Genomic DNA, 72,089 nt, shown 5'->3' on the forward strand with positions numbered 1-72,089 from the left:
GATGGAGGTCAGTATAGATGGACTAATACAACAAGTCCCACACACAGCTAGAAGCCCAAATATTTTTTCAGAGGTACTGTAGATGCAGATAAAAATTATTTTGAATTTGCAACCTGATGGAGGTCAGTATAGATGGACTAATACAACAAGTCCCACACACAGCTAGAAGCCCAAATATTTTTTCAGAGGTACTGTAGATGCAGATAAAAATTATTTTGAATTTGCAACCTGATGGAGGTCAGTATAGATGGACTAATAGAGAAAGTCCGACACACTGCTAGAAGGCCAAATATTTTTTCAGAGCTAGATGCAGAAAAAAATTATATTCAGTTTGCAACCTGATGGAGGTCTGTATAGATGGATTAATAGAACAAGACCCACACACAGCTAGAAGCCCAATATTTTTTCAGAGGTAGATGCAGAAAAAAATATATTCAGTTTGCAACCTGATGGAGGTCAGTATAGATGGACTAATACAACAAGTCCCACACACAGCTAGAAGCCCAAATATTTTTTCAGAGGTACTGTAGATGCAGATAAAAATTATTTTTAATTTGCAACCTGATGGAGGTCAGTATAGATGGACTAATAGAGAAAGTCCGACACACTGCTAGAAGGCCAAATATTTTTTCAGAGGTACTGTAGATGCAGATAAAAATTATTTTTAATTTGCAACCTGATGGAGGTCAGTATAGATGGACTAATAGAGAAAGTCCGACACACTACTAGAAGGCCAAATATTTTTTCAGAGCTAGATGCAGAAAAAAATTATATTCAGTTTGCAACCTGATGGAGGTCAGTATAGATGGACTAATACAACAAGTCCCACACACAGCTAGAAGCCCAATATTTTTTCAGAGGTAGATGCAGAAAAAAATATATTCAGTTTGCAACCTGATGGAGGTCAGTATAGATGGACTAATACAACAAGTCCCACACACAGCTAGAAGCCCAATATTTTTTCAGAGGTAGATGCAGAAAAAATTATATTCAGTTTGCAACCTGATGGAGGTCAGTATAGATGGACTAATACAACAAGTCCCACACACAGCTAGAAGCCCAAATATTTTTTCAGAGGTACTGTAGATGCAGATAAAAATTATTTTGAATTTGCAACCTGATGGAGGTCAGTATAGATGGACTAATAGAGAAAGTCCGACACACTGCTAGAAGGCCAAATATTTTTTCAGAGCTAGATGCAGAAAAAAATTAGATTCAGTTTGCAACCTGATGGAGGTCAGTATAGATGGACTAATAGAATGATGCTATGTCCGAAAGATTTTACTTCACTAGGTGCAGTAAAAAAATTGGTATTCTATACACAGGTGGTATATCTTGCAACACAGATACTCCACTGACTAACACACTCTGCAATAGGCCAAAAAGGATTAGCTTTGCTAGATTCAGCCAAATGCTGTGAAAAAAACTTGCACAGCACTGGCACAGACCTGCCTGGCAAAAACTGATAGGAACTGATGTAACCTAGTCCTGAAAAGGACTCCAATTACAATTAGTCTTTACTCCCACAACCTATCTATTTAAGAGCACAGACCTGCCTGATAAAAGTCGTAGGAAATGCTGTAACCTAGTCCTTAAAAGGACTGCAATCACAACTATTCCCTACTCCCAAGCTATCTGTATATTTGTGCGAAAATTGGCTTGAAATTAACAAGGTATAGCGCACACAGCAACAACGGTGCCGTCTAACACGCAGCTGCAGCAGTGAGAAAATGGTGGCGACGGGGAAAATGGCTTGGTCTTATAGGGCAAGGACATGTGACATACACTGCCAATGACACATGCCCTTGCTTGTGTGAAAAAAAGCACTTCGCTCCGTGTGTACGCTGCTGATAGGCTGACAGATTGCACCTCCCCACTGTAAATGCGAGAAAGAGAAAAAAAAATGGAGATCTTCATTGTTCCTGCAGAGATCCATCCCCTGCCCCTCCCCCCACCACGCTGTACACTCAAACTGTGTATTAACATTAATTTTCATCATTACTGAGAAAAAATCCAGTTATGATTTTGGTGCACGAACAGTTATCGAACATAACCTCGAACAGCCGAATTTTTCTCAAATTGTTCGTGTTCGCCGAACGGCTCGAACACCGCATAAAACAGCTCGAATTTGAGATTGGCGAACAGTTCGAGTAGAACAACGCTCATCTCTACGTGGGATGGCAAAACCACAGTTATTGTTTACTGGGGTATACCAGACTTTTTTAAATAGATATAATTGCGGCTGAACAGTGAGCGACACACTCAAACTGTGTTTTTTTAGATACCAAAGGCCCAAAACTGGATAGTACAGAGATTTGACCCGTTGAACTGCAAAACCACACTGGGATTTGTCAGACCTACACCAGACTATTTTCAACAGATATATTTTTGTGTCACAACAGTCAGGAGACACTACTGATTTTCTTTACGGAAAATATACCAAAACCTGAATAATTGAGATTTTTTACCATGGGATGGCAAAACCACAGTTATTGTTTACTGGGGTATACCAGCCTTTTTTAAACAGATATAATTGCGGCTGAACAGTGAGCGACACACTCAAACTGCGTTTTTTTAGATACCAAAGGCCCAAAAATGGATAGTACAGAGATATGACCCGTTGAACTGCAAAACCACACTGGGATTTGTCGGGCCTACACCAGACTATTTTCAACAGATATATTTTTGTGTCACAACAGTCAGGAGACACTACTGTTTTTCTTTAGGGAAAATATACCAAAACCTGAATAATAGAGATTTTTTACTGTGTGATGGCAAAACCACAGTTATTGCTTACTGGGGTATACCAGACTTTTTTAAATAGATATAATTGGGGCTGAACAGTGAGCGACGCACTCAAACTGTGTTTTTTTAGATACCAAAGGCTCAAAACTGGATAGTACAGAGATTTGACCCGTTGAACTGCAAAAACACACTGGGATTTGTCGGGCCTACACCAAACTTTTTTCAACAGATATATTTTTGTGTCACAACAGTCAGGAGACACTATTGATTTTCTTTATGGAAAATATACCAAAACCTGAATAATTGAGATTTTTTACCGTGGGATGGCAAAATCACAGTTATTGTTTACTGGGGTATACCAGACTTTTTTAAATAGATATAATTGCGGCTGAACAGTGAGCGACACACTCAAACTGTATTTTTTTAGATACCAAAGGCCCAAAACTGGATAGTACAGAGATTTGACCCGTTGAACTGCAAAACCACACTGGGATTTGTCAGACCTACACCAGACTATTTTCAACAGATATATTTTTGTGTCACAACAGTCAGGAGACACTACTGATTTTCTTTACGGAAAATATGCCAAAACCTGAATAATTGAGAATTTTTACCGTGGGATGGCAAAACCACAGTTATTGTTTACTGGGGTATACCAGCCTTTTTTAAATAGATATAATTGCGGCTGAACAGTGTGCGACACACTCAAACTGTGTTTTTTTAGATACCAAAGGCCCAAAAATGGATAGTACAGAGATATGACCCGTTGAACTGCAAAACCACACTGGGATTTGTTGGGCCTACACCAGACTATTTTCAACAGATATATTTTTGTGTCACAACAGTCAGGAGACACTACTGTTTTTCTTTACGGAAAATATACTAAAACCTGAATAATAGAGATTTTTTACCATGTGATGGCAAAACCACAGTTATTGTTTACTGGGGTATACCAGACTTTTTTAAATAGATATAATTGGGGCTGAACAGTGAGCGACGCACTCAAACTGTGTTTTTTTAGATACCAAAGGCTCAAAACTGGATAGTACAGAGATTTGACCCGTTGAACTGCAAAAACACACTGGGATTTGTCGGGCCTACACCAAACTTTTTTCAACAGATATATTTTTGTGTCACAACAGTCAGGAGACACTATTGATTTTCTTTATGGAAAATATACCAAAACCTGAATAATTGAGATTTTTTACCGTGGGATGGCAAAATCACAGTTATTGTTTACTGGGGTATACCAGACTTTTTTAAATAGATATAATTGCGGCTGAACAGTGAGCGACACACTCAAACTGTATTTTTTTAGATACCAAAGGCCCAAAACTGGATAGTACAGAGATTTGACCCGTTGAACTGCAAAACCACACTGGGATTTGTCAGACCTACACCAGACTATTTTCAACAGATATATTTTTGTGTCACAACAGTCAGGAGACACTACTGATTTTCTTTACGGAAAATATACCAAAACCTGAATAATTGAGATTTTTTACCGTGGGATGGCAAAACCACAGTTATTGTTTACTGGGGTATACCAGCCTTTTTTAAATAGATATAATTGCGGCTGAACAGTGTGCGACACACTCAAATTGTGTTTTTTTAGATACCAAAGGCCCAAACCTGGATAGTACAGAGATTTGACCCGTTGAACTGCAAAACCACACTGGGATTTGTCAGACCTACACCAGACTATTTTCAACAGATATATTTTTGTGTCACAACAGTCAGGAGACACTACTGATTTTCTTTACGGAAAATATACCAAAACCTGAATAATTGAGATTTTTTACCATGGGATGGCAAAACCACAGTTATTGTTTACTGGGGTATACCAGCCTTTTTTAAACAGATATAATTGCGGCTGAACAGTGAGCGACACACTCAAACTGCGTTTTTTTAGATACCAAAGGCCCAAAAATGGATAGTACAGAGATATGACCCGTTGAACTGCAAAACCACACTGGGATTTGTCGGGCCTACACCAGACTATTTTCAACAGATATATTTTTGTGTCACAACAGTCAGGAGACACTACTGATTTTCTTTACGGAAAATATACCAAAACCTGAATAATTGAGATTTTTTACCATGGGATGGCAAAACCACAGTTATTGTTTACTGGGGTATACCAGCCTTTTTTAAACAGATATAATTGCGGCTGAACAGTGAGCGACACACTCAAACTGTGTTTTTTTAGATACCAAAGGCCCAAAAATGGATAGTACAGAGATATGACCCGTTGAACTGCAAAACCACACTGGGATTTGTTGGGCCTACACCAGACTATTTTCAACAGATATATTTTTGTGTCACAACAGTCAGGAGACACTACTGTTTTTCTTTACGGAAAATATACCAAAACCTGAATAATAGAGATTTTTTACCGTGTGATGGCAAAACCACAGTTATTGCTTACTGGGGTATACCAGACTTTTTTAAATAGATATAATTGCGGCTGAACAGTGAGCGACGCACTCAAACTGTGTTTTTTTAGATACCAAAGGCTCAAAACTGGATAGTACAGAGATTTGACCCGTTGAACTGCAAAAACACACTGGGATTTGTCGGGCCTACACCAAACTTTTTTCAACAGATATATTTTTGTGTCACAACAGTCAGGAGACACTATTGATTTTCTTTATGGAAAATATACCAAAACCTGAATAATTGAGATTTTTTACCGTGGGATGGCAAAATCACAGTTATTGTTTACTGGGGTATACCAGACTTTTTTAAATAGATATAATTGCGGCTGAACAGTGAGCGACACACTCAAACTGTATTTTTTTAGATACCAAAGGCCCAAAACTGGATAGTACAGAGATTTGACCCGTTGAACTGCAAAACCACACTGGGATTTGTCAGACCTACACCAGACTATTTTCAACAGATATATTTTTGTGTCACAACAGTCAGGAGACACTACTGATTTTCTTTACGGAAAATATACCAAAACCTGAATAATTGAGATTTTTTACCGTGGGATGGCAAAACCACAGTTATTGTTTACTGGGGTATACCAGCCTTTTTTAAATAGATATAATTGCGGCTGAACAGTGTGCGACACACTCAAACTGTGTTTTTTTAGATACCAAAGGCCCAAAAATGGATAGTACAGAGATATGACCCGTTGAACTGCAAAACCACACTGGGATTTGTTGGGCCTACACCAGACTATTTTCAACAGATATATTTTTGTGTCACAACAGTCAGGAGACACTACTGTTTTTCTTTACGGAAAATATACCAAAACCTGAATAATAGAGATTTTTTACCATGTGATGGCAAAACCACAGTTATTGTTTACTGGGGTATACCAGACTTTTTTAAATAGATATAATTGGGGCTGAACAGTGAGCGACGCACTCAAACTGTGTTTTTTTAGATACCAAAGGCTCAAAACTGGATAGTACAGAGATTTGACCCGTTGAACTGCAAAAACACACTGGGATTTGTCGGGCCTACACCAAACTTTTTTCAACAGATATATTTTTGTGTCACAACAGTCAGGAGACACTATTGATTTTCTTTATGGAAAATATACCAAAACCTGAATAATTGAGATTTTTTACCGTGGGATGGCAAAACCACAGTTATTGTTTACTGGGGTATACGAGCCTTTTTTAAATAGATATAATTGCGGCTGAACAGTGTGCGACACACTCAAACTGTGTTTTTTTAGATACCAAAGGCCCAAACCTGGATAGTACAGAGATTTGACCCGTTGAACTGCAAAACCACACTGGGATTTGTCGGGCCTACACCAGACTATTTTCAACAGATATATTTTTGTGTCACAACAGTCAGGAGACACTACTGGTTTTCTTTACGGAAAATATACCAAAACCTGAATAATAGAGATTTTTTACCATGCGATGGCAAAACCACAGTTATTGTTTACTGGGGTATACCAGACTTTTTTAAATAGATATAATTGCGGCTGAACAGTGAGCAACACACTCAAACTGTGTTTTTTTAGATACCAAAGGCCCAAAACTGGATAGTACAGAGATTTGACCCGTTGAACTGCAAAACCACACTGGGATTTGTCGGGCCTACACCAGACTATTTTCAACAGATATATTTTTGTGTCACAACAGTCAGGAGACACTACTGTTTTTCTTTACGGAAAATATACCAAAACCTGAATAATAGAGATATTTTATCGTGGGATGGCAAAACCACAGTTATTGTTTACTGGGGTATACCAGACTTTTTTAAATAGATATAATTGCGGCTGAACAGTGAGCGACACACTCAAACTGTGTTTTTTTAGATACCAAAGGCCCAAAACTGGATAGTACAGAGATTTGACCCGTTGAACTGCAAAACCACACTGGGATTAGTCGGGCCTACACCAGACTATTTTCAACAGATATATTTTTGTGTCACAACAGTCAGGAGACACTACTGTTTTTCTTTACGGAAAATATACCAAAACCTGAATAATAGAGATCTTTTACCGTGGGATGGCAAAACCACAGTTATTGTTTACTGGGGTATACCAGACTTTTTTAAATAGATATAGTTGCGGCTGAACAGTGAGCGACACACTCAAACTGTGTTTTTTTAGATACCAAAGGCCCAAAACTGGATAGTACAGAGATTTGACCCATTGAACTGCAAAACCACACTGGGATTTGACGGGCCTACACCAGACTATTTTCAACAGATATATTTTTGTGTCACAACAGTCAGGAGACACTACTGTTTTTCTTTACGGATAATATACCAAAACCTGAATAATAGAGATTTTTTTACCGTCGGATGGCAAAACCACAGTTATTGTTTACTGGGGTATACCAGACTTTTTTAAATAGATATAATTGCAGCTGAACAGTGAGCGACACACTCAAACTGTGTTTTTTTAGATACCAAAGGCCCAAAACTGGATAGTACAGAGATTTGACCCGTTGAACTGCAAAACCACACTGGGATTTGTCGGGCCTACACCAGAATATTTTCAACAGATATATTTTTGTGTCACAACAGTCAGGAGACACTACTGATTTTCTTTACGGAAAATATACCAAAACCTGAATAATAGAGATCTTTTACCATGGGATGGCAAAACCACAGTTATTGTTTACTGGGGTATACCAGACTTTTTTAAATAGATATAATTGCGGCTGAACAGTGAGCGACACACTCAAACTGTGTTTTTTTAGATACCAAAGGCCCAAAACTGGATAGTACAGATATTTGACCCGTTGAACTGCAAAACCACACTGGGATTTGTCGGGCCTACACCAGAATATTTTCAACAGATATATTTTTGTATCACAACAGTCAGGAGACACTACTGTTTTTCTTTACGGAAAATATACCAAAACCTGAATAATAGAGATTTTTTACCGTGTGATGGCAAAACCACAGTTATTGTTTACTGGGGTATACCAGACTTTTTTAAATAGATATAATTGGGGCTGAACAGTGAGCGACGCACTCAAACTGTGTTTTTTTAGATACCAAATGCCCAAAACTGGATAGTACAGAGATTTGACCCGTTGAACTGCAAAACCACACTGGGATTTGTCGGGCCTACACCAAACTTTTTTCAACAGATATATTTTTGTGTCACAACAGTCAGGAGACACTATTGATTTTCTTTACGGAAAATATACCAAAACCTGAATAATTGAGATTTTTTACCGTGGGATGGCAAAACCACAGTTATTGTTTACTGGGGTATACCAAACTTTTTTAAATAGATATAATTGCGGCTGAACAGTGAGCGACACACTCAAACTGTGTTTTTTTAGATACCAAAGGCCCAAAACTGGATAGTACAGAGATTTGACCCGTTGAACTGCAAAACCACACTGGGATTTGTCAGACCTACACCAGACTATTTTCAACAGATATATTTTTGTGTCACAACAGTCAGGAGACACTACTGATTTTCTTTACGGAAAATATACCAAAACCTGAATAATTGAGATTTTTTACCGTGGGATGGCAAAACCACAGTTATTGTTTACTGGGGTATACCAGCCTTTTTTAAATAGATATAATTGCGGCTGAACAGTGTGCAACACACTCAAACTGTGTTTTTTTAGATACCAAAGGCCCAAAACTGGATAGTACAGAGATTTGACCCGTTGAACTGCAAAACCACACTGGGATTTGTCGGGCCTACACCAGACTATTTTCAACAGATATATTTTTGTGTCACAACAGTCAGGAGACACTACTGTTTTTCTTTACGGATAATATACCAAAACCTGAATAATAGAGATTTTTTTACCGTCGGAGGGCAAAACCACAGTTATTGTTTACTGGGGTATACCAGACTTTTTTAAATAGATATAATTGCGGCTGAACAGTGAGCGACACACTCAAACTGTGTTTTTTTAGATACCAAAAGCCCAAAACTGGATAGTACAGAGATTTGACCCGTTGAACTGCAAAACCACACTGGGATTTGTCGGGCCTACACCAGACTATTTTCAACAGATATATTTTTATGTCACAACAGTCAGGAGACAACAGTCAGGAGACACTCCTGATTTTCTTTACGGAAAATATACCAAAACCTGAATAATAGAGATTTTTTACCGTGGGATGGCAAAACCTCAGTTATTGTTTACTGGGGTATACCAGACTTTTTTAAATAGATATAGTTGCGGCTGAACAGTGAGCGACACACTCAAACTGTGTTTTTTTAGATACCAAAGGCCCAAAACTGGATAGTACAGAGATTTGACCCATTGAACTGCAAAACCACACTGGGATTTGACGGGCCTACACCAGACTATTTTCAACAGATATATTTTTGTGTCACAACAGTCAGGAGACACTACTGTTTTTCTTTACGGATAATATACCAAAACCTGAATAATAGAGATTTTTTTACCGTCGGATGGCAAAACCACAGTTATTGTTTACTGGGGTATACCAGACTTTTTTAAATAGATATAATTGCGGCTGAACAGTGAGCGACACACTCAAACTGTGTTTTTTTAGATACCAAAGGCCCAAAACTGGATAGTACAGAGATTTGACCCGTTGAACTGCAAAACCACACTGGGATTTGTCGGGCCTACACCAGAATATTTTCAACAGATATATTTTTGTGTCACAACAGTCAGGAGACACTACTGATTTTCTTTACGGAAAATATACCAAAACCTGAATAATAGAGATCTTTTACCATGGGATGGCAAAACCACAGTTATTGTTTACTGGGGTATACCAGACTTTTTTAAATAGATATAATTGCGGCTGAACAGTGAGCGACACACTCAAACTGTGTTTTTTTAGATACCAAAGGCCCAAAACTGGATAGTACAGATATTTGACCCGTTGAACTGCAAAACCACACTGGGATTTGTCGGGCCTACACCAGAATATTTTCAACAGATATATTTTTGTATCACAACAGTCAGGAGACACTACTGTTTTTCTTTACGGAAAATATACCAAAACCTGAATAATAGAGATTTTTTACCGTGTGATGGCAAAACCACAGTTATTGTTTACTGGGGTATACCAGACTTTTTTAAATAGATATAATTGGGGCTGAACAGTGAGCGACGCACTCAAACTGTGTTTTTTTAGATACCAAATGCCCAAAACTGGATAGTACAGAGATTTGACCCGTTGAACTGCAAAACCACACTGGGATTTGTCGGGCCTACACCAAACTTTTTTCAACAGATATATTTTTGTGTCACAACAGTCAGGAGACACTATTGATTTTCTTTACGGAAAATATACCAAAACCTGAATAATTGAGATTTTTTACCGTGGGATGGCAAAACCACAGTTATTGTTTACTGGGGTATACCAAACTTTTTTAAATAGATATAATTGCGGCTGAACAGTGAGCGACACACTCAAACTGTGTTTTTTAAGATACCAAAGGCCCAAAACTGGATAGTACAGAGATTTGACCCGTTGAACTGCAAAACCACACTGGGATTTGTCAGACCTACACCAGACTATTTTCAACAGATATATTTTTGTGTCACAACAGTCAGGAGACACTACTGATTTTCTTTACGGAAAATATACCAAAACCTGAATAATTGAGATTTTTTACCGTGGGATGGCAAAACCACAGTTATTGTTTACTGGGGTATACCAGCCTTTTTTAAATAGATATAATTGCGGCTGAACAGTGTGCAACACACTCAAACTGTGTTTTTTTAGATACCAAAGGCCCAAAACTGGATAGTACAGAGATTTGACCCGTTGAACTGCAAAACCACACTGGGATTTGTCGGGTCTACACCAGACTATTTTCAACAGATATATTTTTGTGTCACAACAGTCAGGAGACACTACTGTTTTTCTTTACGGATAATATACCAAAACCTGAATAATAGAGATTTTTTTACCGTCGGAGGGCAAAACCACAGTTATTGTTTACTGGGGTATACCAGACTTTTTTAAATAGATATAATTGCGGCTGAACAGTGAGCGACACACTCAAACTGTGTTTTTTTAGATACCAAAAGCCCAAAACTGGATAGTACAGAGATTTGACCCGTTGAACTGCAAAACCACACTGGGATTTGTCGGGCCTACACCAGACTATTTTCAACAGATATATTTTTATGTCACAACAGTCAGGAGACAACAGTCAGGAGACACTCCTGATTTTCTTTACGGAAAATATACCAAAACCTGAATAATAGAGATTTTTTACCGTGGGATGGCAAAACCTCAGTTATTGTTTACTGGGGTATACCAGACTTTTTTAAACAGATATAATTGTGGCTGAACAGTGAGCGACACACTCAAACTGTGTTTTTTTAGATACCAAAGGCCCAAAACTGGATAGTACAGAGATTTGACCCGTTGAACTGCAAAACAACACTGGGATTTGTCGGGCCTACACCAGACTATTTTCAACAGATATATTTTTGTGTCACAACAGTCAGGAGACACTACTGTTTTTCTTTACGGATAATATACCAAAACCTGAATAATAGAGATTTTTTTACCGTCGGATGGCAAAACCACAGTTATTGTTTACTGGGGTATACCAGACTTTTTTAAATAGATATAATTGCGGCTGAACAGTGAGCGACACACTCAAACTGTGTTTTTTTAGATACCAATGGCCCAAAACTGGATAGTACAGAGATTTGACCCGTTGAACTGCAAAACCACACTGGGATTTGTCGGGCCTACACCAGAATATTTTCAACAGATATATTTTTGTGTCACAACAGTCAGGAGACACTACTGATTTTCTTTACGGAAAATATACCAAAACCTGAATAATAGAGATCTTTTACCGTGGGATGGCAAAACCACAGTTATTGTTTACTGGGGTATACCAGACTTTTTTAAATAGATATAATTGCGGCTGAACAGTGAGCGACACACTCAAACTGTGTTTTTTTAGATACCAAAGGCCCAAAACTGGATAGTACAGATATTTGACCCGTTGAACTGCAAAACCACACTGGGATTTGTCGGGCCTACACCAGACTATTTTCAACAGATATATTTTTATGTTACAACAGTCAGGAGACACTCCTGATTTTCTTTACGGAAAATATACCAAAACCTGAATAATTGAGATTTTTTACCGTGGGATGGCAAAACCACAGTTATTGTTTACTGGGGTATACCAGACTTTTTTAAACAGATATAATTGCGGCTGAACAGTGAGCGACACACTCAAACTGTGTTTTTTTAGATACCAAAGGCCCAAAAATGAATAGTACAGAGATTTGACCCGTTGAACTGCAAAACCACACTGGGATTTGTCGGGCCTACACCAGACTATTTTCAACAGATATATTTTTGTATCACAACAGTCAGGAGACACTCCTGATTTTCTTTACGGAAAATATACCAAAACCTGAATAATAGAGATTTTTTACCGTGTGATGGCAAAACCACAGTTATTGTTTACTGGGGTATACCAGACTTTTTTAAATAGATATAATTGGGGCTGAACAGTGAGCGACGCACTCAAACTGTGTTTTTTTAGATACCAAAGGCCCAAAACTGGATAGTACAGAGATTTGACCCGTTGAACTGCAAAACCACACTGGGATTTGTCGGGCCTACACCAAACTTTTTTCAACAGATATATTTTTGTGTCACAACAGTCAGGAGACACTATTGATTTTCTTTATGGAAAATATACCAAAACCTGAATAATTGAGATTTTTTACCGTGGGATGGCAAAACCACAATTATTGTTTACTGGGGTATACCAAACTTTTTTAAATAGATATAATTGCGGCTGAACAGTGAGCGACACACTCAAACTGTGTTTTTTTAGATAAAAAGGCCCAAAACTGGATAATACAGAGATTTGACCCGTTGAACTGCAAAACCACACTGGGATTTGTCAGACCTACACCAGACTATTTTCAACAGATATATTTTTGTGTCCCAACAGTCAGGAGACACTACTGATTTTCTTTACGGAAAATATACCAAAACCTGAATAATTGAGATTTTTTACCGTGGGACGGCAAAACCACAGTTATTGTTTACTGGGGTATACCAGCCTTTTTTAAATAGATATAATTGCGGCTGAACAGTGTGCGACACACTCAAACTGTGTTTTTTTAGATACCAAAGGCCCAAAACTGGATAGTACAGAGATTTGACCCGTTGAACTGCAAAACCACACTGGGATTTGTCGGGCCTACACCAGACTATTTTCAACAGATATATTTTTGTGTCACAACAGTCAGGATACACTACTGTTTTTCTTTACGGATAATATACCAAAACCTGAATAATAGAGATTTTTTTACCGTCGGAGGGCAAAACCACAGTTATTGTTTACTGGGGTATACCAGACTTTTTTAAATAGATATAATTGCGGCTGAACAGTGAGCGACACACTCAAACTGTGTTTTTTTAGATACCAAAAGCCCAAAACTGGATAGTACAGAGATTTGACCCGTTGAACTGCAAAACCACACTGGGATTTGTCGGGCCTACACCAGACTATTTTCAACAGATATATTTTTATGTCACAACAGTCAGGAGACAACAGTCAGGAGACACTCCTGATTTTCTTTACGGAAAATATACCAAAACCTGAATAATAGAGATTTTTTACCGTGGGATGGCAAAACCTCAGTTATTGTTTACTGGGGTATACCAGACTTTTTTAAACAGATATAATTGTGGCTGAACAGTGAGCGACACACTCAAACTGTGTTTTTTTAGATACCAAAGGCCCAAAACTGGATAGTACAGAGATTTGACCCGTTGAACTGCAAAACAACACTGGGATTTGTCGGGCCTACACCAGACTATTTTCAACAGATATATTTTTGTGTCACAACAGTCAGGAGACACTACTGTTTTTCTTTACGGATAATATACCAAAACCTGAATAATAGAGATTTTTTTACCGTCGGATGGCAAAACCACAGTTATTGTTTACTGGGGTATACCAGACTTTTTTAAATAGATATAATTGCGGCTGAACAGTGAGCGACACACTCAAACTGTGTTTTTTTAGATACCAATGGCCCAAAACTGGATAGTACAGAGATTTGACCCGTTGAACTGCAAAACCACACTGGGATTTGTCGGGCCTACACCAGAATATTTTCAACAGATATATTTTTGTGTCACAACAGTCAGGAGACACTACTGATTTTCTTTACGGAAAATATACCAAAACCTGAATAATAGAGATCTTTTACCGTGGGATGGCAAAACCACAGTTATTGTTTACTGGGGTATACCAGACTTTTTTAAATAGATATAATTGCGGCTGAACAGTGAGCGACACACTCAAACTGTGTTTTTTTAGATACCAAAGGCCCAAAACTGGATAGTACAGATATTTGACCCGTTGAACTGCAAAACCACACTGGGATTTGTCGGGCCTACACCAGACTATTTTCAACAGATATATTTTTATGTTACAACAGTCAGGAGACACTCCTGATTTTCTTTACGGAAAATATACCAAAACCTGAATAATTGAGATTTTTTACCGTGGGATGGCAAAACCACAGTTATTGTTTACTGGGGTATACCAGACTTTTTTAAACAGATATAATTGCGGCTGAACAGTGAGCGACACACTCAAACTGTGTTTTTTTAGATACCAAAGGCCCAAAAATGAATAGTACAGAGATTTGACCCGTTGAACTGCAAAACCACACTGGGATTTGTCGGGCCTACACCAGACTATTTTCAACAGATATATTTTTGTATCACAACAGTCAGGAGACACTCCTGATTTTCTTTACGGAAAATATACCAAAACCTGAATAATAGAGATTTTTTACCGTGTGATGGCAAAACCACAGTTATTGTTTACTGGGGTATACCAGACTTTTTTAAATAGATATAATTGGGGCTGAACAGTGAGCGACGCACTCAAACTGTGTTTTTTTAGATACCAAAGGCCCAAAACTGGATAGTACAGAGATTTGACCCGTTGAACTGCAAAACCACACTGGGATTTGTCGGGCCTACACCAAACTTTTTTCAACAGATATATTTTTGTGTCACAACAGTCAGGAGACACTATTGATTTTCTTTATGGAAAATATACCAAAACCTGAATAATTGAGATTTTTTACCGTGGGATGGCAAAACCACAATTATTGTTTACTGGGGTATACCAAACTTTTTTAAATAGATATAATTGCGGCTGAACAGTGAGCGACACACTCAAACTGTGTTTTTTTAGATAAAAAGGCCCAAAACTGGATAATACAGAGATTTGACCCGTTGAACTGCAAAACCACACTGGGATTTGTCAGACCTACACCAGACTATTTTCAACAGATATATTTTTGTGTCCCAACAGTCAGGAGACACTACTGATTTTCTTTACGGAAAATATACCAAAACCTGAATAATTGAGATTTTTTACCGTGGGACGGCAAAACCACAGTTATTGTTTACTGGGGTATACCAGCCTTTTTTAAATAGATATAATTGCGGCTGAACAGTGTGCGACACACTCAAACTGTGTTTTTTTAGATACCAAAGGCCCAAAACTGGATAGTACAGAGATTTGACCCGTTGAACTGCAAAACCACACTGGGATTTGTCGGGCCTACACCAGACTATTTTCAACAGATATATTTTTGTGTCACAACAGTCAGGATACACTACTGTTTTTCTTTACGGATAATATACCAAAACCTGAATAATAGAGATTTTTTTACCGTCGGAGGGCAAAACCACAGTTATTGTTTACTGGGGTATACCAGACTTTTTTAAATAGATATAATTGCGGCTGAACAGTGAGCGACACACTCAAACTGTGTTTTTTTAGATACCAAAAGCCCAAAACTGGATAGTACAGAGATTTGACCCGTTGAACTGCAAAACCACACTGGGATTTGTCGGGCCTACACCAGACTATTTTCAACAGATATATTTTTATGTCACAACAGTCAGGAGACAACAGTCAGGAGACACTCCTGATTTTCTTTACGGAAAATATACCAAAACCTGAATAATAGAGATTTTTTACCGTGGGATGGCAAAACCTCAGTTATTGTTTACTGGGGTATACCAGACTTTTTTAAACAGATATAATTGTGGCTGAACAGTGAGCGACACACTCAAACTGTGTTTTTTTAGATACCAAAGGCCCAAAACTGGATAGTACAGAGATTTGACCCGTTGAACTGCAAAACAACACTGGGATTTGTCAGGCCTACACCAGACTATTTTCAACAGATATATTTTTGTGTCACAACAGTCAGGAGACACTACTGTTTTTCTTTACGGAAAATATACCAAAACCTGAATAATAGAGATTTTTTTACCGTGGGATGTCAAAACCACAGTTATTGTTTACTGGGGTATACCAGACTTTTTTAAATAGATATAATTGCGGCTGAACAGTGTGCGACACACTCAAACTGTGTTTTTTTTAGATACCAAAGGCCCAAAACTGGATAGTACAGAGACTTGACCTGTTGAACTGCAAAACCACACTGGGATTTGTCGGGCCTACACCAGACTATTTTCAACAGATATATTTTTGTGTCACAACAGTCAGGAGACACTACTGTTTTTCTTTACGGAAAATATACCAAAACCTGAATAATAGAGATGTTTTTACCGTGGGATGGCAAAACCACAGTTATTGTTTACTGGGGTATACCAGACTTTTTTAAATAGTTATAATTGCGGCTGAACAGTGAGCGACACACTCAAACTGTGTTTTTTAGATACTAAAGGCCCAAAACTGGATAGTACAGAGATTTTCCCCATTGAACTGCAAAACCACACTGGGATTTGTCGGGCCTATACCAGACTGTTTTCAACAGATATATTTTTGTGTCATAACAGTCAGGAGACACTACTGTTTTTCTTTACGAAAAATATACCAAAACCTGAATAATAGAGATCTTTTACCGTGGGATGGCAAAACCACAGTTATTGTTTACTGGGGTATACCAGACTTTTTTAAATAGATATAATTGCGGCTGAACAGAGAGCGACACACTCAAACTGTGTTTTTTTAGATACCAAAGGCCCAAAACTGGATAGTACAGATATTTGACCCGTTGAACTGCAAAACCACACTGGGATTTGTCGGGCCTACACCAAACTTTTTTCAACAGATATATTTTTGTGTCACAACAGTCAGGAGACACTATTGATTTTCTTTACGGAAAATATACCAAAACCTGAATAATTGAGATTTTTTACCGTGGGATGGCAAAACCACAGTTATTGTTTACTGGGGTATACCAAACTTTTTTAAATAGATATAATTGCGGCTGAACAGTGAGCGACACACTCAAACTGTGTTTTTTTAGATACCAAAGGCCCAAAACTGGATAGTACAGAGATTTGACCCGTTGAACTGCAAAACCACACTGGGATTTGTCAGACCTACACCAGACTATTTTCAACAGATATATTTTTGTGTCACAACAGTCAGGAGACACTACTGATTTTCTTTACGGAAAATATACCAAAACCTGAATAATTGAGATTTTTTACCGTGGGATGGCAAAACCACAGTTATTGTTTACTGGGGTATACCAGCCTTTTTTAAATAGATATAATTGCGGCTGAACAGTGTGCAACACACTCAAACTGTGTTTTTTTAGATACCAAAGGCCCAAAACTGGATAGTACAGAGATTTGACCCGTTGAACTGCAAAACCACACTGGGATTTGTCGGGTCTACACCAGACTATTTTCAACAGATATATTTTTGTGTCACAACAGTCAGGAGACACTACTGTTTTTCTTTACGGATAATATACCAAAACCTGAATAATAGAGATTTTTTTACCGTCGGAGGGCAAAACCACAGTTATTGTTTACTGGGGTATACCAGACTTTTTTAAATAGATATAATTGCGGCTGAACAGTGAGCGACACACTCAAACTGTGTTTTTTTAGATACCAAAAGCCCAAAACTGGATAGTACAGAGATTTGACCCGTTGAACTGCAAAACCACACTGGGATTTGTCGGGCCTACACCAGACTATTTTCAACAGATATATTTTTATGTCACAACAGTCAGGAGACAACAGTCAGGAGACACTCCTGATTTTCTTTACGGAAAATATACCAAAACCTGAATAATAGAGATTTTTTACCGTGGGATGGCAAAACCTCAGTTATTGTTTACTGGGGTATACCAGACTTTTTTAAACAGATATAATTGTGGCTGAACAGTGAGCGACACACTCAAACTGTGTTTTTTTAGATACCAAAGGCCCAAAACTGGATAGTACAGAGATTTGACCCGTTGAACTGCAAAACAACACTGGGATTTGTCGGGCCTACACCAGACTATTTTCAACAGATATATTTTTGTGTCACAACAGTCAGGAGACACTACTGTTTTTCTTTACGGATAATATACCAAAACCTGAATAATAGAGATTTTTTTACCGTCGGATGGCAAAACCACAGTTATTGTTTACTGGGGTATACCAGACTTTTTTAAATAGATATAATTGCGGCTGAACAGTGAGCGACACACTCAAACTGTGTTTTTTTAGATACCAATGGCCCAAAACTGGATAGTACAGAGATTTGACCCGTTGAACTGCAAAACCACACTGGGATTTGTCGGGCCTACACCAGAATATTTTCAACAGATATATTTTTGTGTCACAACAGTCAGGAGACACTACTGATTTTCTTTACGGAAAATATACCAAAACCTGAATAATAGAGATCTTTTACCGTGGGATGGCAAAACCACAGTTATTGTTTACTGGGGTATACCAGACTTTTTTAAATAGATATAATTGCGGCTGAACAGTGAGCGACACACTCAAACTGTGTTTTTTTAGATACCAAAGGCCCAAAACTGGATAGTACAGATATTTGACCCGTTGAACTGCAAAACCACACTGGGATTTGTCGGGCCTACACCAGACTATTTTCAACAGATATATTTTTATGTTACAACAGTCAGGAGACACTCCTGATTTTCTTTACGGAAAATATACCAAAACCTGAATAATTGAGATTTTTTACCGTGGGATGGCAAAACCACAGTTATTGTTTACTGGGGTATACCAGACTTTTTTAAACAGATATAATTGCGGCTGAACAGTGAGCGACACACTCAAACTGTGTTTTTTTAGATACCAAAGGCCCAAAAATGAATAGTACAGAGATTTGACCCGTTGAACTGCAAAACCACACTGGGATTTGTCGGGCCTACACCAGACTATTTTCAACAGATATATTTTTGTATCACAACAGTCAGGAGACACTCCTGATTTTCTTTACGGAAAATATACCAAAACCTGAATAATAGAGATTTTTTACCGTGTGATGGCAAAACCACAGTTATTGTTTACTGGGGTATACCAGACTTTTTTAAATAGATATAATTGGGGCTGAACAGTGAGCGACGCACTCAAACTGTGTTTTTTTAGATACCAAAGGCCCAAAACTGGATAGTACAGAGATTTGACCCGTTGAACTGCAAAACCACACTGGGATTTGTCGGGCCTACACCAAACTTTTTTCAACAGATATATTTTTGTGTCACAACAGTCAGGAGACACTATTGATTTTCTTTATGGAAAATATACCAAAACCTGAATAATTGAGATTTTTTACCGTGGGATGGCAAAACCACAATTATTGTTTACTGGGGTATACCAAACTTTTTTAAATAGATATAATTGCGGCTGAACAGTGAGCGACACACTCAAACTGTGTTTTTTTAGATAAAAAGGCCCAAAACTGGATAATACAGAGACTTGACCCGTTGAACTGCAAAACCACACTGGGATTTGTCAGACCTACACCAGACTATTTTCAACAGATATATTTTTGTGTCCCAACAGTCAGGAGACACTACTGATTTTCTTTACGGAAAATATACCAAAACCTGAATAATTGAGATTTTTTACCGTGGGACGGCAAAACCACAGTTATTGTTTACTGGGGTATACCAGCCTTTTTTAAATAGATATAATTGCGGCTGAACAGTGTGCGACACACTCAAACTGTGTTTTTTTAGATACCAAAGGCCCAAAACTGGATAGTACAGAGATTTGACCCGTTGAACTGCAAAACCACACTGGGATTTGTCGGGCCTACACCAGACTATTTTCAACAGATATATTTTTGTGTCACAACAGTCAGGATACACTACTGTTTTTCTTTACGGATAATATACCAAAACCTGAATAATAGAGATTTTTTTACCGTCGGAGGGCAAAACCACAGTTATTGTTTACTGGGGTATACCAGACTTTTTTAAATAGATATAATTGCGGCTGAACAGTGAGCGACACACTCAAACTGTGTTTTTTTAGATACCAAAAGCCCAAAACTGGATAGTACAGAGATTTGACCCGTTGAACTGCAAAACCACACTGGGATTTGTCGGGCCTACACCAGACTATTTTCAACAGATATATTTTTATGTCACAACAGTCAGGAGACAACAGTCAGGAGACACTCCTGATTTTCTTTACGGAAAATATACCAAAACCTGAATAATAGAGATTTTTTACCGTGGGATGGCAAAACCTCAGTTATTGTTTACTGGGGTATACCAGACTTTTTTAAACAGATATAATTGTGGCTGAACAGTGAGCGACACACTCAAACTGTGTTTTTTTAGATACCAAAGGCCCAAAACTGGATAGTACAGAGATTTGACCCGTTGAACTGCAAAACAACACTGGGATTTGTCAGGCCTACACCAGACTATTTTCAACAGATATATTTTTGTGTCACAACAGTCAGGAGACACTACTGTTTTTCTTTACGGAAAATATACCAAAACCTGAATAATAGAGATTTTTTTACCGTGGGATGTCAAAACCACAGTTATTGTTTACTGGGGTATACCAGACTTTTTTAAATAGATATAATTGCGGCTGAACAGTGTGCGACACACTCAAACTGTGTTTTTTTTAGATACCAAAGGCCCAAAACTGGATAGTACAGAGACTTGACCTGTTGAACTGCAAAACCACACTGGGATTTGTCGGGCCTACACCAGACTATTTTCAACAGATATATTTTTGTGTCACAACAGTCAGGAGACACTACTGTTTTTCTTTACGGAAAATATACCAAAACCTGAATAATAGAGATGTTTTTACCGTGGGATGGCAAAACCACAGTTATTGTTTACTGGGGTATACCAGACTTTTTTAAATAGTTATAATTGCGGCTGAACAGTGAGCGACACACTCAAACTGTGTTTTTTAGATACTAAAGGCCCAAAACTGGATAGTACAGAGATTTTCCCCATTGAACTGCAAAACCACACTGGGATTTGTCGGGCCTATACCAGACTGTTTTCAACAGATATATTTTTGTGTCATAACAGTCAGGAGACACTACTGTTTTTCTTTACGAAAAATATACCAAAACCTGAATAATAGAGATCTTTTACCGTGGGATGGCAAAACCACAGTTATTGTTTACTGGGGTATACCAGACTTTTTTAAATAGATATAATTGCGGCTGAACAGAGAGCGACACACTCAAACTGTGTTTTTTTAGATACCAAAGGCCCAAAACTGGATAGTACAGATATTTGACACGTTGAACTGCAAAACCACACTGGGATTTGTCGGGCCTACACCAGACTATTTTCAACAGATTTATTTTTGTGTCACAACAGTCAGGAGACACTACTGATTTTCTTTACGGAAAATATACCAAAACCTGAATAATTGAGATTTTTTACCGTGGGATGGCAAAACCACAGTTATGGTTTACTGGGGTATACCAGACTTTTTTAAATAGATATAATTGCAGCTGAACAGTGAGTGACACACTCAAACTGTGTTTTTTTTAGATACCAAATGCCCAAAACTGGATAGTACAGAGACTTGACCCGTTGAACTGCAAAACCACACTGGGATTTGTTGGGCCTACACCAGACTATTTTCAACAGATATATTTTTGTGTCACAACAGTCAGGAGACACTACTGTTTTTCTTTACGGAAAATATACCAAAACCTGAATAATAGAGATGTTTTTACCGTGGGATGGCAAAACCACAGTTATTGTTTACTGGGGTATACCAGACTTTTTTAAATAGTTATAATTGCGGCTGAACAGTGAGCGACACACTCAAACTGTGTTTTTTAGATACTAAAGGCCCAAAACTGGATAGTACAGAGATTTTCCCCATTGAACTGCAAAACCACACTGGGATTTGTCGGGCCTATACCAGACTGTTTTCAACAGATATATTTTTGTGTCATAACAGTCAGGAGACACTACTGTTTTTCTTTACGGAAAATATACCAAAACCTGAATAATAGAGATCTTTTACCGTGGGATGGCAAAACCACAGTTATTGTTTACTGGGGTATACCAGACTTTTTTAAATAGATATAATTGCGGCTGAACAGAGAGCGACACACTCAAACTGTGTTTTTTTAGATACCAAAGGCCCAAAACTGGATAGTACAGATATTTGACACGTTGAACTGCAAAACCACACTGGGATTTGTCGGGCCTACACCAGACTATTTTCAACAGATTTATTTTTGTGTCACAACAGTCAGGAGACACTACTGATTTTCTTTACGGAAAATATACCAAAACCTGAATAATTGAGATTTTTTACCGTGGGATGGCAAAACCACAGTTATGGTTTACTGGGGTATACCAGACTTTTTTAAATAGATATAATTGCAGCTGAACAGTGAGCGACACACTCAAACTGTGTTTTTTTTAGATACCAAATGCCCAAAACTGGATAGTACAGAGACTTGACCCGTTGAACTGCAAAACCACACTGGGATTTGTTGGGCCTACACCAGACTATTTTCAACAGATATATTTTTGTGTCACAACAGTCAGGAGACACTACTGTTTTTCTTTACGGAAAATATACCAAAACCTGAATAATAGAGATTTTTTACCGTGGGATGGCAAAACCACAGTTATTGTTTACTGGGGTATACCAGACTTTTTTAAATAGATATAATTGCGGCTGAACAGTGAGCGACACACTCAAACTGTGTTTTTTTAGATACCAAAGGCCCAAAACTGGATAGTACAGAGACTTGACCCGTTGAACTGCAAAACCACACTGGGATTTGTCGGGCCTACACCAGACTATTTTCAACAGATATATCTTTGTGTCACAACAGTCAGGAGACACTACTGTTTTTCTTTACGGAAAATATACCAAAACCTGAATAATAGAGATTTTTTACTGTGGGATTGCAAAACCACAGTTATTGTTTACTGGGGTATACCAGACTTTTTTAAATAGATATAATTTCGGCTGAACAGTGTGCGACACACTCAAACTGTGTTTTTTTAGATACCAAAGGCCCAAAACTGGATAGTACAGAGATTTGACCCATTGAACTGCAAAACCACACTGGGATTTGTCGGGCCTACACCAGACTATTTTCAACAGATATATTTTTGTGTCACAACAGTCAGGAGACACTACTGATTTTCTTTACGGAAAATATACCAAAACCTGAATAATAGAGATTTTTTACCATGGGATGGCAAAACCACAGTTATTGTTTACTGGGGTATACCAGACTTTTTTAAATAGATACAATTGCGTCTGAACAGTGAGCGACACACTCAAACTGTGTTTTTTTAGATACCAAAGGCCCAAAACTGGATAGTGCAGAGATTTGACCCGTTGAACTGCAAAACCACACTGGGATTTTGTCGGGCCTACTCCAGACTATTTTCAACAGATATATTTTTGTGTCACAACAGTCAGGAGACACTACTGTTTTTCTTTACGGAAAATATACCAAAACCTGAATAATAGAGATTTTTTACCGTGGGATGGCAAAACCACAGTTATTGTTTACTGGGGTATACCAGACTTTTCTAAATAGATATAATTGCAGCTGAACAGTGAGCGACACACTCAAACTGTGTTTTTTTAGATACCAAATGGCCCAAAAGTGGATAATACAGAGGTTTGAACCATGGAAGCGCAGAACAACACTTCTGCTTCTCTAGCCTAAACCTGACTATTTTCAACAGATATATTTGTGTCTGAAAAATTAGAGACACGCTTTTTTTTGGGAGGGGGGGGGGACACCAAAAGATTAATAAGATGGGTATTTGTACAGTGTGAAGGAGGAAAAAAAAAAAGGATTTTTCCTGTCCCCTGAGACCTGGAGCTAAGTCCAGCAATTTCAGCAACAGGAGCAGCACACAGGACTGTAATGCAGCGTTTGCTGGTATAACCACTGCGTCTCCTATACAGCCTGCCTGCCTGATATGTGGGATGGATATTAGTCCTGAGAAGGACTGCTTGTTTGATCTGGCAGCCTTACAGACCCTACACTAATTATTTTGCAGTTTATTTCTCTCCCTAAATCAGCAGCGCTGTCCCTACACTGTCTGATCCGGAGTACCTGTGTCCAAGATGACGGCGCCCGGTTTTAAATACTCAAGGTGACGCTGTGCGGCCAGCCAATCACTGTAATGCCCACATCCAACATGGCTGTGGCATTACAGTGACTGGCTGGCAATCCCTGCATGTTCATTGGCTCTGTAAAGAGCGCCAAACATGCAGGGCGGAGACCCGAGCTCCCGCCCGAGTAACCCGGAAATGCTCGGTGCTCGCCGATCATCCCGAGTAGCGTGATGCTCGGGCGAGTACCGAGCAGTGTCGAGCATGTTCGCTCAGCACTAATTATTATTATTATATATTATTATAGCCCCATTTATTCCATGGCATTTTACATATGAAAAGGGGTCACCGACTGATATAGAAGGAAAGATGACCCTGCCCGCGAGGGCTCACAAACAATCTACAAGGTATCGGTGAAGATACAGTAGGTGAGGGCACAGCTGGTCGTGCAGCGGTATGGTGGAGCGAGGGTTACTGCAGGTTGTATGCCTGTTGAAAGAGGTGGGTCTTCAGGTTCCTTTTGAAGTTTTCCACAGTAGGAGAAAGTCTGATGTGTTACGATAGAGAGTTCCACAGTAGGGGAGATGCATGGGACAAATCTTGTATGCGATTGTGGCAAGAAGAGAAAAGAGGGAAGCAGAGATGGAGATCTCATGAGTAGAGATGAGCGTTGTTCTACTCGAACTGTTCGCCAATCTCAAATTCGAGCTGTTTTGGGCGGTGTTCGAGCCGGTCGGCGAACACGAACAATTTGAGAAAAATTCGGCTGTTCGAGGTTATGTTCGATAACTGTTCGTGCACCAAAATCATAACTGGATTTTTTCTCAGTAATGATGAAAATTAATGTTAATACGCAGTTTGAGTGTACAGCGGGGCGGGGGGAGGGGCAGGGGATGGATCTCTGCAGGAACAATGAAGATCTCCATTTTTTTTTCTCTTTCCCGCATTTGCAGTGGGGAGGTGCAATCTGTCAGCCTATCAGCAGCGCACACACGGAGCGAAGTGCTTTTTTTCACACAAGCAAGGGCATGTGTGATTGGCAGTGTATGTCACATGTCCTTGCCCTATAAGACCAAGCCATTTTCCCCGTCGCCACCATTTTCTCACTGCTGCAGCTGCGTGTTAGACGGCACCGTTGTTGCTGTGTGCGCTATACCTTGTTAATTTCAAGCCAATTTTCGCACAAATATACAGATAGCTTGGGAGTAGGGAATAGTTGTGATTGCAGTCCTTTTAAGGACTAGGTTACAGCATTTCCTACGACTTTTATCAAGCAGGTCTGTGCTCTTAAAAAGATAGATTGTGGGAGTAAAGACTAATTGTAATTGGAGTCCTTTTCAGGACTAGATTACATCAGTTCCTATCAGTTTTTGCCAGGCAGGTCTGTGCCAGTGCTGTGCAAGTTTTTTTCACAGCATTTGGCTGAATCTAGCAAAGCTAATCCTTTTTGGCCTATTGCAGAGTGTGTTAGTCAGTGGAGTAGCCTATCTGTGTTGCAAGATATACCACCTGTGTATAGAATACCAATTTTTTTACTGCACCTAGTGAAGTAAAATCTTTTGGGCATAGCATCATTCTATTAGTCCATCTATACTGACCTCCATCAGGTTGCAAATTAAAAATAATTTTTTTCTTCATTTATCTCTGAAAAAATATTTGGGCTTCTAGCAGCGTGTGGGACTTGTTCTATTAGTCCATCTATACTGACCTCCATCAGGTTGCAAATTAAAAATAATTTTTTTCTGCATCTAGCTCTGAAAAAATATTTGGGCTTCTAGCAGTGTGTGGGACTTGGTCTATTGGTCCATCTATACTGACCTCCATCAGGTTGCAAATTAAAAATAATTTTTTTCTGCATCTAGCTCTGAAAAAATATTTGGGCTTCTAGCAGTGTGTGGGACTTGGTCTATTAGTCCATCTATACTGACCTCCATCAGGTTGCAAATTGAATAAAAAAAATTTCTGCATCTAGCTCTGAAAAAATATTTGGGCTTCTAGCGGTGTGTGGGACTTGGTCTATTAGTCCATCTATACTGACCTCCATCAGGTTGCAAATTAAAAATAATTTTTTTCTGCATCTAGCTCTGAAAAAATATTTGGGCTTCTAGCAGTGTGTGGGACTTGGTCTATTAGTCCATCTATACTGACCTCCATCAGGTTGCAAATTAAAAATATTTTTTTTCTTCATTTATCTCTGAAAAAATATTTGGGCTTCTAGCAGCATTTGGGACTTGTTCTATTAGTCCATCTATACTGACCTCCATCAGGTTGCAAATTAAAAATAATTTTTTTCTGCATCTAGCTCTGAAAAAATATTTGGGCTTCTAGCAGTGTGTGGGACTTGGTCTATTAGTCCATCTATACTGACCTCCATCAGGTTGCAAATTAAAAATAATTTTTTTCTGCATCTAGCTCTGAAAAAATATTTGGGCTTCTAGCAGTGTGTGGGACTTGGTCTATTAGTCCATCTATACTGACCTCCATCAGGTTGCAAATTGAATAAAAAAATTTTCTGCATCTAGCTCTGAAAAAATATTTGGGCTTCTAGCGGTGTGTGGGACTTGGTCTATTAGTCCATCTATACTGACCTCCATCAGGTTGCAAATTAAAAATAATTTTTTTCTTCATTTAGCTCTGAAAAAATATTTGGGCTTCTAGCAGTGTGTGGGACTTGTTCTATTAGTCCTTCTATACTGACCTCCAGCAGGTTGCAAATTGAATATAATTTTTTTCTGCATCTAGCTCTGAAAAAATATTTGGGCTTCTAGCGGTGTGTGGGACTTGGTCTATTGGTCCATCTATACTGACCTCCATCAGGTTGCAAATTAAAAATAATTTTTTTCTTCATTTATCTCTGAAAAAATATTTGGGCTTCTAGCAGCGTGTGGGACTTGTTCTATTAGTCCATCTATACTGACCTCCATCAGGTTGCAAATTAAAAATAATTTTTTTCTGCATCTAGCTCTGAAAAAATATTTGGGCTTCTAGCAGTGTGTGGGACTTGGTCTATTAGTCCATCTATACTGACCTCCATCAGGTTGCAAATTAAAAATAATTTTTTTCTTCATTTATCTCTGAAAAAATATTTGGGCTTCTAGCAGCGTGTGGGACTTGTTCTATTAGTCCATCTATACTGACCTCCATCAGGTTGCAAATTAAAAATAATTTTTTTCTGCATCTAGCTCTGAAAAAATATTTGGGCTTCTAGCAGTGTGTGGGACTTGGTCTATTAGTCCATCTATACTGACCTCCATCAGGTTGCAAATTAAAAATAATTTTTTTCTGCATCTAGCTCTGAAAAAATATTTGGGCTTCTAGCAGTGTGTGGGACTTGGTCTATTAGTCCATCTATACTGACCTCCATCAGGTTGCAAACTGAATAAAAAAATTTTCTGCATCTAGCTCTGAAAAAATATTTGGGCTTCTAGCGGTGTGTGGGACTTGGTCTATTAGTCCATCTATACTGACCTCCATCAGGTTGCAAATTAAAAATATTTTTTTTCTGCATCTATCCCAGCCAATAGTTTTGGCCTAATACCACAGTTTGGCCACTCAGCTCTGCTCGGTTACCATCCATTGTTTTTTTGTGCAAACAACTCCAGAGTTGTGAATTAGTTAACCACCAAAATGAGTGGAAAAAGGCCTGCTGCTGGTGGAAAGGGGAATAGGCGTGTTGGGAAGGGGAAAAAAGGTTGTGTCCGTGGGGTAGGTGCAGAAGAAAGACCATCTTCCAGCCAAACTAAAATGTCTACTTCTTTTAGCGGACAATGTGATAAGATCCCTTTCTTACGGCCACGCCAATCGCTACAAATTCCAGATGAGGCACAAAAACAGCAGGTGCTTCAACAGGTATCAAGTGCTCCTTTAAGTGGGCTCTCCTCCACATCAACTTCAACATCACAAATACTCCAGTCCTCAAAGGTGTCACCCAAATCGCACTTGCTTCCTCACAGCTCCCAAATCTCCAGCTGCCCGTCTGAGTATGAGGTAGAACAGATGGTTGAGTCTGCAGAGCTGTTTACTCATACTATAGCCTGGGAATCAGAGGTCGACTCCAGCGCTTCTGTGAATCCAGACGAGGAAATGATCTGCACTGATGCCCAGAATCTTTATGAGTCGGATCCAGGACCAGACGCAGAAGGTTCTGACCATAATGTAGACCCTCATTCCCAAACTGTAACTCCTGTTGGTGGAGACAATGAGGAAGACGATGATAAGACTCAAATACCTGATTGGAGCGACAACTTTAGTTTTTTGTCAGGGCAGGAACAGGTTGGCTCTGAGGACGACGGGTGTGATAACGCACAGGGTGATGATGATGAGGTCGGAGATCCCACTTACTGTCAACCCACAGTCAGCCAAGAGATGAGGTCAGCAGAGGAGGTGGAGGAAGATGCTAGTGACGACGAGGTCAGGTTGCGCCTTCCTGGACAGAGACGTAGTACTGGAAGCACGTCAACAACTGCATCCTCAAACACAACTCTGCCTCTCACCACAAGTCGTGGTGGCTCTTCAGGTCGCATGGGTGCTAAGCCTTGCATAGCCTGGGCATTTTTTCAGATCGATAAAGATGACCCAACTCGTGTTATCTGTAACATTTGTCAGCAAAAGCTAAGTAGAGGCCAAAAAATACATAGTTTGAGTACTTCATGCATGAACCGGCACATGGACATGAAGCATAAGTTGCAGTGGGAAGCTCAGTGTGCTACAATGCGGCCTAGCCGGCCGGGCCAACCGCCGTCTGCCATATCTTGTGCATCCGCGGCCTCTTCATCCTCTGTGACTGGGGGGACAGCAGTCACACCTGTTTTGGGGCGCAGACCTGCCACCTCTTTACCCGCAACAGCCAGCGTGATTGGCATTTTCTTTGGAGGTGGTAACACCAGCTGGTCTTGAGCGCTGTCCGACATCGATAGCATCACCTTTGGGTCAAGGCAACCTAACATGTCCGCCTGCATCTTCCTCACAGACCGGCAGTTTGCCGGGGACACCCTTATCAACCCCGTCTAAGCACAATAGCCAGCCCTCGGTCCCTCAGATGTGGACAAGTAAAAGACCATTTCCTCCTAGCCATGAGAAAGCTAAGAGGTTGAATTTCACCATCTGCAAGCTCTTGGCTACAGAAATGCTGCCTTTCCGCCTGGTGGACACAGAGGATTTTCGAGACCTTATGTCCGTCGCAGTGCCCCAGTACCAGATGCCCAGTCGGCACTACTTCTCAAAGAAAGGTGTGCCTGCGCTCCACCAGCATGTCGCACACAACATCACCGCTTCTTTGAGAAACTCTGTGTGTGACAGGGTGCATTTCACCACAGACACTTGGACGAGTAGGCATGGACAGGGGCGTTACATGTCGCTGACTGGGCACTGGGTAACTATGGTGACAGCAGGACAAGGGGCTGCTGTCCAAGTCTTGCCGTCCCCACGAGTTGTGCGTCAATCCTCTTTATGTCAAAGTTCCTCCACTGCTTCTGCCTCCTCAACCTCCTCTCGGTCTTCCACCTGCACCCAAAGCCTGTCTGGTCATGCCACAAGCTTTCTAACTGCGCAGAAGGGATCCTGCACACCTCCTTACTATGCTGGCAGTAGGGCTCAACATCATCAGGCGGTTTTTACATTGAAATGTCTGGGAAATGTGAGTCACACAGCTGAGGAGTTGTGGTCAGCTCTGGAGAACCAATTTCATGAATGGTTGTCTCCACTGGACCTGAAACCAGGGAAGGCCGTGTGCGACAATGCTGCAAACCTGGGTGCGGCCCTTCGCCGGGGCAATGTCACACACGTGCCTTGTATGGCTCACGTGTTGAACCTGGTTGTCCAGCAATTTTTAGCCCACTATCCCAGACTAGATGGCCTTCTGCAGAGGGCACGGTCGCTGTGTGCTCACTTCCGCCGTTCGCATCCCGCAGCTCAGCGACTTACATCTCTACAGAAGTCGTTGGGCCTGCCACTTCACCGGCTAAAATGCGATGTGCCTACCCAGTGGAATTCAACTCTGCACATGTTGCAGCGACTGTGGCAGCACCGACAAGCCCTGGTGCAATACGTTCTGACATATAGCCTGGGCCAACGAGATTCAGAGGTGGGGCAAATCACGCTGGAGGAGTGGTCTCAGATCAGGGACCTATGCACCCTTCTGCACAGTTTTTAAATGGCGACGAAGATGTTTAGTGCTGACGATGCCATTATCAGCATGACTATTCCGGTGATTTACATGCTGGAGCACATGTTAAACAGAATTCGGAGTCAGGTGGTGGCACAAGAGGAGGTGGAGGAAGTAGAGGAGGAGGAGTTGTATGCGGAAGGGCTAACATCTGCAAGGTCCAGACAGTCGGCAGCACCAAGGCGGCAGGCATGTGAGGGTGGGGGAGATGATTTTACCAGGGCGCATGGTAGCAGCCAAACTAGTGAGGAAGGTGCAGGAGCCCAGGAAGAAGTGGAGGACGAACTGATGGAAGACTCATCAGATGAGGGAGACCTTGATCACATTTCTGTTGTGCGAGGTTGGGGGGAGAGGACAGAGGAAGGAAGCATGATTGTTACCTCGCCACCAACACAACAGGGACTTGGTGCTCCTGGATGCGCAACACACATGAGTGCCTTCTTGCTGCACTACCTGCAACATGACCCTCGAATTGTGAGAATTAGAAATAATCCTGACTACTGGGTTGCCACACTGTTAGATCCCCGGTACAAAAGTAAATTTGCAGAAATTATTCCTGCCATAGAAAGGGATGCACGCATGCAGGAGTATCAGCAGAGACTGTTGCAGAATCTTACATGTGCTTTTCCACAAAATACCAGTGGTGCACGTAGTGAATCTCACAGTTCCAACTTGCCAACCGTGGGACCGTCAAGTGTTCAGCACTCAAACCGTAACAGAACCACAGTATCTGCTGGTAACATCAATTTTGCGGAATCATTTCACCACTTTTTTAGCCCATCCTTTGCAAGGCCACAGGAGACAAGAAGTCTGACACATAGTCAACGCCTAGAGACGATGGTACAGGAGTATCTCCAAGTAAACATTGAAGCCACGACTGTGTCACTGGACCCTTGCTCTTTTTGGGCTTCCAATCTGGATAAATGGCCGGAGCTAGCCACTTACGCCTTGGAGATCTTGTCATGCCCCGCAGCCAGCGTTCTGTCTGAACGTGTGTTCAGCGCTGCTGGTGGTGTGCTGACAGATAAGCGCACGCGGCTCTCCACTGATAATGTAGACAGACTCACGTTCATAAAGATGAACAAATCATGGATCCGAAACGACTTTTCTACCCCTGTGTCATCCTGGGGAGAGTAAAAGCTTGATGATTGGTTAAAATCACCCTACCAACCGTTTTAAGCTTTCAAATTACTAATCATGTTTATCTGTATCTTGACTGGAAAATAATTTGGGCTTTGTAGCAGTGTGCAGCACTGATCCTATTAGGCCATCTATAATAAGCTTCACCAGATTTAAAATTAAAAATAATTTTTAGCTGCATCTAGCCCGGAAAATAATTTTGGGGCTCCGAGATGCGCAAGACACATAAGTGCCTTCTTGCTGCACTACCTGCAGCATGACCCTCATATTGTCAGAATTCGAAGTAATCATGACTACTGGGTTGCCACACTCTTAGATCCCCCAAACTTTTCGATCAACCTTTTCATTTTAATAAAGACCAAAAAAATGGTCATTTTTGAAATTATAAGCATTAGCAGGTTGTTAGAAACTGAAATCAAACAGTTTTCAACTCAAAACTTTATTCTAGGTGATGTTACATTTTCACATAGGACCCCTTGTTCGAAAGGAGCTTTTGAACTCTCTCGTCCATTGAATTTGTCAGGTTTTGGATGGTTTCTGCTTCAATTGTTTTGCATGAGGACAGAATACCCTCCCAGAGCTGTTGCTTAGATGTGAACTGCCTCCCGCCATCATAGACACTCCTTTTAATGATGCTCCAAAGGTTCTGAATGGGGTAGAGGTCAGGGGAGCATGGGGGTCACACCATAAGTTTGTCCCCTTTTATGCCCATATCAGCCAGAGATGCAGATGTTTTATGTGCAGCATGAGATGGTGCATTATGATGCAGAAAAATGATCTTGCTGTGAAATACACGGTTCTTCTTCTTGAACCATGGCAGGAAGTGCTGTTTGAGAAAATCCACATACATTATGGAGTTCATCTTTAGCGCCTTCAGGGATCCTAAAGGGGCCGACAATCTCTCTCCCCATGATTCCAGCCCAAAACATTACTCCACCTCCTCCTTGTTGGCGCTGTAGCCGTGTTTGCGTGGGGTGTCCATCAACCAGCCATCCTCCACTCCATTCATCTGGACCATCGAGCGCTGCACGGCACTCATCCGTGAACAAAACAGTTTTGAAATCAGTCTTCATGTAATGTTTGGCCCACTGGAGCCGTTTCTGCTTGTGTGAAGTGGATAGAGGAGGTCGACAGGATGGCGTATGCACAGCTGCAAACCTCTGAAGGACCCTGCATCTTGTTGTTCGTGGGACGTTGGAGGCACAAGCAGCTTCAAAAACTTGTCTGCTGCTATGACAAGGCTTTTTTGCCGCTGCTCTTTCAACCTGACGTAATTGCCTGTAGGAAAGAGTCCTCAATTTGCCCTTATCAGCACGCACACGTGTGTACTGTGAATCAGCTACATACTTCTTGATTGCCAAGACACTTCATCCTGATCATCGCACAATGTTGACTGTAGTCATGCCTTGACCTAAACACTCCACAATTTGTTGCTTCTCAGCAGCCGACACATCCTTTTTCTTTCCCATTTTGGCAGAAAATGTAGGCTGCTTAATAATGTGAGAGAGCCTTCTTAAGTAGTCTTGCCTTTCATTGGACACACCTGCCAAACTAATTAGCACAGGTGTCTGCAATTGCTTACAGTGATATAAAGAGCCCTGACACACATCACCATCAATGAGTTTAATTGACAAACAAACAAATTCTTCCCTTATCACTCCTAAACACTTTTTGCATAATAATTTGGAACGCAGTGTACATGTGCTTTTCCACAAAACACCAGTGGTTCACGTAGTGAATCTTACAGTTCTAACATGCCAACCGTGGTCTGTATGGAATTGTTCAATAAAGGGCCCAAAATTAAGATAACATAGATGGGAGAGGTCTCTATGAATAGGAATTCCTAAGTATTTGATACCCTGTGAGGGCCAGGCAAAGGGAAAGTTGGACTGGATGGAATCCTATATGGATTTAGGGAGGGAGACATCGAGGGCCTCAGACTTCGCTGCATTGATTTTAAAATTTTACCATGTAACAAAGTGATCTATTTCAGCCATAACAGCAGGGATGGATATATGTGATTGAGTGATATATACTAGGACATCATCAGCAAATAGAGAGCACTTGTACTCGGTGCCTCCCACCTCAATCCACCTAATATTGGGGTTATGGCGAATTGATGAGAGCAGGTGCTCCGTCACTAGGATGTATAAGAGAGGGGACAGAGGACATCCCTGCCTTGTCCCATTGGTGATTGTGAAAGGTGATGAAAATGTTCTGACGCACCCCCTGGGCCTTGGGACACCCGGAGCCGGACCCTTTTTGGTGGATGCTGGTGGTTGTAGTCTTCGTGGCGGCGATCCGGTTCCGTGGCTCAGGGCGGTCAAACCAGTGGCGGAACTATTTATGTGGTTTTGATGTTTAAATGTCCGACTACGCCACCCGTGAATTGTGGTCAGAGTGAACCGCCGCTACAGGGCAGACCGCTAAGGCTGGTGTTGTGGGTGCAGCAGAGCGTAGCATAACTCCCCACGGGAGGAGTATAGCCTCAGGGCAGTGTATGCGGAGGATGGGGGTGATGGTGCAGGGCAGCAGCAGTAACGACACGGAGTCAGTGATGCAGTTCAGGGCCTTTACTCACAGTTCTTATTATCCAGACCACGTCTGCAGGTAACGGCTGCCCACGTCGTACTGTGCTCACCAGGTGAGGGGCTCAGACAACTCCCAGATAACTTTGGAGCGCTTCACAGGACCCCCTTTGTGTGTCCTTTGTCTGGCCTTTCTTACCAACACTTCTGTCCGGCTGCCTCGGGCCTCCTCTTGGTAAACTTGGCGCCAGTTTCCCTGACCCTATGTGGTGCCTTCCTAGCGGGTCGAGCAAGGGGCTGCGCCACATAAAATGTCAGAGCCTCCGGTTTCTAGCTGAGGGTCGTTTCCTGCCTCCACTAGTTCGGGGACCGGTCTCCCCCTTTGGCCTGACCCCTCCACGCAGGTGGATTCGGGCGTGCGGTGGCGACTCGCCCGTCCGCACCCCTGGGATCCCTTCATTCCTCGTTCCTGGAGCCTTCTCCGCTCCTCTTCCTTCCTTCTCCCTCTTCCAGGCCTGGGCCTCTGTTACTAGGCCCGCCTCCGGAGCAGAGCTCATGCAGAGCCCCTGCTCCCTGCCACTTCTGCTCAGACTTCTCTGCACTGAACTAAGATGGTGCCCACCTTTTATACTCCCTTCTCAATGCACCCAGGAACTGCTTCCTCCCTGCTCCTGCACTGCAGGGTTCCCCTTCCTCAGTGTTCCCTCCCCCCACTCCAGCCAGGGACAGGGACTGTCGTGCCCATCTCAGGGGCATATTGGTCGCCCTGCCCCACGGCAATGTGGTGTAATGCATGCAGGTGTCGGGTCCTGATCCACACTCCATCCTTATCTGAGAGTGAGATATCACACCTCTGGGTGAGGTGCAATACGTCTGTAGCAACCGAGCCCTCGGTGCTACAGTTCCATTTATCTTCAGCCTAGGTGACGTATTGTGATACAGGGCCGTGATTTTGGCTATAAAAGGGTCCCCTAGACCCCTACCCCAAGCTTTTTAAGAGAATCATATATGGCGTGCCAGGAGACTCTATGGAATGCTTTCTCAGCATCCAACGAGAGTATCTACTTACAAATTTTTAACTGCATCTAGCCCAGGAAATACTTTGTGCCTAGTAGCAGTGTCTGCTAGTCAGCGGATTATCCCGGCTGTTAAGCAAGCTACACCACCTGTAGTTTGGACACTTAATTTTTTCAAAGGAAATGCTTCGGGACCACGGGATACTTAGTGAAGAGCATCAGGAGGCACCCCAAGGCATAGGGGCTGGGACTGGCACTAGGATGCCTTGCGGTGGACAGCCGAGCTCGATCCTTATAAAAGCTTTTTAACTGCAGCAGCTTTAGTGGACGCTACTGGAGCTGGAATTACGCGGCTGCTGGCATGAGACTTGCCCTCCAATAGATCCTTGTAAATGGATTTAAAGTGTATTCATTCAAATTAGAGGGACAATTTAAATTAAAAAGCTTAGAGCTGCCTCCACCACAGGGGGGCTCTCTCGACCCACCAGCGGACAGGCACCAGTATTTTGAGAGGGGGGCTGGCCGTCAGGGTTCACCGCGGCTCTGGCACAAACCCGGCGACACGGAGGTGGCACGGGCAGGAGCGGACTGGCCGTCTCGGCTTCTCACTTTTTGGATTTTAGAAGGGCATGACATGCCTATATCTGTGTCTCCCCCTCCTTTTACTCCTCCACCTCTTTTCTTTTCGCATGACTATATGTACTTGTCACTTTTCCATGTGTTAGTTGTGTCTTCTGAGCAGTTTGTCAGCTTTTGGACACCTTTGAAGGTGTTTTCTATGTGTTTCTATGTGTTTTTGTTTGCCTGCCATTGGTTTTAACGGTGTTCGAAGGTGTTCGACGAACAGTTCGACGAACAGTTCGGCGAACACACGGGTGTTCGACGAACCGAACCGAACTCGAACACTACGGGGGTGGCTCAACACTACTCATGAGGATGGGAGGTTGCGGACAGATAAGTACAGGGACGTCACAGATGTATGGAGGAGACAGGTTTGGATGGCTTTGTATGCCAAAGTTAGGGTTTTCAACTGCAGCCTTTGGGCAACGGGGAGCCAGCGCAGGGATTGACAGAGGGGTGAAGCTTGGGAATAGTTGGGTGAAAGGAGGATTAGTCGGCCAGCACAGTTTAGGATAGATTGGAGGTGTGCGAAAGTGGTAGAAGGGAGGCCACAGAGCAGGAGGTTGCAGTAGTTGAGGCGGGAGATATTGAGGGCGTGCACTGGTGTTTTTGTAGATTCTTGGTTGAGGAATGTGCAGATCCCGGAGATATTTTGGATTTGGAGTCGGGAGCAAGTGGAAAGGACTTGGATCTGACATTTGAAGGAAAGATCAGAGTCAAGCTTGTGGGACAGGGGAGAGTGGGCAGCCATTGACTTTGATGCATAGGTCAGTTAGGGGGGATGAATGAGATGGTGGAAAGATGATGAATTCGGTTTTATCCATGTTACGTTTTATATAGGGAAAATGTATATCTTTGTACAGTGTTAGCCAGTAGATAGAAGAATATTACAATTTGGGAGTCCTCAGTGGTTGATACCTTTTAATGGCTAACAGAAAAGATGGTAACAAATTGCATGCTTTCGAGACTACTCAGGTTTCTTTATCAGGCATAGTATAACATGAAATCTGAAGAGTCATATATTTATACACAATAGGACACAGAAAAAATGCAATAGATGAGATCCTGTTTTCCTGATATGAGTTGGGAATCTTTATCTTGTCTGTGGTCATTATAAATGGACGGGTTTTACATTTTTTCTGGTTGCAGGGAAATGTTCCTGTAGCTGGTGGAGATGACAGGGAGCTTCTGACAATAATGCTTCTTAAATTCGGGCATCTTTTTGTAATAAAGGTTGTAGTTTCCATGCAGCTCTCCTTAGCGCCTGCAGATTTGGATTGTAGGTGACTACTAGAGGCACCCAATTGCTTGAAATTATTGGTATTAAAAGGTCTTTTCAAATCTCAGAGAGACAGAAGAGTCTGGGAATATAAACTTATTACAACCTTTGACACACTCAATGCAGGAATGAATGTGTTGCATGGATTTATGTCATTCTGCATCAACTAAGGAATGTGCTCCTCGGGACCTGTGGGGTCATCACAGCCATGGACCAAACCTCAATCACAGGACAATAAACGTTTCACACTCCTTCTCTATGAACTGCTCCAATATTTACGGCCACATTTGTTTATCCCTCTCCCATACTCAAAGTTCTGCTTCATGTAACTTGTCTTATCTATTGCTTCTGTGTCCTATTGTGTATAAATATGTGATTCTTCAGATTTCATGTTATACTATGCCTGATGAAGAGACCTGAGTAGTCTCGAAAGCTTGCAATTTGTTACCATCTTTTCAGTTAGCCATTGAAAGGTATCAACCACTGAGGACTCTCAAATCTTAATATGTTACGTATTAGAAATCTAGAAGAGAAGAAAAATGAAATAGTGGACATACACTGTGGGATTCTGGTTAGTAAGGAGGTGATATCATGTCCAGAGAGATAGATATGTGTGTCATTAGCATAGAGGTGATACTGAAAGCCTTGAGACTCTACGAGCCGTAGCGGGCCGAATGTGTAGATGTAGAAGCAGGGATCCTAGAACTGAACCTTGGGGGACACTGACACATAGAGGGTGAGATGAGGAGGTGGTGTGTGAGTGGGAGACACATAGAGGGTGAGATGAGGAGGTGGTGTGTGAGTGGGAGACACTGACTGTCCTGTCTGTTAGGTACAAGGAGATCCAATAAAGGGCCAAGTCTCTAATGCCAAGAGATGAGAAAGTCTGTAGTAAAAGGGAATGGTCCACTGTTTCGAAGACAGATGCCAGATAAAGGAGGAGGAGGACAAACTAGCGTGGATTTGGCAATTAGTATGTCGTTGGTCACTTTAGTCAGGGCAGTTTCAGTGGAATGGTGCGGTCGGAGGCCAGATTGTAAGCAGTCAAAGAGGGACAGGAGGAGAGGTTGGAGGACAGTTCAAAATGGAAGTGTTGTTCTAGTAGTTTGGAGGCATAGGGGAGAAGTGAGATGGGGCAATAGCTAGACACAGAGGATGGGTCAAGGGAGGGCTTTTTGAGTATGGGTGTGATTGAGGTATGTTTAAATCATGAGGGGAAGATACCAGTTGTCAGTGACATGTTGAATAGGTGGATTAGGCTTGGGATGAAGACTGTGATAAGGTTTGGAATGAGGTGGGATGGTATAGGGTCAAGTTCACAGGTGGTGAGATGTGATTTGGAGAGTAAAGATGATCTTCCGTGATGGCGGAGAAGCTGGTTTTGGAGGAGGAGAGTTGAGTAGTTATGATGAGGGGCTGTGGGGACTTTAAGCAAAAGCTTTGCCCTAAGTTGTCAATCTTCTGCTTGAAGAATGAGGCAAAGTCTTCAGCTGAGATGAGAGGAGAGGGGGGGGAGCTCGTGGATGGAGCAGAGACTTGAAAGCACTGAATAGCTGTTTAGGGTTGTGAGACAGGTATGATATGACAGATGAGAATTAGGTTTGTTTTGCTGCAGTGAGCAAATGTGCAGCATTTTAACAACTTCTATTAATGGACGGGCTACTCCACTCCCTTTCTTTGGCAGCTGCACAGCGGTACGCTTTGTAGATGAGAGCAAGAAAGAGCATGTGCTCCAGTAGATGGCAAGTGCTGCATCAAGTGGCCTCTGCTCATCTTTCTCCACCTTAATATCACGCATAATATCAATTACCCTTGTTTTCCCCCGCGTCACAACTCCCCAACCACCCAACTAACTGTGGGGAACCACAGATGGGCAAGTCTGCAGAGCTGTTTACACATTCTATTCATGGTGGAATCAGAGGTCTGATCCAAAGCTTCACAGACTCAAGAGGGGTAAAGTATATGCACTGATGCTCAAAATTATTTTCAGTTTGATCCAGGACCTGGGTGAAGTAAAGTCTGAACAGAATCCAAACCCTCATCACCAGACATTAACCCCTGGGAGTGGAGGTGATCCTGATGAGACTCTGATATTTGAGGCAAACGCAAACTGTAATGTGCTATCAGGGCAGGAAGAGGAGGAGAGTGACTCTCAGGGCGAGGAGTGGAAGAACAGACAGAATGACTGAGGTTGAAGATCCCACTTAGTGTGAACCTTAGAGGTCTGCAGCTCAGTAGCTCAGTGGAGAAGGTGGAGGAGGAAGAAGACGAGGAGGTTACGTTGCAGCTTCCCGCACAGATGCAGATTTATGCAACCATGACAAGCACTGCATCTTCAGCCCCAACTCTGGCAGTGGCCAGCAGCATTCACAGGTCTGCATTTGCCTAGTCTAGGTCTTTTTTGAGATCGCAAAAAATTACACACCTCACATTATCTTCCAACTTTATTAAAAAAGACAGAGTAGAGTAAAAAAATGAAATAATTTGGCTACTACAAATATGCTCGAACAACATGCGTTAATCTGGGAATCTCACTGTGCTAAAATGCAGACTAGCGGGCCTCGCCAACCACCGGTGGCCCCATCAACCACATGTTCTGCTTCTTCCTCCTCTGTCACTGTGACAAGTGTTCTCATGCAGGTCTCCGGCCGCAGAACCTCCACTTGTTTACCCGCTACAGATGGGGTGAGTGAGAGCACGTCAGCTGTTATGGAAGTGGACATGCCTGCTGTTTTTGACTGATCTCAGACACCGAGCACACCTCATCTTTCTCCACCGTAAGATCTCCGCCTGCACCTCTCTCAATGTCCAGCAGCTTGTCGTGTTCACCCTACACCACCCTCCCCCAGCACAGCAACCAGCCCTCAATCCCACAGTTGTGGTCACTTGAAAGACTGTTTCCTCTTACACATGCCAAAGCAAAGAGCTTGAACTTCACCATCTCCAATCTGTTGGCCACGGAAATGCTGCCTTTCCGCCTGGTGGATACAGACGGTTTCTGAAAGCTGATAGCCGTCACAGTCACCCAGTCGCCATTACTTCTCTAAGAAAGATGTGCCTGCGCTACACCAGCATGTTGCAGACAACATCACCCATTCCTTGAAAATATCTATGTCTGCCAGTGTGCATTTCACCACTGTCAACTGGACAAGCAAACATGGCCAGGGGCATTACATATCACTGATGGGGCACTGGGTGACTCTGGTGGCTGTGGAGGCAGGCGGGGAAGGGTCTGCTCCACAAGTCTTGGAACCTCCAAGGCTTGCATGGGATAGAGAACTAAACCACAATCCATTAGAAAATGGAGAACTAAACTACTAGACCACAGGGGTTGGATAACTAAACTACTAAACACCTAGGGTTGGAGAACTAAACAAATACACACCAAAACATTGAGAAACAAACTAATAGACAAGAGGGGTTGTAGAACTAAACTACTTAACAGATAGTGTTGGAGGCCTAAACTACTACACGCCAGGGTATGGAAAACTAAAGCACTAGACACGAAGGTGTCGCTAGACACCAAGTCTTGGAATTCCCAAGTCTTGGGGGACAAACCTATGTATCTTACACTTCCTCTAGTGCTTCTGCCTCCTCATCCTCCTCAAGGGCCTCCACCTGTGCCCTCAACCTCTGCCGTAATGAGACACATGTTCCAACACTCCAGAGAGGATCCACCCACCTCTGTACTGCACCGCCAGGGCTTACCGCAATCAAGCAGTGTTTAAATTAATATGCCTTGAATATCGCAGTCATACAGATCAAGAGTTGTGGACATCTATCCATGCTGAGTTTGAACAATGGCTATCTCCATTGAACCTGAAACCAGGGAGGGCTGTGTGCGATAATGGTGCAAACCAGGTGGCAGCCCTACGCCTGGGCAATCTCACACACACACGTGCTTTGCATGGCTCGCATCCGCAACCTGATGGTACAGCAAATTCTCTGCCACTATCCCGGCCAGGATGCGCTGCTGCAGAAACCACGGTCTCTGTGTGCTGACTTCTGCCATATGCAACCCGTGTGTCATCGACTTGCATCGCTACAGAGATCTTTCATCCTACCAGTTAACCGGTTGATATGCGATGTGCCAACATGGTGTAATTCAACTCTGCACATGTTGAAGCGACTGTGGCAGCAGCGACGAGCCTTATCACAGTATCGCATACAGTATAGTCTGGGCAAATGCAGTATGGATGTGGCGCAAATCACATTTACGGAGTGGACACAGATGAAGGACCTCTGCACCTTTCTGCACATTTTTTAAATGGCTACTAAGATGGTTAGCGCTGACAATGCCGTCATCCGCATCACTATTCCGGTCATCTATATGCTGGAGCTCACTTTGAATAGTCTGCGGGAGGAGGTGGTGGTGGTCCCAGGGGAAGAGGAGGATGTGAAAGGGTTAACAATATGTCTAAGTTCCGGTCTGTCGTCTCACAGGCGGTAGTCATGGGAGGAACAAATGGAGGAGGATGAGGAGGAAGAGGTGATGAATGCGTAACATTTAGGAGTTGAAAAGGATAATGATTCCATCTCTGTTGTCCGTGATTGACAGGAAGGGATGGTGGAAATAATCTTGAGTGTTATCCAGCCGCCAACACACTAAGGACTTGGACCTCATGAAAGAGGCCAATCCATGAGCGCCTTCTTGCAGCACTATCTGCAATATGATTGATGCTCGTATTGTTAGAATTAGAAATAGTGCTGATTACTGGGTTGCCCCTCTGTTCAATCCGTGGTACAAAACCAGTTTGCCAGTTGATTCCCTTCTGGAAAGGGACGCGCCCATGCTGCAGTATAAAAATATGCTTGAAGACAATCTTGAGAGTTGTTTTCCCCAAAACAGCTGTGAGCATTGCAGTGATAGACTTCCAACCCCGGGAACATTGGGTCGTCAACACAAAAACATTAGCAGCCTTGCAGCATGGAGTACTGGGTTCCAACCCCACCAAAGACAACATCTACGAGGAATTTGTGTGTTCTCCCTGTGTTTGTGAAGGCTTCCTTTGGGTACTCATTTTTCTTCCCACACTCCAAAGACATACTGATAGGACATTTAGATTGTGAGACACAATGGGGACAGTGCCACTAATGTTTGTAAATGTCTTTAAAGTGCTGTGGAATTATTGGCGCTATGTAAGTGAGTAAAATAAATAAATAAATAGAAATTGATGCCACTTTAGTGGTATATGCCCATCATTTTTGAAAATGTTTGATCTCCAAGTTGGGTATCCTTCAATTGTGTTGCCTGTATTTGGCAGCGCTCTCAGAGTACGAGACCTACACCTGTCACTCATTCACCAGTTTCTGATCAAACTTTAAGCTAGAAATACTGCTCCAAGCCCTGACCAATGCTTAAATGTAGCATGGTTTAAGGATCATGCTATTAGTACAAAGAAATAGAATATATGCTCCAATTCATTCATTAAGACTGACTGGATTATATTTTTGGCATAATTTACACCACTAACGTGGTGTAAATTTTGATGCATTTTCTAGGTGGGCCTCCCGACACATTTTTCCATCCAAGCTCTACTCACTTTGGCTGATCTGGCCATGACTAGCTTAAAAATGCCGTAAGTCGCTACATGTTGCAAAAATTCAAGGTGTTTTATGGCAAAAACACCCTTACGAATAGGGCCCATAGTGTTTCCTGTATGCATTGCATAATTCAGAAATGCTATACTCTATCTCCTTTTTTTTTTAATATCTATCATCTCAAAAACTGCCATCTACAAAGCTTATTGCTACATATTTTCATATTCAAAACAAATTTTGCAAGCTTTCAATGTTGTATAAAAAATTATTGTGTAGTCTGTTGCTAAGTAGGTACCGAGGAACAGCTGAATTTTACATGCATGTGGCAAGTGACAGCAACATTGAAAAGCCATCATAGATACAACCTAGCTAACAAGTTGTTATTTGCTTTTTCTATCTGACATTGTTTTATTTTCTATAATATTCTTATAAAAAAATAGATTTATTATATAAGCATTTTTTTCATTTCCTGTCATAATGATTGTGATGAATTGTGCCAAATGCCAAGATCTTCTAAGTTATTAGTTTTTCTTGATATTAAAATAGAAGTTTCTGCAGCGTGTTTTTTTTGTGTGAACATTTTCTTTTCTAAACTAATAATGTTCTCACTCTTAATTATCCACTATTTCTTCAAATTTGAGAAAATCTCTCATGTGCAGAGCATATTTCAAGGTTTATTATTGTTATTTTTATTATTTTTAGAAAAACTGGATGGTGCTTACCAAACTATTCTAATGCCCTTTTGGAAATAAGCTTTAGATGAACATGTGCCATCCTGCATGCTATTTCCTATGTAACGCTCTTTTATTCTACCGCAGCGGGAATATCTCCCCCTGGGTCTTTGGAAACAGAATGTTTTCCTAGCTGCTGATTTACTGTTGAGGGGAAAAGAAAAGATTAATGTTTCTGCCAAGCCCCAACAGGTTCACAGAAAACACTCACCGGAAAGTGGGTCTATTTTGTAGTGTTGTATGCTTTTCTGTGTGGGAAGACTGGCATGTTTTTAATCAGATGTGAAACACAGGCTTGGCAGGTCGAATGGATTAGCCTCTCCTGTAAGTAACTCTGTCTACTTTAGTCAACAGCGTAACAATTTTTTCTAACATCTCACACTTAAGGTTGTCGTTTTTAACTTCATCAATTTAATAGGCCTTGGAGGTTTTTTGATCACTGAGGATAGAAGACATTTAATCATATTTTTCTGCCTGCTTTTCAGATATGTCTTGTGTTTGAGGAGCAGATACATTACAGAGTAAAGTTTTGCAGATGATGAGATGTGGCAAGTGTAATGCCAGACCATAGATAAACATCTTCATATTTTAATATTCAAACATCTTCTTTAAATTGAGCTTTTGTATGAAGTGTAATTTGATATATAGTTATTAGTGATGAGCAAGCACTAAAATGCTCGGGTGCTCGAAGCTCGGGTCGAGCACATTGGAATACTCGGGTGTTCGACCCGAGCAACGAGCCCAGTGCCCGGGAAGCTGCGCGCGCCGGCAGAAGCAGGAAGAGGAGCGCTGGAGGACGCCGGGTGGGGAGCGTGGCGGTGAGAGGGACGGCGTCTCTGCCTGGCAGGGGGCAGAGACACCGATGCTACAGTTAGTAGTGATGAGCGAGCACTAAAATGCTCGGGTGCTCGAAGCTCGGACTGAGCACATTGTGATACTCGGGTGCTCGACCCGAGCAGCTAGCCTAATGTAAGTCTATGGGAAACTCGAGCATTTTTGTGGTGGTCGCCCCCCCCTCCCCCCCGGCGTTCTGCAGAAGGTCAAAAATTGCCCAAATCGATGGGAACGGTGCTCAATTAAACATCAGGCAGGCCAAAAATATAGTCAGACAGGCAGGCAGAGTATATAGGAGGGTGCATGAAAAACATAGCAGGGCACTTGGAACACACTAGTGCCCTCCGATTTTCATGCAACCGTCTCTTTAAAAAAGCCGGCCGGCAATTCATCAGCAGCATACACCGGTACCAGACAATTTAGAACAGAAAGAATAGAGTTCACTGTAATTTTAGTCTCTAGAGGTGGTTAAGCAGATGGCTGGGGCAGATGTTTGAAGCCTGGGAAGGGGATAATACCCACGGAGCTTCCCAGGCTACTAATATCAGCCCCCAGCTGAATACCTAGCCTTTACTAGCTATTAAAATGGGGGACCCCAAAAAAAAATAACGTGGGGTCCCCCCTATTTTAATAGCTAGCAAAGGCTAGGCAGACAGCTGGGGGCTGATATTAATAGTCCAGGAAGGGTGCAATGAATATTGGCCCCCTCCCAGGCTAGAAACACCAGCCGTCAGCCGCCCCAGAAATGGCCCAGAATAAAGTCCTTTAATTGAAATAAGTTCTTTAATGTTCTAAATTAAACCATACCTACCAACACGCCCATTCCAGCTGAAGCCAACGATCTCCTGCAATCAAAATAAAATAATAAACCAACCTCATCCTTACCGTTCTATGGTTCCCAGGACGACTCCAGCTCTGCTACATTCAAATGACAGGCTGGATCGCAGCCGAAAGCTGCCATCCAGCTTGCCATGCCGCAGACACTGAGAAGCGCAGGCATGCTTGCGCTCCTCAGTGTCTGGCTGTGACGGCATCCAGATGAGCCGAGTTCATGTCCAATAAATTCAACTCACCTCATGCACGTCAATGAAAGCGTGGGAGAATTCTCCTGCGCTTGCGGTGAGCATGAGAGAATTCTCCTGTGCTCACAGCATGCACAGGAGAATTTTCCCACGCTGTCAGTGACATGCATGAGGTTATCTGAGTTGAACTGACATCTATGTGTGATGCTCTATTCTTTCTGTTCTAAATTGTCGGGTACCGATTAGAGATGAGCGTTGTTCTACTCGAACTGTTCGCCAATCTCAAATTCGAGCTGTTTTGGGCGGTGTTCGAGCCGTTCGGCGAACACGAACAATTTGAGAAAAATTCGGCTGTTCGAGGTTATGTTCGATAACTGTTCGTGCACCAAAATCATAACTGGATTTTTTCTCAGTAATGATGAAAATTAATGTTAATACGCAGTTTGAGTGTACAGCGGGGTGGGGGGAGGGGCAGGGGATGGATCTCTGCAGGAACAATGAAGATCTCCATTTTTTTTTCTCTTTCCCGCATTTACAGTGGGGAGGTGCAATCTGTCAGACTATCAGCAGCACACACACGGAGCGAAGTGCTTTTTTTCACACAAGCAAGGGCATGTGTCATTGGCAGTGTATGTCACATGTCCTTGCCCTATAAGACCAAGCCATTTTCCCCGTCGCCACCATTTTCTCACTGCTGCAGCTGCGTGTTAGACGGCACCGCTGTTGCTGTGTGCGCTATACCTTGTTAATTTCAAGCCAATTTTCGCACAAATCTACAGATAGCTTGGGAGTAGGGAATAGTTGTGATTGCAGTCCTTTTAAGGAGTAGGTTAAAGCATTTCCTACGACTTTTATCAGGCAGGTCTGTGCTCTTAAATAGATAGATTGTGGGAGTAAAGACTAATTGTAATTGGAGTCCTTTTCAGGACTAGGTTACATCAGTTCCTATCAGTTTTTGCCAGGCAGGTCTGTGCCAGTACTGTGCAAGCTTTTTTCACAGCATTTGGCTGAATCTAGCAAAGCTAATCCTTTTTGGCCTATTGCAGAGTGTGTTAGTCAGTGGAGCAGCCTATCTGTGTTGCAAGATATACCACCTGTGTATAGAATACCAATTTTTTTACTGCACCTAGTGAAGTAAAATCTTTTGGGCATAGCATCATTCTATTAGTCCATCTATACTGACCTCCATCAGGTTGCAAATTGAATATAATTTTTTTCTGCATCTAGCTCTGAAAAAATATTGGGCTTCTAGCTGTGTGTGGGACTTGTTGTATTAGTCCATCTATACTGACCTCCATCAGGTTGCAAACTGCATATATTTTTTTCTTCATCTACCTCTGAAAAAATATTGGGCTTCTAGCTGTGTGTGGGACTTGTTCTATTAATCCATCTATACAGACCTCCATCAGGTTGCAAACTGAATATATTTTTTTCTGCATCTACCTCTGAAAAAATATTGGGATTCTAGCTGTGTGTGGGACTTGTTGTATTAGTCCATCTATACTGACCTCCATCAGGTTGCAAACTGAATATATTTTTTTCTGCATCTAACCCAGCCAATAGTTTTGGCCTAATACCACAGTTTGGCCACTCAGCTCTGCTTGGTTCCCATCCATTGTTTTTTTGTGCAAACAACTCCAGAGTTGTTAATTAGTTAACCACCAAAATGAGTGGAAAAAGGCCTGCTGCTGGTGGAAAGGGGAATAGGCGTGTTGGGAAGGGGAAAAAAGGTTGTGTCCGTGGGGTAGGTGTTAAAGCAACAGTAACATCTGCAGAAGAAAGACCATCTTCCAGCCAAACTAAAATGTCTACTTCTTTTAGCGGACAATGTGATAAGATCCCTTTCTTACAGCCATGCCAATCGCTACAAATTCCAGATGAGGCACAAAAACAGCAGGTGCTTCAACGGATATCAAGTGCTCCTTTAAGTGGGCTCTCCTCCACATCAACTTCAACATCACAAATACTCCAGTCCTCAAAGGTGTCACCCCAATCGCACTTGCTTCCTCACAGCTCCCAAATCTCCAGCTGCCCGTCTGAGTATGAGGTAGAACAGATGGTTGAGTCTGCAGAGCTGTTTACTCATACTATAGCCTGGGAATCGGAGGTCGACTCCAGCGCTTCTGTGAATCCAGACGAGGAAATGATCTGCACTGATGCCCAGAATCTTTATGAGTCGGATCCAGGACCAGACGCAGAAGGTTCTGACCATAATGTAGACCCTCATTCCCAAACTGTAACTCCTGTTGGTGGAGACAATGAGGAAGACGATGATAAGACTCAAATACCTGATTGGAGCGACAACTTTAGTTTTTTGTCAGGGCAGGAACAGGTTGGCTCTGAGGACGACGGGTGTGATAACGCACAGGGTGATGATGATGAGGTTGGAGATCCCACTTACTGTCAACCCACAGTCAGCCAAGAGATGAGGTCAGCAGAGGAGGTGGAGGAAGATGCTAGTGACGACGAGGTCAGGTTGCGCCTTCCTGGACAGAGACGTAGTACTGGAAGCACGTCAACAACTGCATCCTCAAACACAACTCTGCCTCTCACCACAAGTCGTGGTGGCTCTTCAGGTCGCATGGGTGCTAAGCCTTGCATAGCCTGGGCATTTTTTCAGATCGATAAAGATGACCCAACTCGTGTTATCTGTAACATATGTCAGCAAAAGCTAAGTAGAGGCCAAAAAATACATAGTTTGAGTACTTCATGCATGAACCGGCACATGGACATGAAGCATAAGTTGCAGTGGGAAGCTCAGTGTGCTACAATGCGGTCTAGCCGGCCGGGCCAACCACCGTGTGACATATCTTGTGCATCCGCGGCCTCTTCATTAGAGATGAGCGGTGTTCGACTAGAACTGTTCGCCAATCTCAAATTCGAGCTGTTTTGGGTGGTGTTCGAGTTGTTCGACGAACCCGAACGATTTGCAAAAAATTCGGCTGTTCGAGGTTATGTTCGATAACTGTTCGTGCACCAAAAGCGTGTCCTGCATGTCTGGCGCTATTTAGAGCACCAATCATGCAGGGATTGTCTGCCACTCACTGTAATGCCACAGCCATGGTGGTTGTGGCATTACAGTGATTGCCCAAATCGATGGGAACAGTGCTCACAGTGAAACATGAAAAGCCGGCAATTCAGCAGCGGCATACACCGGTACCCGACAATTTAGAACCGAAAGAATAGAGCTTCACACATAGATTAGATAGATAGAAACATGTCAGTCACATATATATGAAGTACAGTGACAGTGTTGCTTACTGTACTTGTCATTTAGTGTAAAGGATTTATCAAAAAAAATAATAGTGTTTTCATGCACCGTCTCTTTAAAAAAGCCGGCCGGCAATTCAGCATTTGTACCCGACAATTTATAACAGACAGAATAGAGCTTCACACATAGATTAGATAGATAGAAACATGTCAGTCACATATATATGAAGTACTGTGACAGTGTTGCTTACTGTACTTGTCATTTACTGCAAAGGATTTATTAAAAAAAATAATAGTGTTTTCATGCACCGTCTCTTTAAAAAAGCCGGCCGGCAATTCAGCATCTGTACCCGACAATTTATAACTAGTGTTGAGCCACCCCCGTAGTGTTCGAGTTCGGTTCGGTTCGTCGAACACCCGTGTGTTCGCCGAACTGTTCGTCGAACTGTTCGTCGAACACCTTCGAACACCGTTAAAACCAATGGCAGGCAAACAAAAACACATAGAAACACATAGAAAACACCTTCAAAGGTGTCCAAAAGCTGACAAACTGCTCAGAAGACACAACTAACACATGGAAAAGTGACAAGTACATATAGTCATGCGAAAAGAAAAGAGGTGGAGGAGTAAAAGGAGGGGGAGACACAGATATAGGCATGTCATGCCCTTCTAAAATCCAAAAAGTGAGAAGCCGAGACGGCCAGTCCGCTCCTACCCGTGCCACCTCCGTGTCGCCGGGTTTGTGCCAGAGCCGCGGTGAACCCTGACGGCCAGCCCCCCTCTCCCAATACTGGTGCCTGTCCGCTGGTGGGTCGAGAGAGCCCCCCTGTGGTGGAGGCAGCTCTAAGCTTTTTAATTTAAATTGTCCCTCTAATTTGAATGAATACACTTTAAATCCATTTACAAGGATCTATTGGAGGGCAAGTCTCATGCCAGCAGCCGCGTAATTCCAGCTCCAGTAGCGTCCACTAAAGCTGCTGCAGTTAAAAAGCTTTTATAAGGATCGAGCTCGGCTGTCCACCGCAAGGCATCCTAGTGCCAGTCCCAGCCCCTATGCCTTGGGGTGCCTCCTGATGCTCTTCACTAAGTATCCCGTGGTCCCGAAGCATTTCCTTTGAAAAAATTAAGTGTCCAAACTACAGGTGGTGTAGCTTGCTTAACAGCCGGGATAATCCGCTGACTAGCAGACACTGCTACTAGGCACAAAGTATTTCCTGGGCTAGATGCAGTTAAAAAATTGTAAGTAGATACTCTCGTTGGATGCTGAGAAAGCATTCCATAGAGTCTCCTGGCACGCCATATATGATTCTCTTAAAAAGCTTGGGGTAGGGGTCTAGGGGACCCTTTTATAGCCAAAATCACGGCCCTGTATCACAATACGTCACCTAGGCTGAAGATAAATGGAACTGTAGCACCGAGGGCTCGGTTGCTACAGACGTATTGCACCTCACCCAGAGGTGTGATATCTCACTCTCAGATAAGGATGGAGTGTGGATCAGGACCCGACACCTGCATGCATTACACCACATTGCCGTGGGGCAGGGCGACCAATATGCCCCTGAGATGGGCACGACAGTCCCTGTCCCTGGCTGGAGTGGGGGGAGGGAACACTGAGGAAGGGGAACCCTGCAGTGCAGGAGCAGGGAGGAAGCAGTTCCTGGGTGCATTGAGAAGGGAGTATAAAAGGTGGGCACCATCTTAGTTCAGTGCAGAGAAGTCTGAGCAGAAGTGGCAGGGAGCAGGGGCTCTGCATGAGCTCTGCTCCGGAGGCGGGCCTAGTAACAGAGGCCCAGGCCTGCAAGAGGGAGAAGGAAGGAAGAGGAGCGGAGAAGGCTCCAGGAACGAGGAATGAAGGGATCCCAGGGGTGCGGACGGGCGAGTCGCCACCGCACGCCCGAATCCACCTGCGTGGAGGGGTCAGGCCAAAGGGGGAGACCGGTCCCCGAACTAGTGGAGGCAGGAAACGACCCTCAGCTAGAAACCGGAGGCTCTGACATTTTATGTGGCGCAGCCCCTTGCTCCACCCGCTAGGAAGGCACCACATAGGGTCAGGGAAACTGGCGCCAAGTTTACCAAGAGGAGGCCCGAGGCAGCCGGACAGAAGTGTTGGTAAGAAAGGCCAGACAAAGGACACACAAAGGGGGTCCTGTGAAGCGCTCCAAAGTTATCTGGGAGTTGTCTGAGCCCCTCACCTGGTGAGCACAGTACGACGTGGGCAGCCGTTACCTGCAGACGTGGTCTGGATAATAAGAACTGTGAGTAAAGGCCCTGAACTGCATCACTGACTCCGTGTCGTTACTGCTGCTGCCCTGCACCATCACCCCCATCCTCCGCATACACTGCCCTGAGGCTATACTCCTCCCGTGGGGAGTTATGCTACGCTCTGCTGCACCCACAACACCAGCCTTAGCGGTCTGCCCTGTAGCGGCGGTTCACTCTGACCGCAATCCACGGGTGGCGTAGTCGGACATTTAAACATCAAAACCACATAAATAGTTCCGCCACTGGTTTGACCGCCCTGAGCCACGGAACCGGATCGCCGCCACGAAGACTACAACCACCAGCATCCACCAAAAAGGGTCCGGCTCCGGGTGTCCAAAGGCCCAGGGGGTGCGTCAGAACATTTTCATCACCTTTCACAATCACCAATGGGACAAGGCAGGGATGTCCTCTGTCCCCTCTCTTATACATCCTAGTGACGGAGCACCTGCTCTCATCAATTCGCCATAACCCCAATATTAGGTGGATTGAGGTGGGAGGCACCGAGTACAAGTGCTCTCTATTTGCTGATGATGTCCTAGTATATATCACTCAATCACATATATCCATCCCTGCTGTTATGGCTGAAATAGATCACTTTGTTACATGGTAAAATTTTAAAATCAATGCAGCGAAGTCTGAGGCCCTCGATGTCTCCCTCCCTAAATCCATATAGGATTCCATCCAGTCCAACTTTCCCTTTGCCTGGCCCTCACAGGGTATCAAATACTTAGGAATTCCTATTCATAGAGACCTCTCCCATCTATGTTATCTTAATTTTGGGCCCTTTATTGAACAATTCCATACAGACCACGGTTGGCAAGTTAGAACTGTAAGATTCACTACGTGAACCACTGGTGTTTTGTGGAAAAGCACATGTACACCGCGTTCCAAATTATTATGCAAAAAGTGTTTAGGAGTGATAAGGGAAGAATTTGTTTGTTTGTCAGTTAAACTCATTGATGGTGATGTGTGTCAGGGCTCTTTATATCACTGTAAGCAATTGCAGACACCTGTGCTAATTAGTTTGGCAGGTGTGTCCAATGAAAGGCAAGACTACTTAAGAAGGCTCTCTCACATTATTAAGCAGCCTACATTTTCTGCCAAAATGGGAAAGAAAAAGGATGTGTCGGCTGCTGAGAAGCAACAAATTGTGGAGTGTTTAGGTCAAGGCATGACTACAATCAACATTGTGCGATGATCAGGATGAAGTGTCTTGGCAATCAAGAAGTATGTAGCTGATTCACAGTACACACGTGTGCGTGCTGATAAGGGCAAATTGAGGACTCTTTCCTACAGGCAATTACGTCAGGTTGAAAGAGCAGCGGCAAAAAAGCCTTGTCATAGCAGCAGACAAGTTTTTGAAGCTGCTTGTGCCTCCAACGTCCCCCGAACAACAAGATGCAGGGTCCTTCAGAGGTTTGCAGCTGTGCATACGCCATCCTGTCGACCTCCTCTATCCACTTCACACAAGCAGAAACGGCTCCAGTGGGCCAAACATTACATGAAGACTGATTTCAAAACTGTTTTGTTCACGAATGAGTGCCGTGCAGCGCTCGATGGTCCAGATGAATGGAGTGGAGGATGGCTGGTTGATGGACACCCCACGCAAACACGGCTACAGCGCCAACAAGGAGGAGGTGGAGTAATGTTTTGGGCTGGAATTATGGGGAGAGAGATTGTCGGCCCCTTTAGGATCCCTGAAGGCGCTAAAGATGAACTCCATAATGTATGTGGATTTTCTCAAACAGCACTTCCTGCCATGGTTCAAGAAGAAGAACCGTGTATTTCACAGCAAGATCATTTTTCTGCATGATAATGCACCATCTCATGCTGCACATAAAACATCTGCATCTCTGGCTGATATGGGCATAAAAGGGGACAAACTTATGGTGTGACCCCCATGCTCCCCTGACCTCTAGCCCATTCAGAACCTTTGGAGCATCATTAAAAGGAGTGTCTATGATGGCGGGAGGCAGTTCACATCTAAGCAACAGCTCTGGGAGGGTATTCTGTCCTCATGCAAAACAATTGAAGCAGAAACCATCCAAAACCTGACAAATTCAATGGACGAGAGAGTTCAGAAGCTCCTTTCGAACAAGGGGTCCTATGTGAAAATGTAACATCACCTAGAATAAAGTTTTGAGTTGAAAACTGTTTGATTTCAGTTTCTAACAACCTGCTAATGCTTATAATTTCAAAAATGACCATTTTTTTGGTCTTTATTAAAATGAAAAGGTTGATCGAAAAGTTTGGGGGATCTAAGAGTGTGGCAACCCAGTAGTCATGATTACTTCGAATTCTGACAATATGAGGGTCATGCTGCAGGTAGTGCAGCAAGAAGGCACTTATGTGTCTTGCGCATCTCGGAGCCCCAAAATTATTTTCCGGGCTAGATGCAGCTAAAAATTATTTTTAATTTTAAATCTGGTGAAGCTTATTATAGATGGCCTAATAGGATCAGTGCTGCACACTGCTACAAAGCCCAAATTATTTTCCAGTCAAGATACAGATAAACATGATTAGTAATTTGAAAGCTTAAAACGGTTGGTAGGGTGATTTTAACCAATCATCAAGCTTTTACTCTCCCCAGGATGACACAGGGGTAGAAAAGTCGTTTCGGATCCATGATTTGTTCATCTTTATGAACGTGAGTCTGTCTACATTATCAGTGGAGAGCCGCGTGCGCTTATCTGTCAGCACACCACCAGCAGCGCTGAACACACGTTCAGACAGAACGCTGGCTGCGGGGCATGACAAGATCTCCAAGGCGTAAGTGGCTAGCTCCGGCCATTTATCCAGATTGGAAGCCCAAAAAGAGCAAGGGTCCAGTGACACAGTCGTGGCTTCAATGTTTACTTGGAGATACTCCTGTACCATCGTCTCTAGGCGTTGACTATGTGTCAGACTTCTTGTCTCCTGTGGCCTTGCAAAGGATGGGCTAAAAAAGTGGTGAAATGATTCCGCAAAATTGATGTTACCAGCAGATACTGTGGTTCTGTTACGGTTTGAGTGCTGAACACTTGACGGTCCCACGGTTGGCAAGTTGGAACTGTGAGATTCACTACGTGCACCACTGGTATTTTGTGGAAAAGCACATGTAAGATTCTGCAACAGTCTCTGCTGATACTCCTGCATGCGTGCATCCCTTTCTATGGCAGGAATAATTTCTGCAAATTTACTTTTGTACCGGGGATCTAACAGTGTGGCAACCCAGTAGTCAGGATTATTTCTAATTCTCACAATTCGAGGGTCATGTTGCAGGTAGTGCAGCAAGAAGGCACTCATGTGTGTTGCGCATCCAGGAGCACCAAGTCCCTGTTGTGTTGGTGGCGAGGTAACAATCATGCTTCCTTCCTCTGTCCTCTCCCCCCAACCTCGCACAACAGAAATGTGATCAAGGTCTCCCTCATCTGATGAGTCTTCCATCAGTTCGTCCTCCACTTCTTCCTGGGCTCCTGCACCTTCCTCACTAGTTTGGCTGCTACCATGCGCCCTGGTAAAACCATCTCCCCCACCCTCACATGCCTGCCGCCTTGGTGCTGCCGACCGTCTGGACCTTGCAGATGTTAGCCCTTCCGCATACAACTCCTCCTCCTCTACTTCCTCCACCTCCTCTTGTGCCACCACCTGACTCCGAATTCTGTTTAACATGTGCTCCAGCATGTAAATCACCGGAATAGTCATACTGATAATGGCATCGTCAGCACTAAACATCTTCGTCGCCATTTCAAAACTGTGCAGAAGGGTGCATAGGTCCCTGATCTGAGACCACTCCTCCAGCGTGATTTGCCCCACCTCTGAATCTCATTGGCCCAGGCTATACGTCAGAACGTATTGCACCAGGGCTTGTCGGTGCTGCCACAGTCGCTGCAACATGTGCAGAGTTGAATTCCACCGGGTAGGCACATCGCATTTTAGCCGGTGAAGTGGCAGGCCCAACGACTTCTGTAGAGATGTAAGTCGCTGAGCTGCGGGATGCGAATGGCGGAAGTGAGCACACAGCGACCGTGCCCTCTGCAGAAGGCCATCTAGTCTGGGATAGTGGGCTAAAAATTGCTGGACAACCAGGTTCAACACGTGAGCCATACAAGGCACGTGTGTGACATTGCCCCGGCGAAGCCCCGCACCCAGGTTTGCAGCATTGTCGCACACGGCCTTCCCTGGTTTCAGGTCCAGTGGAGACAACCATTCATGAAATTGGTTCTCCAGAGCTGACCACAACTCCTCAGCTGTGTGACTCACATTTCCCAGACATTTCAATGTAAAAACCGCCTGATGACGTTGAGCCCTACTGCCAGCATAGTAAGGAGGTGTGCAGGATCCCTTCTGCGCAGTTAGAAAGCTTGTGGCATGACCAGACAGGCTTTGGGTGCAGGTGGAAGACCGAGAGGAGGTTGAGGAGGCAGAAGCAGTGGAGGAAAAATGACATAAAGAGGATTGACGCACAACTCGTGGGGACGGCAAGACTTGGACAGCAGCCCCTTGTCCTGCTGTCACCATAGTTACCCAGTGCCCAGTCAGCGACATGTAACGCCCCTGTCCATGCCTACTCGTCCAAGTGTCTGTGGTGAAATGCACCCTGTCACACACAGAGTTTCTCAAAGAAGCGGTGATGTTGTGTGCGACATGCTGGTGGAGCGCAGGCACACCTTTCTTTGAGAAGTAGTGCCGACTGGGCATCTGGTACTGGGGGACTGCGACGGACATAAGGTCTCGAAAATCCTCTGTGTCCACCAGGCGGAAAGGCAGCATTTCTGTAGCCAAGAGCTTGCAGATGGTGAAATTCAACCTCTTAGCTTTCTCATGGCTAGGAGGAAATGGTCTTTTACTTGTCCACATCTGAGGGACCGAGGGCTGGCTATTGTGCTTAGACGGGGTTGATAAGGGTGTCCCCGGCAAACTGCCGGTCTGTGAGGAAGATGCAGGCGGACATGTTAGGTTGCCTTGATCCAAAGGTGGTGCTATCGATGTCGGACAGCGCTCAAGACCAGCTGGTGTTACCACCTCCAAAGAAAATGATGACCTGCCAATCACGCTGGCTGTTGCGGGTAAAGAGGTGGCAGGTCTGCGCCCCAAAACAGGTGTGACTGCTGTCCCCCCAGTCACAGAGGATGAAGAGGCCGCGGATGCACAAGATATGGCAGACGGTGGTTGGCCCGGCCGGCTAGACCGCATTGTAGCACACTGAGCTTCCCACTGTAACTTATGCTTCATGTCCATGTGCCGGTTCATGCATGAAGTACTCAAACTATGTATTTTTTGGCCTCTACTTAGCTTTTGCTGACAAATGTTACAGATAACACGAGTTGGGTCATCTTTATCGATCTGAAAAAATGCCCAGGCTATGCAAGGCTTAGCACCCATGCGACCTGAAGAGCCACCACGACTTGTGGTGAGAGGCAGAGTTGTGTTTGAGGATGCAGTTGTTGACGTGCTTCCAGTACTACGTCTCTGTCCAGGAAGGCGCAACCTGACCTCGTCGTCACTAGCATCTTCCTCCACCTCCTCTGCTGACCTCATCTCTTGGCTGACTGTGGGTTGACAGTAAGTGGGATCTCCGACCTCATCATCATCACCCTGTGCGTTATCACACCCGTCGTCCTCAGAGCCAACCTGTTCCTGCCCTGACAAAAAACTAAAGTTGTCGCTCCAATCAGGTATTTGAGTCTTATCATCGTCTTCCTCATTATCTCCACCAACAGGAGTTACAGTTTGGGAATGAGGGTCTACATTATGGTCAGAACCTTCTGCGTCTGGTCCTGGATCCGACTCATAAAGATTCTGGGCATCAGTGCAGATCATTTCCTCGTCTGGATTCACAGAAGCGCTGGAGTCGACCTCTGATTCCCAGGCTATAGTATGAGTAAACAGCTCTGCAGACTCAACCATCTGTTCTACCTCATACTCAGATGGGCAGCTGGAGATTTGGGAGCTGTGAGGAAGCAAGTGCGATTTGGGTGACACCTTTGAGGACTGGAGTATTTGTGATGTTGAAGTTGATGTGGAGGAGAGCCCACTTAAAGGAGCACTTGATATCCGTTGAAGCACCTGCTGTTTTTGTGCCTCATCTGGAATTTGTAGCGATTGGCGTGGCCGTAAGAAAGGGATCTTATCACATTGTCCGCTAAAAGAAGTAGACATTTTAGTTTGGCTGGAAGATGGTCTTTCTTCTGCACCTACCCCACGGACACAACCTTTTTTCCCCTTCCCAACACGCCTATTCCCCTTTCCACCAGCAGCAGGCCTTTTTCCACTCATTTTGGTGGTTAACTAATTCACAACTCTGGAGTTGTTTGCACAAAAAAACAATGGATGGTAACCGAGCAGAGCTGAGTCGCCAAACTGTGGTATTAGGCCAAAACTATTGGCTGGGTTAGATGCAGAAAAAAATTATTTTTAATTTGCAACCTGATGGAGGTCAGTATAGATGGACTAATAGACCAAGTCCCACACACCGCTAGAAGCCCAAATATTTTTTCAGAGCTTGATGCAGAAATTTTTTTTATTCAATTTGCAACCTGATGGAGGTCAGTATAGATGGACTAATAGACCAAGTCCCACACACTGCTAGAAGCCCAAATATTTTTTCAGAGCTAGATGCAGAAAAAAATTATTTTTAATTTGCAACCTGATGGAGGTCAGTATAGATGGACTAATAGACCAAGTCCCACACACCGCTAGAAGCCCAAATATTTTTTCAGAGCTAGATGCAGAAAAAAATTATTTTTAATTTGCAACCTGATGGAGGTCAGTATAGATGGACTAATAGACCAAGTCCCACACACCGCTAGAAGCCCAAATATTTTTTCAGAGCTAGATGCAGAAAAAAATTATGTTCAATTTGCAACCTGCTGGAGGTCAGTATAGAAGGACTAATAGAACAAGTCCCACACACTGCTAGAAGCCCAAATATTTTTTCAGAGCTAAATGAAGAAAAAAATTATTTTTAATTTGCAACCTGATGGAGGTCAGTATAGATAGACTAATAGACCAAGTCGCACACACTGCTAGAAGCCCAAATATTTTTTCAGAGCTAGATGCAGAAAAAAATTATTTTTAATTTGCAACCTGATGGAGGTCAGTATAGATGGACTAATAGACCAAGTCCCACACACTGCTAGAAGCCCAAATATTTTTTCAGAGCTAGATGCAGAAAAAAATTATTTTTAATTTGCAACCTGATGGAGGTCAGTATAGATGGACTAATAGACCAAGTCCCACACACCGCTAGAAGCCCAAATATTTTTTCAGAGCTAGATGCAGAAAAAAATTATATTCAATTTGCAACCTGCTGGACGTCAGTATAGAAGGACTAATAGAACAAGTCCCAGACACTGCTAGAAGCCCAAATATTTTTTCAGAGCTAAATGAAGAAAAAAATTATTTTTAATTTGCAACCTGATGGAGGTCAGTATAGATGGACTAATAGACCAAGTCCCACACACTGCTAGAAGCCCAAATACTTTTTCAGAGCTAGATGCAGAAAAAAATTATTTTTAATTTGCAACCTGATGGAGGTCAGTATAGATGGACTAATAGACCAAGTCCCACACACTGCTGGAAGCCCAAATATTTTTTCAGAGCTAGATGCAGAAAAAAATTATTTTTAATTTGCAACCTGATGGAGGTCAGTATAGATGGACTAATAGAACATGTCCCACACGCTGCTAGAAGCCCAAATATTTTTTCAGAGATAAATGAAGAAAAAAATTATTTTTAATTTGCAACCTGATGGAGGTCAGTATAGATGGACTAATAGACCAAGTCCCACACACTGCTAGAAGCCCAAATATTTTTTCAGAGCTAGATGCAGAAAAAAATTATTTTTAATTTGCAACCTGATGGAGGTCAGTATAGATGGACTAATAGACCAAGTCCCACACACCGCTAGAAGCCCAAATATTTTTTCAGAGCTAGATGCAGAAAAAAATTATATTCAATTTGCAACCTGCTGGAGGTCAGTATAGAAGGACTAATAGAACAAGTCCCACACACTGCTAGAAGCCCAAATATTTTTTCAGAGCTAAATGAAGAAAAAAATTATTTTTAATTTGCAACCTGATGGAGGTCAGTATAGATGGACTAATAGACCAAGTCCCACACACTGCTAGAAGCCCAAATATTTTTTCAGAGCTAGATGCAGAAAAAAATTATATTCAGTTTGCAACCTGATGGAGGTCAGTATAGATGGACTAATAGAATGATGCTATGCCCAAAAGATTTTACTTCACTAGGTGCAGTAAAAAAATTGGTATTCTATACACAGGTGGTATATCTTGCAACACAGATAGGCTACTCCACTGACTAACACACTCTGCAATAGGCCAAAAAGGATTAGCTTTGCTAGATTCAGCCAAATGCTGTGAAAAAAACTTGCACAGCACTGGCACAGACCTGCCTGGCAAAAACTGATAGGAACTGATGTAACCTAGTCCTGAAAAGGACTCCAATTACAATTAGTCTTTTCTCCCACAATCTATCTATTTAAGAGCACAGACCTGCCTGATAAAAGTCGTAGGAAATGCTGTAACCTAGTCCTTAAAAGGACTGCAATCACAACTATTCCCTACTCCCAAGCTATCTGTATATTTGTGCGAAAATTGGCTTGAAATTAACAAGGTATAGCGCACACAGCAACAGCGGTGCCGTCTAACACGCTGCTGCAGCAGTGAGAAAATGGTGGCGACGGGGAAAATGGCTTGGTCTTATAGGGCAAGGACATGTGACATACACTGCCAATGACACATGCCCTTGCTTGTGTGAAAAAAAGCACTTCGCTCCGTGTGTGCGCTGCTGATAGGCTGACAGATTGCACCTCCCCACTGCAAATGCGGGAAAGAGAAAAAAAAATGGAGATCTTCATTGTTCCTGCAGAGATCCATCCCCTGCCCCTCCCCCCGCCCCGCTGTACACTCAAACTGCGTATTAACATTAATTTTCATCATTACTGAGAAAAAATCCAGTTATGATTTTGGTGCACGAACAGTTATCGAACATAACCTCGAACAGCCGAATTTTTCTCAAATTGTTCGTGTTCGCCGACCGGCTCGAACACCGCCCAAAACAGCTCGAATTTGAGATTGGCGAACAGTTCGAGTAGAACAACGCTCATCTCTAGTCCAGACGGTCGGCAGCACCAAGGCGGCAGGCATGTGAGGGTGGGGGAGATGGCTTTACCAGGGCGCATGGTAGCAGCCAAACTAGTGAGGAAGGTGCAGGAGCCCAGGAAGAAGTGGAGGACGAACTGATGGAAGACTCATCAGATGAGGGAGACCTTGATCACATTTCTGTTGTGCGAGGTTGGGGGGAGAGGACAGAGGAAGGAAGCATGATTGTTACCTCGCCACCAACACAACAGGGACTTGGTGCTCCTGGATGCGCAACACACATGAGTGCCTTCTTGCTGCACTACCTGCAACATGACCCTCGAATTGTGAGAATTAGAAATAATCCTGACTACTGGGTTGCCACACTGTTAGATCCCTGGTACAAAAGTAAATTTGCAGAAATTATTCCTGCCATAGAAAGGGATGCACGCATGCAGGAGTATCAGCAGAGACTGTTGCAGAATCTTACATGTGCTTTTCCACAAAATACCAGTGGTGCACGTAGTGAATCTCACAGTTCCAACTTGCCAACCGTGGGACCGTCAAGTGTTCAGCACTCAAACCGTAACAGAACCACAGTATCTGCTGGTAACATCAATTTTTTTGGAATCATTTCACCCTTTTTTTAGCCCATCCTTTGCAAGGCCACAGGAGACAAGAAGTCTGACACATAGTCAACGCCTAGAGACGATGGTACAGGAGTATCTCCAAGTAAACATTGAAGCCACGACTGTGTCACTGGACCCTTGCTCTTTTTGGGCTTCCAATCTGGATAAATGGCCGGAGCTAGCCACTTACGCCTTGGAGATCTTGTCATGCCCCGCAGCCAGCATTCTGTCTGAACGTGTGTTCAGCGCTGCTGGTGGTGTGCTGACAGATAAGCGCACGCGGCTCTCCACTGATAATGTAGACAGACTCACGTTCATATAGATGAACAAATCATGGATCCGAAACGACTTTTCTACCCCTGTGTCATCCTGGGGAGAGTAAAAGCTTGATGATTGGTTAAAATCACCCTACCAACCGTTTTAAGCTTTCAAATTACTAATCATGTTTATCTGTATCTTGGCTGGAAAATAATTTGGGCTTTGTAGCAGTGTGCAGCACTGATTCTATTAGGCCATCTATAATAAGCTCCACCAGATTTAAAATTACTAATCATGTTTATCTGTATCTTGACTGGAAAATAATTTGGGCTTTGTAGCAGTGTGCAGCACTGATCCTATTAGGCCATCTATACTAAAGCTTCACCAGATTTAAAATTAATAATAATTTTTAGCTGCATCTAGCCCGGAAAATAATTTTGGGGCTCTGAGATGCGCAAGACACATAAGTGCCTTCTTGCTGCACTACATGCAGCATGACCCTCATATTGTCAGAATTCGAAGTAATCATGACTACTGGGTTGCCACACTCTTATATTCCCCAAACTTTTCGATCAACCTTTTCATTTTAATAAAGACCAAAAAAATGGTCATTTTTGAAATTATAAGCATTAGCAGGTTGTTAGAAACTGAAATCAAACAGTTTTCAACTCAAAACTTTATTCTAGGTGATGTTACATTTTCACATAGGACCCCTTGTTCGAAAGGAGCTTCTGAACTCTCTCGTCCATTGAATTTGTCAGGTTTTGGATGGTTTTTGCTTCAATTGTTTTGCATGAGGACAGAATACCCTCCCAGAGCTGTTGCTTAGATGTGAACTGCCTCCCGCCATCATAGACACTCCTTTTAATGATGCTCCAAAGGTTCTGAATGGGATAGAGGTCAGGGGAGCATGGGGGTCACACCATAAGTTTGTCCCCTTTTATGCCCATATCAGCCAGAGATGCAGATGTTTTATGTGCAGCATGAGATGGTGCATTATCATGCAGAAAAATGATCTAGCTGTGAAATACACGGTTCTTCTTCTTGAACCATGGCAGGAAGTGCTGTTTGAGAAAATCCACATACATTATGGAGTTCATCTTTAGCGCCTTCAGGGATCCTAAAGGGGCCGACAATCTCTCTCCCCATGATTCCAGCCCAAAACATTACTCCACCTCCTCCTTGTTGGCGCTGTAGCCGTGTTTGCGTGGGGTGTCCATCAACCAGCCATCCTCCACTCCATCCATCTGGACCATCGAGCGCTGCACGGCACTCATCCGTGAACAAAACAGTTTTGAAATCAGTCTTCATGTAATGTTTGGCCCACTGGAGCCGTTTCTGCTTGTGTGAAGTGGATAGAGGAGGTCGACAGGATGGCGTATGCACAGCTGCAAACCTCTGAAGGACCCTGCATCTTGTTGTTCGGGGGACGTTGGAGGCACAAGCAGCTTCAAAAACTTGTCTGCTGCTATGACAAGGCTTTTTTGCCGCTGCTCTTTCAACCTGACGTAATTGCCTGTAGGAAAGAGACCTCAATTTGCCCTTATCAGCACGCACACGTGTGTACTGTGAATCAGCTACATACTTCTTGATTGCCAATACACTTCATCCTGATCATCGCACAATGTTGTTTGTAGTCATGCCTTGACCTAAACACTCCACAATTTGTTGCTTCTCAGCAGCCGACACATCCTTTTTCTTTCCCATTTTGGCAGAAAATGTAGGCTGCTTAATAATGTGAGACAGCCTTCTTAAGTAGTCTTGCCTTTCATTGGACACACCTGCCAAACTAATTAGCACAGGTGTCTGCAATTGCTTACAGTGATATAAAGAGCCCTGACACACATCACCATCAATGAGTTTAACTGACAAACAAACAAATTCTTCCCTTATCACTCCTAAACACTTTTTGCATAATAATTTGGAACACAGTGTACATGTGCTTTTCCACAAAACACCGGTGGTTCACGTAGTGAATCTTACAGTTCTAACATGCCAACCGTGGTCTGTATGGAGTTGTTCAATAAAGGGCCCAAAATTAAGATAACATAGATGGGAGAGGTCTCTATGAATAGGAATTCCTAAGTATTTGATACCCTGTGAGGGCCAGGCAAAGGGAAAGTTGGACTGGATGGAATCCTATATGGATTTGGGGAGGGAGACATCGAGGGCCTCAGACTTCGCTGCATTGATTTTAAAATTTGACCATGTAACAAAGTGATCTATTTCAGCCATAACAGCATGGATGGATATATGTGATTGAGTGATATATACTAGCACATCATCAGCAAATAGAGAGCACTTGTACTCGGTGCCTCCCACCTCAATCCACCTAATATTGGGGTTATGGCGAATTGATGAGAGCAGGTGCTCCGTCACTAGGATGTATAAGAGAGGGGACAGAGAACATCCCTGCCTTGTCCCATTGGTGATTGTGAAAGGTGATGAAAATGTTCTGACGCGCCCCCTGGGCCTTGGGACACCCGGAGCCGGACCCTTTTTGGTGGATGCTGGTGGTTGTAGTCTCCGTGGCGGCAACCCGGTTCCGTGGCTCAGGGAGGTCAAACCAGTGGCGGAACTATTTATGTGGTTTTGATGTTTAAATGTCCGACTACGCCACCCGTGGATTGCGGTCAGAGTGAACCGCCGCTCCAGGGCAGACCGCTGAGGCTGGTGTTGTGGGTGCAGCAGAGCGTAGCATAACTCCCCACGGGAGGAGTATAGCCTCAGGGCAGTGTATGCGGAGGATGGGGGTGATGGTGCAGGGCAGCAGCAGTAATGACACGGAGTCAGTGATGCAGTCCAGGGCCTTTACTCACAGTTCTTATTATCCAGACCACGTCTGCAGGTAACGGCTGCCCACGTCGTACTGTGCTCACCAGGTGAGGGGCTCAGACAACTCCCAGATAACTTTGGAGTGCTTCACAGGACCCCCTTTGTGTGTCCTTTGTCTGGCCTTTCTTACCAACCCTTCTGTCCGGCTGCCTCGGGCCTCCTCTTGGTAAACTTGGCGCCAGTTTCCCTGACCCTATGTGGTGCCTTCCTAGCGGGTGTAGCGAGGGGCTGCGCCACATAAAATGTCACAGCCTCCTGTTTCTAGCTGAGGGTCGTTTCCTGCCTCCACTAGTTTCGGGGACCGGTCTCCCCCTTTGGCCTGACCCCTCCACGCAGGTGGATTCGGGCGTGCGGTGGCGACTCGCCCGTCCGCACCCCTGAGATCCCTTCGTTCCTCGTTCCTGGAGCCTTCTCCGCTACTCTTCCTTCCTTCTCCCTCTTCCAGGCCTGGGCCTCTGTTACTAGGCCCGCCTCCGGAGCAGAGCTCATGCAGAGCCCCTGCTCCCTGCCACTTCTGCTCAGACTTCTCTGCACTGAACTAAGATGGTGCCCACCTTTTATACCCCCTTCTCAATGCACCCAGGAACTGCTTCCTCCCTGCTCCTGCACTACAGGGTTCCCCTTCCTCAGTGTTCCCTCCCCCCACTCCAGCCAGGGACAGGGACTGTCGTGCCCATCTCAGGGGCATATTGGTCGCCCTGCCCCACGGCAATGTGGTGTAATGCATGCAGGTGTCGGGTCCTGATCCACACTACATCCTTACCTGAGAGTGAGATATCACACCTCTGGGTGAGGTGCAATACCTCTGTAGCAACCGAGCCCTCAGGGTGCTACAGTTCCATTTATCTTCAGCCTAGGTGACGTATTGCGATACAGGGCCGTGATTTTGGCTATAAAAGGGTCCCCTAGACCCCTACCCCAAGCTTTTTAAGAGAATCATATATGGCGTGCCAGGAGACTCTATGGAATGCTTTCTCAGCATCCAACGAGAGTATCTAATTACAAATTTTTAACTGCATCTAGCCCAGGAAATACTTTGTGCCTAGTAGCAGGGTCTGCTAGTCAGCGGATTATCCCGGCTGTTAAGCAAGCTACACCACCTGTAGTTTGGACACTTCATTTTTTCAAAGGAAATGCTTCGGGACCACGGGATACTCAGTGAAGAGCATCAGGAGGCACCCCAAGGCATAGGGGCTCAGACTGGCAGTAGGATGCCTTGCGGTGGACAGCCGAGCTCGATCCTTATAAAAGCTTTTTAACTGCAGCAGCTTTAGTGGACGCTACTGGAGCTGGAATTACGCGGCTGCTGGCATGAGACTTGCCCTCCAATAGATCCTTGTAAATGGATTTACAGTGTATTTATTCAAATTAGAGAGACAATTTAAATTAAAAAGCTTAGAGCTGCCTCCACCACAGGGGGGCTCGCTCGACCCACCAGCGGACAGGCACCAGTATTGGGAGAGGGGGGCTGGCCGTCAGGGTTCACCGCGGCTCTGGCACAAACCCAGCGACACGGAGGTGGCACGGGCAGGAGCGGACTGAACGTGTCGGGTTCTCACTTTTTGGATTTTAGAAGGGCATGACATGCCTATATCTGTGTCTCCCCCTCCTTTTACTCCTCCACCTCTTTTCTTTTCGCATGACTATATGTACTTGTCACTTTTCCATGTGTTAGTTTTGTCTTCTGAGCAGTTTGTCAGCTTTTGGACACCTTTGAAGGTGTTTTCTATGTGTTTCTATGTGTTTTTGTTTGCCTACCATTGGTTTTAATGGTGTTCGAAGGTGTTCGACGAACAGTTCGACGAACACACGGGTGTTCGACGAACCGAACCGAACTCGAACACTACGGGGGTGGCTCAACACTAGTACCGATGTATGCCGCTGAGGAATTGCCGGCCGGCTTTTTTAAAGAGACGGGTGCATGAAAACACTATTATTTTTTTTTAATAAATCCTTTATTTTAACACTAAATAACAAGTACAGTAACAAACACTGTCACTGTACTTATTATATATGTGACTGACATGTTTCTATCTATATAATCTATGTGTGATACTCTATTCTTTCTGTTCTAAATTGTCAGGTACCGGTGTATGCCCCTGATGAATTGCCAGCTTTTCATGTTTCACTGTGAGCAATGTTCCCATCGATTTGGGAAATCACTGTAATGCCACAACCACCATGGCTGTGACATTACAGTGAGTGGTAGACAATCCCTGCATGATTGGTGCTCTAAATAGCGCCAAACATGCAGGATGGGGACCCGAGCTCCCACCCGAGCATCTCGAAAGTACTCGGCGAGCTCCGAGCATCTCGAGTACTGAGATGCTCGGGCGAGTACAGAGCAGTGGCGAGCATGCTCGCTCATCACTAATAGTTATACATATTATAATACAATATATATATAGAATAATAATAATAATACCAACAAAGTAATTTGAACACAGTAACATTCTTGTAAAAATGTAGAAAATTATAGAAAAAAAATAGATTATATCTTTTCATGCTTATATGTGTTTTGCATAATTTTCTCACATCCATTATTCATTTGGATTTAATATTAAAGGGCTAAAAAAAAAACTTCACTGAATAGGATTTTTCTAGAACCATTATGAAAAAAACTCTTTCTGTTAAAAGGATTGGCAACTTCATCACTATAATAAATGTGTTGGTGACATGATTTTATGTACTTGTATTAAAACAGATTCTTCTCCCGCACTTAGTGTAGCTTTACATACAGACTGCAATGCTTTCCAGTCCATATAATAACAGCTGCTTGTGGTGGCGCATGTGACCAGATCAATCCATAAGCCTCCTAAAATTGAAAAACACCTCATATGGAAAAGCTGCTTTTCAATTGGAGGTGGCTGATGAAGCAGTCAGGTCACATGCTCCTCCACCAGCAGCCATTTAATGGACAGAAGTGATTTGCAGTCTTAACCATGGCCCCACTATCAGTATTTGGACAGTATTCAGTCATTATTTTTTCTCATGACTGGGAGCCAAAACCAGGAGTGGGTGATAAATGCACTCATGAGAAAGAATACTGACCATAGAATCATAGAATGGTAGAGTTGGAAGGGACCTCCTGGGTCATCTGGTCCAACCCCCTGCTCAAAGCAGGATTCACTAGATCATCTCAGACAGATGTCTGTCCAGCCTCTGTTTGAAGACATCCATTGAAGGGGAACTCACCACCTCTCGTGGCAGCCTGTTCCACTCATTAATCACCCTAACTGTCAAAAAGTTTTTTTCTAATATCTAATCTGTGTCTCCTCCCATTTAGTTTCATCCCACTGCTTCTAGTCTTTCCTTGTGAAAATGAGAATAAAGATGATCCGTCTACAATGTTACAGCCCTTGACATATTTGTAGACAGCAAATACTGATGCTAGGGCTGTGGCTCAAGGTGAAATCTGCACTTAAAAATGCAAGAGAATAACTTGTTATACCTTTATAATAGTAAATGTACATTTGCATCTGTTAAAGTAAAGAGAACATGGCCAACCCCTTTAAACTTTTTTACTGAATGCACATACTGCGGATGCAGGTTGGTAGTGTGGTGCTCATTCAGAAACTGCATTGCATGATTGCACAATGGTTTACTAAATTACTATAAATTGTAGATAGGATAGATGAAGCACATGTGAATGTATGAACTCAGACACAATATAAGGTTCAGTTATAAAAACACAAACTACTGAGACCTTTATATTATTGTTATTTTACACTTTTTAAAATCCATATTAAACTCCTTTTACTAGAGAGAAATATACTGTAGAAATCACAGTTCCAAATAGTCAGAACGTGCCCCTCACTCCCACTGGTATTCTCCTCTTTATTTCTATTTATGCTTGTGCTTGAGACACATGGAGTCCCTAGAGCAACTGGAGTATAAAACTATGCACTCCCTGCTAGCCATCACAAAGTATACATCACAGTAATAATAAGATATTCTTTTTTGGAAACAATATTAATTGAAAACAGACATACATAAATATAGTTGTGCCCATTGACCACTTTTAGCACTGTTATGATGTATATGGAGTCGTAACTGTATAAATGACTAAGTAACTGCAATCTCCTAGTTCATGTCTGTGCAATAATATATCACTGACATTAAATACATTTTAACCTTTAAAAAACATATCACAGAGGAAAGATCCAGCTAGAATACAACCCTTACTTCTAGTCTATTAAAAATTCAGCTGTTTCCTTAAACCTGTGTTGGAGTTTAACAGTATAACTATAGCGATTGTTAAACAATGGTACATGCCATGGGGTTCACAATAAGTCAGCTTAGGGTCTTTAATAAACAAAAACACAAAAATAATGGGTTATCGGAGAAATCATGCATTACTTATGTTGGTAATATATTCAGATAGCTCCTCCTAGGAAGGTATACCACTATGCCTTGAGATGCTTAGAAGATAAAGATTATTTTTGTAAGTGCTGCCTCACTCTACAAGTTTTTTAGCCAAAAAACATGCGCCCCTTTCAAAAAAATAGGGTTGTCACTTTCCTGAGCAACCTTATTTTTCTTTACCCCTAATGTAAGTAATTTAGAAAATAGTTTTTGAATGTAATTCTGCATTATATTAAACTAGCTATTGAACCCGCTCTACACCCAGGTGGCGACTAGTGAGCATTTTTATTGGTACATTTTACATTTTATGCCATTTTTTGAAGACACTGTGTCTGCGATTTGCTTATACAGTGTCTTCAATAAAATGGCGCCGAAGATCCCAGTATGCACATGAGCTGTCTCTGGTGCCATTTTATTGAAGTAATGTACTACAACAGTGATGGTAAACCTTTTAGAGACAGAGTGTTCAAACTGCAACCCAAAACTCACTTATTTATTGCAAAGTGCCATCATGGCAATTTAACCTAAATACTGAGGTTTTAGTTTAGAAAAGCAACTCATACAGAGAGCAGGTGGGGGCAGCAGAGAGCAGACGGGGGCAGCAGAGTGCAGGCAGGGATATTAGAGCAGGCAGAAGCAACAGGGACAAAGAAGGGGCAACAAAGTGCAGCCACACACAGGAGCAGGGCTACCAGTCTGCAGGTATAAGAAATATGCTCCACCATCCTGGTATATGCTCCCCAATCCTGGTATATGTCCCCTCCATCCTGGTATATGCTCCCCCATCCTGGTACATGCTCCTCACATCCTGGCATATGTTCATCCATTCCGCTATATGTCCCCCATCATGGCATATGTCCACCCATCCTGGCATATGTCCCCCATCCTGGTATATGTTCCCCCATTCTGGCATATGTTCCCTCATCCTGGCATATGTTTCCCCAACCAGGGATTGAAGCTTGGAGGACAATTTGCATATTCCAGGTGCCTTCTGGGAAAAGCGAAGAGTCTCCTTCAGCTAGAAGATCGTTGGGTACAGCCGGGACCAGCTGCTTGGAAAGCATCGCCAAACCAGGGATTGAAGCTTGAAGAGGACAATTTGCATATTCCAGGTGCCTTCTGAGAAAAGCGAAGAGTCTCCTTCAGCTAGAAGATCGTTGGGTACAGCCGGGACCAGCTGCTTGGAAAGCATCACCAAACCGCGCGCCGGACGGCGCGCAAATTTGTTTAATTTGTTTATCCTAGGGTATCGCAAGAAAGAAGACAGACATCAAGTCAGCAGGGACAAGGAGCAGCATGGCAGATGTGACAACCTACATGGTGAGCTGCAACATGTGCTACATGTTCACAGATCGACCAGAAGCTGAAACCAACTTCACCTGCCAGAAGTGTAGACTACTGGCTCTTTTAGAAGAAAAGGTGCGGGGACTGGAAGAAAGAATTGCGACATTAAAACTCATCAAGGAAAATGAAGACTTCCTGGACAGAACAGAAGCGTCACTACTGGTCACGGAAAGTCAAGGAAGCATCAGAGAACCTCCAGAGGCAGACAAGTGGAAGCGAGTGACCAAAAGAAGCAAGAAGACCATGGAGACACCACCAACCACACAACTGAGAAACAGAGTCCAAAAACTTGTGGAGGACGAAGATGGCACACCTAAGGATGAGGAACTACCAGCAAGCAAAAAAGAAAAGAGCACCCAGAAACACCCAGATGCGACAAGAAAAAGGACAGCCAAGAAGGGAAGAAGAGTGGTGGTGGTGGGAGACTCACTACTGAGAGGAACAGAAGCAGCTATCTGCAGACCGGACATAACCGCAAGAGAAGTATGCTGCCTCCCAGGGGCGAAGATCAAGGATGTTACCGATAGGATACCGAAGCTCATCAGTTCCAAGGATGTCCACCCATTTCTTCTGATACATGTTGGCACCAATGACACGGCAAAGAAGGACCTACCGACAATCTGCAAGGACTTTGAAGCATTGGGGAAGAAAGTAAAAGAACTGGATGCGCAGGTAGTTTTTTCTTCTATCCTTCCAGTAGACGGGCATGGCGTCAGGAGATGGAACAGGATCCTTGATGTGAACAACTGGCTGAGACGATGGTGCAGACAACAAGGATTTGGATTCCTGGACCACGGTGTGAATTACCTCTATGACGGACTCCTTGCCAGAGACGGACTACACCTCAACAAACCCGGGAAACACACATTCGCCAGGAGACTCGCAACACTCATCAGGAGGGCGTTAAACTAGAAGAAGAGGGGATGGGAAGAAAAACGCCGGACACGAACATGCAACCAGAGAACATACTAATGAAAGATATGAAGTGTGACAAAGAAGGTCCAAGACAAGATGCTTGGAAGGGAGGTAAGAAAATTTCTAATACAATCCACAGGGAGAAGATTGGAACAAAACAAAATCGTGTAAACTGCGTGCTAGCAAATGCCAGGAGCCTGACAAACAAGATGGATGAACTGGAAGCAGAAATATCTACAGGTAACTATGACATAGTGGGAATAACCGAGACATGGTTAGATGAAAGCTATGACTGGGCAGTTAACTTACAGGGTTACAGTCTGTTTAGAAGGGATCGAAGAAGTCGGAAAGGGGGTGGAGTCTGTCTATATGTAAAGACGTGTCTAAAGCCTACAATACGGGAGGATGTATGGGAGGGAAATGAGGAGGTCGAGTCCTTATGGGTGGAGATACATGGGGCAAAAAACAATAACAAAATTATCATAGGAGTCTGTTATAAACCACCAAATATAGCAGAAGCCACGGAAAGTCTATTAATGAGACTAATAGACGAAGTAGCAAAAAATAACGAGGTGATTATTATGGGGGACTTCAACTACCCCGATATAGACTGGGAAACCGAAAGCTGTAGATCTCAGAAAGGAAACAGGTTTCTGTCAATTATCAAAGACAATTATTTGTCACAACTTGTGCAGGAACCAACTAGAGGGACGGCCCTTTTAGACTTAATATTAACTAACAGGCCAGACAGAATAACTGAGGTGCAGGTCGGGGGGCACCTGGGAAATAGTGACCACAACATTATACAATTCCACATGTGCTTCAGTAGGGTGCCCAGCAAGGGAGTCACAAAAACACTGAACTTCAGGAGGGCAAAGTTTGATCAGCTAAGAGATGCCCTTCACCTTATAGACTGGGATAGTATCTTCAGTAATAGGAACACGGATAGAAAATGGGAAATTTTCAAAACAGTCCTACATAGTCACTGTAGAAGGTACATACCTTATGGGAATAAAAGGGCTAGGAATAGGAGGAAGCCAATGTGGCTAAATAAGGAAGTCAAGAGGGCAATGAAAAACAAAAAAAGGGCTTTCGGTAAACTTAAACAAGAAGGCAGCGAGGAAGCGCTAATATCTTATAGGGAAAAAAACAAAATCTGTAAGAAACAAATAAGAATAGCAAAAGAGGAGACAGAGAGACTAATTGCCAAGGAAAGTAAAACGAATCCCAAACTGTTCTTTAACTATATAAACAGTAAAAGGATTAAAACTGATGGCGTTGGCCCATTGAAAAATAACCTGGGTAAAATCATAGAGGGCGATGAGGGTAAAGCAAACCTACTCAATAGCTTCTTCTCCACTGTTTTCACAAAAGAAAACAATTTATCGGAGGAAATGCAGAGTGATAAAGTAAACCCTCCGCTAAATATCACCCACCTAACCCAGGAGGAAGTTCAGAAACGCCTAAATAATATCAAAATAGACAAGTCACCAGGCCCAGATGACATACATCCCCGGGTACTAAAAGAATTAAGTAATATGATAGACAGGCCACTGTATCTTATATTCAAGCACTCTTTATGGACAGGGACTGTCCCACTAGACTGGCGCCAAGCAAATGTGGTACCAATATTCAAAAAGGGGTCTAAAAGTGACCCTGGGAACTATAGACCAGTAAGCTTAACGTCTGTTGTGGGTAAATTGTTTGAAGGATTTCTTAGAGATGCTATTGTAGAATATCTTAATGATAATAACTGTCTAACTCAATATCAAC

The sequence above is a fragment of the Phyllobates terribilis genome, unplaced genomic scaffold (assembly GCF_046119375.1).
Source record: "Phyllobates terribilis strain yellow unplaced genomic scaffold, ASM4611937v1 Scaffold_11__3_contigs__length_659146591, whole genome shotgun sequence".
NCBI lineage: Eukaryota > Metazoa > Chordata > Amphibia > Anura > Dendrobatidae > Phyllobates > Phyllobates terribilis.